Here is a 72089-nt window from a genome sequence, read left to right as displayed (position 1 = left end):
AACAAGATAAGACACATTTACATTTTAAGGGAAACTTCTCTTTACTATCATTAAAATATTTTAAATACCAAAGACTTCATATTTATAGGATTAACAGAGAAACCTCAGACCCCAGGGTCAGGAAGGAGAGAGGTAGACTTCATCCACTTCAAAATTGTTGCTGTGGCCCAACCTCAATCTGCCTTCCTTGTGAGACTGACCACGCTGAGGAAGCTGTTGGCACTATTCCCAGTCACCACTGCAATGAAGGATCTACCTCAGCACCACACCGTCACCCACCTTCCTTAGTTTTCCTTTAAACTTTTCATTATTTTTATTTTTTTGTCAATCATCACCCGAGGATATTTTTCCATTGATTTTTTTTTTTTTAAGAGAGTGGAAGGGAGGGTGAGAGACAGAGAAAAACATTAATATGAGAGAACCATACCGATTAGTTCCCTGCAACCAAGACACATGCCCTTGACTGGATTCAAACCCGGGACCCTTCAGTCAGCAGGCTGATGCTCTATCCATGGAGCCAAACTGGATAGAACCACATTTTTTATTTTTAATGAAAAATAAAATGCCTTGAAGATTTATATTTACTAAATGAGGAGGGAAAGTTAGTGCTTAAAGTACATTGTTACTGCAGGAACAAAAAATCCTTTTTTAGGTATAAAGTTGAAGTTTTAGCCCGGCCAGCATGGCTCAGTGGTTGAGCATTGACCTATAAACCAGGTGGTCACAGTTCAATTCCCGGTCAGGGCACATGCCTGGACTGCAGGCTCAGTTCCTTTTTCTCATCATTGATGTTTCTCTCTCTCTCTCTCTCTCTCTCTCTCTCTCTCTCTCTCTCTCTCTCTCTCCCTCCCTTTTTCTCTGAAATCAATAAAAATAATATTTTTTTTAAGTTGAAGTTTTAGACTCAGCTCACTTTTTTTAATTCTTTGGTAAAAGTTTGCATATTTATTTATTTATTTATTTATTTTAAATATTTTTAAAATTGCTTTTTAGAGAGAAGAGGGGAGAGGGAGAGGGAGATAGAAACATCAATGAAGAGAGAGAATCATTGATTGGCTGCCTTCTGCATGCCCCCTACTGGGAATTGAGTAGCAATCTCAGGCATGTGCCCTTGACTAGAATACAACCCAGTTCCCTTCAGTCCACAGGCTGATGCTCTACCCATTGAGCAAAACCAGCTAGGGCTTAACTCACTTTTTGTTCATTCAAATTTTTTTGGTGATGGTCCTGAAGCTTTGAAAGGAAAGCAGAGAGAAATGAAAAATTAAAGCTTTTAAAACTTTGTGCGACAGGTCAAGATGATGCCTGAATCATCTTAACAGTTGGTTTTTTAATGTATCTTTCGTAAATGTGTTGTTGGATGACTCTGTTGAAATTCGACTCCTTTAATAAAGAGCTATACTTTTATAGGTTGGAAGGAAAAAAGCAATGCATCTAATTTCCACTCCGAATAAAACAGTTGGGACCCTAAACCAATGCTGCCTGACTGCCACCTGGTGGCAGCATATCCTCATCACAGAAGTCCCACCTAGTGGACATGGAGGAGAACACGGGTACAGTGGCCACTGGACTGCAGGACTAATCAGCAAACTGATGACTTTGCACGGCTGGCTAACTATTTTCTATAAGGTCCACTCTCTTAGCTTCTAGGGGTATTTTACCATACGTATTTGTTGGTGCAGTTTCAAAGAAAGTCATATAAGGACTTGTAAACCATGGTTTTCACTCTTAAAGGAATTCATCTTTATTTCACGCAGGCTCTAAAAGGACAAATGATCTACGGCCAATGTTCAAGTTTCCTAGTAATTTAATCTAGTTCAGAAAACACTTTGTGATTTTATTTTATATTTTGTTGGTTTTTATTGAATTTGTTGAGGTAACATTGGTTCATAAAATTATATAGGTTGCAGGTGTACAATTCTGTAATACATCATATTTATATTGAATTGTGTGTTCACCACCTCTTCTTCCATCACCATTTATCTACCCTTTACCCTCTTCTACCTTTCCCCCCCCAATTCCTTTCCCTCTGCCCCTGCCCCCTGCCCACACACATGATTATGGGCACTTTCAAGGCCGACCTATGTTCATAACCTGATTCTACGCTGGCACCTCCTGGGAAGCTAAAGTATCTCAGAGGTATAGAGCTGGCCCGTTGGCCAAGTCATTTTTGCACTTTGTCATTTGCACATATTGGTTAGGACAGCAATTTTTTCAAATGAAGTCACACCAAGAAGACAAGTAGGATGAGAACAAGCCCACAGGATCCAAAAGTACAATAGAAAACCTTAGTATCTCTTTATTGAATTAGCAGCTATTCTTGGAAACTTAAAAACAAAAGCTGGTGTGTTCCATTTCATTTCAGTCCATGCTTTTGTTTATTCAGAAATCAGTGCCAAGTCAATTAAGCCTGACCTTTCCTTACAGATCGAGTCCCTCTTCATCAGCTAGCTCCTGTCACACTAAACCGTCAAATGCCGATGTTTGCATATTTTTGAGGCACGGTCTTTTAAAATGGCAAAGTGAGGGCTGAAGTACAGGCTTTGCAGAAAGGACCACGATAACACTTACTCTGTTTGCAATACGTGATAAGAAAGCCAATACTGCAGTTCTAGGAAAGTAGAGATGTCAAACAAAGCACTCTTCTTAAACCACACGTACATATGCTTTCTTAAAATAATTAGAATAAGGTACCAACACTTTTCTGTCTGAAGCCATATTGATGCACTGCAAAAGAGATGTTTTGTTAAAAGCAAGTAGTCCCCATATTCAACACATGCCTATGTATACAACACTGCAAGATGGTTTCAAAACAAAGTTAAAAGGAAATCTTCAAAGCGATTTCCTCCAAATACAAGAATCTTTTTCCAGTAGCTCAAAGGCAGATAAAGAAGGATTGGGGCTATTGAACACCAAGAATAACCAATAAGAATTGAGAAACAGTAATAAACCCTATGAGAATGAGAAGTCAGTCTGCTTTTATCACCACCATATACCAGCAATTCGGAACAATGTCAGTGTTGCTACTTTTCCAGTAGGGGCAGATCACCCTCATTCACCTCCCTCCCCCAGCCCATCCTCAACCTGTTTCCTATTGGGCCTCTGGTTTAATATAAAATTATATGACTAAGTGCATACTCCTTTCTGTATTTTTTTTTTTTTCTCTGCATCCTCGCCAGCACTGTCATTTGTTGATTTGTTGATGGTAGCCATTTTGACAGGTGTGAGATGGTACCTCATTGTCATTTTGATTTGCATTTCTGGGATGATTAGTGACTTTGAGCATGTTTTCATATCTCTTGGCCTTCTGTATATCCTCTTTCGAAAAGTGTCTATTGCCAAAACCGGTTTGGCTCAGTGATAGAGCGTCGGTCTGTGGACTGAAAGGTCCCGAGTTCGATTCCAGTCAAGAGAAAGAAAAGTGTCTATTTAGGCTCTTTGCCCATTTTTTTAAAATTGGATTGTTTATCTTTCTTTTGTTAAGTTGTATGAGTTCCCTATAAATTTTGGAGATTAAACCCTTATAACATTGGCAAATATATTCTCCCATGCAATGGGCTTTCTTGTTGTTTTGTTGATGGTTTCTTTTGCTGTACAGAAGCTTTTTAATTTGATGCAGTCCCATTTGTTTATTTTCTCTTTAGTTTCCATTGCCCTAGGTAAAGATATTTCTATGACATATGTCTGATATTTTGCTGCCTATGGATTTTTCTAAGATTTTTATGGTTTCCGATCTTACATTTAAGTCCTTTATCCATTTTAAGTTTATTTTTTGTGTATGGTGTAAGTTGGCGATCTAATTTCACTTTTTTGCATGTATCTGTCCTATTTTCCCAACACCATTTACTGAAGAGACTATCTTGACTCCATTGTATGCTCTTGCCTCCTTTGTCAAATATTAACTGAGCATAATGACTTGGGTCTATTTCTGGGTTCTCTGTTTGGTTCCATTGGTCTATATGTCTGTTCTTGTGCCAGTACCAGGCAGTTTTGAAAACAGTGGCTTTGTAATATAGCTTGATATCTGGTATTGTGATAACTCCAACTTTGTTCTTTTTTCTCAGGATTGTTGCAGCTATTTGGGGTCTTTTTTTATTCCAGATGAATTTTTGGAGCATTTGTTCTAGGTCTGTGAAATATTCTGTTGATATCTTAATTGGGAGTGCATTGAATCTATAGATTGCTTTGGGTAGTATGGACATTTTAATTATGTTGATTCTACCAATTCATGAAACATGGTATATTCTTCCATTTGTTTATGTCTTCCTCTATCTCTTTTTTCAATGTCCTGTAGTTTTCTGAGTATAGGTCCGTAGTTAAGTTTATTCCTAGGTATCTTAATTTTTTATTGTTGTTGTTGTAATGGTAAATGGGATTGTTTGTTAGTTTTTCTTTCTGTGAATTCATTGTTGGTGTATTAAAAAAGCCTTAGATTTCTGAGTGTTAATTTTGTATCCTGCTACATTGCCAAATTCATTTATTAAGTCTAGTAGTTTTTTTATGGAGTCTTTGGGGTTTTCTATGTACTATAGCATGTCATCTGCAAATAATGACAGTTTTACATCTTCTTTTACAGTTTGGATGCCGTTTATTTCTTCTTGTTGTCTGATGACAATGGCTAATACTTCCAGCACTATGTTAAACAGGAGTGGTGAGAGTGAACATCCCCGTCTTGCTCCTGTTCTTAGGGGAAATGGTTTTAGTTTTTGCCCATTGAGTTTGATGTTGACTGTAGATTTGTCATATATGGGCTTTATAATGTTGAGATATGCTCCCTTTATTCAAACTTTGCTGAGAGTTTTTTATAAAAAATGGGTTTGGGATTTTGTTGAATGTTTTTTCTGTATCTATTGATATGATCATGTGATTTTTATCTTTCAATTTGCTTATGTGAGGTATCATGTTTATTGATTTGTGAATATTGTACCAGTCTTGCATCCCTGGAATAAACCCCACTTGATCATGGTGTATGATCTTTTTAATATATTGCTAGATGCAATTTGCTAATAGTTTGTTGAGGATTTTAGCATCTATGTTCAACATGGATATTGGCCTGTAATTCTCTTTCTTTGTAGTTTCTTTATCTGGTTTTGGAATTAGGATAATGCTGGCCTCATAAAAAGAGTTTGACAGTGTTCTTGGATTTTTCCTCTTAGATTTTCAGAAATAGTTTGAGGAGTACAGATGTTAGTTCTTCTTTGAATGTTTGGGAAAACTCCCCTGCGAAGCCGTCCAGACCTGGGCTTATGTTTGGGGGAGGTGGTGTTTTTATCACTGCTACTATTTCATCAGTGGTTATCTCCTAATTATCCAAAGTGATATTTTGTAACTTAGAAGATATAGAAATGATACAAAGAAGCATTTTAAAAAGGTTTTTTTTTTTTTGAGGGGGGTGGGAGGGGAGAGGGCAGGCGTTTCAATTGGGGAAAAAGGAGACATATGTAAAACTTAAGACAATTTTTTTTAAAGTTGTTCATAATTTCACTTTTCAGAAGTGCTTCCAGCTACCTATTGGCATGTTTCTGGAATTTCCTTCTTCTATCAATTTTTTTTTCTATGATTGAGATTATTTATATATTTATACTACAGACACTTAATAAATCACACTTTTAAAGGCCACGTAATAATCTAGTCTATGTCTGTGCCATGCATTTTTTAATTCTGTTCATGTTATACATTTAAGTTGTTTCCAGCCTGCCACTTTTATAACATAATATAACAATGAAGATTTCTATATTAATATTGAATTTGCCTAGTTGTTTTAATTAAAATTTCTAGAATTTTAACTGGGTCAAAGATTAAATACTTCTTATAAAGACCTTAGAAATTATACTGCTAAACGGCCAGTTTTCACACCCAGAGCAGCGTATGCAAATGCTGATCATAGCAGATCTCACTGACACTGAGCATTATCAGGGGGTAGAGGAGAGAGTTGTTTATTTGTTTTCATTTTTGCAATTTGATAAACAAAAGAAATAGTATATATTTCTTGAACTACCAGTGAGATTTTGCATTTGCATTTTCTCATTCATGAATTGCTCTTCCAGTCCCTTGCCCATAGAGTCACCCTTTTGAACTTAGTTTATACTGAAAACCACATGAAGAAGCACTGGTTTTTATAGGTTGCATGCCTGGGTGACTCTCATGTGGAAAAACCTTCTCTGCTGCCACATAACCTTGACCCCGCTGACTGAGTCCTGCCTCCTGGAGCCACACACACTGCTAGTAAGCGTTCTTTTTTGTTCCACGGACTTTTAAAACATTCATTGCAGTTTCTCTCAGATGTATTCGCTGTTCACCATCCTAGCTGGACTCATTTTAGTTTGCTGGAGTCCGTCAGAGTGATGAACTGAAAAAGATACAGAAAACAAGTTATGATCTCAGTAGGAGGATGGGGCAGGACCTGGACATCTCTTGGTATTGGTGCTATTTGTTTCTGTTAATGTTGCCTAAAGTGACCCTAATTATTTTATTTATTTATTTATTTACTTACTTACTTACTACTTATTTACTTATTGCTTTTTGTTGTTGTTGTTTTGGTTTGTGGGGTGTTTTATGGCTGTACTATCTCAAGGGTGTCTCACAGTAAGTAACAAAGCTACCCAAACCGTCAACTCCTTTTCAGATGACCTTCTCACATATCATATAATTCTGTGCCTAACAGATTGCTATGAAGGCTTGAAAGGCTGGTCTTTACATTGATGGGAGGTGTGCTGGCACCACTAGCAATATGAAAAAGTCCATCCCTCTCTTTCTGGAACCTGGTTTGATTACATTTCTGGGCTCTGTTGCCGTTGGTAGAGTCACCAAAACATCGTCTTCAGCACAATGTAGGTGATTTTGTACATTTCTTATTGGCCCAGCCCACACACCCCTGCTCCTCCAAGCTGACTGGGACGATGAGAGGAACTTTGAAGTCTATGTGTTAACGACAGCAAGACCACCATCAGCCTGGTCTGTGAATGACTGAGGTGGAAGGCTTCACCCATGGACGGGTATCCATGCTGGAGAGTTATGTGGATAAGAATTGAACTTCCTCTGTGTTGGAGTATCAAGTGTTGGGTCTGAAGGAGCCAATGTAGCACATCCTGACAACACAGGAGAAAATGAGACCTCGTGGAAAACACCTAGAAGGGAAACATGATGTGCCAGTGAGTCACCGTTGACTCTCAGTTCCACGCCCACCTTCTCTGCCCTCCTTAAGTAACAGGGGGCTGGAGGCCTACAAACCACATTCCATCGATTCTCTTACCAGCTATCTCCCAGAAAGAATTTGTCCATTGGGAGAATAAAGGAAAGAAAGCAATGCTATTTTCTTTTTTAAATTTTCTGCTTTCAGCAGTGCATCCAGCAGCAATATCGGCAGCTGCAAGTTTCAGAAGCATTCATGCTGGTCTTCAGCTGTCCCAACAGCGGGGACCCCAGAGTGGCAGTGGCAGTGTCTCCCTCAGATCATCAACAGGTGTGACCTAGACCAGAGGAAGTTCCTACCTAGTGATCTCCTTCCTCCTCCTCTCGTTCTCCCAACATCTGTGTGGCCAGTTTTGTGCAATAGATCCCTGTCTGGATAAAATATCTAGAATGGATTTTCTTTTCTAATCTGGACACTGGCATGCACAAATTCTCCGCCCAGCACTGCTAATTACTAACAAGTTCCTTAACATTTAGAAGCTCCACTTTTCTCATCTATTAAAAAAATAACAAGAATCATGAAACCTGCTCTGCCTAAACATAATGTTCATACTATCCCAGTGCAGTGATTATGGAAACGTATAATGTATAGTTATGTTATTACATCACATATCGTTTCTGGTTAAGTTTCCTCTTGTTGGTCACATCTTTCTCTTTCTAGAATTTCAGAAGCCTGTGGGATATTTCTAAATCTTAATTCAGTTAACTATGTAAGTTATTTCTTCTTCTGAAAAAAGACTAACATAACCTGCTACAGGAAGAGCTGTTTCTTTATAACCACTGAGCGTGATTCATTTCTCATTCAAGCACACAGTTTCAGTCGTTTCAATGCTGCCTTTTGGCAAATGCCATCAATGACCCAATCAGCCTGGCTTCCTGTATCTGTGGGGAGCTAATTGAATGCCAGGGCTGGGCTTGGGCACAATATATATCAGAGGTCTTCAAACTACGGCCCGCGGGCCACATGCAGCCCCCAGGGGAGTCTGATTCTGCCCGCCAGGTTTTTTGGGCAGTGAGCGCAGCCAAGGTGTTACAGTAGGAATTAGTAGTTCATATAGTCCGGCCCTCCAGCTCTCTGAGGCACCGTGATCTGGCCCCCACTTTAGAAAGTTTGAGGACCCCTGAATAAATGGTAGACACAAAGGAAGACTGACCTCAATATCCCAGGTTAATGTTCCTTGACTTCCACTCCCATAACTCAGGTTCCTCTTAGAAGAAACAAGACCTCTGCCTTTATCCCTCACATCTTCCCATCATTCCTGGGAGTTCTCAGAAACACCCCCTCACGGGTACTGAAGGCCAAGTTCCCTCCTGTTCTCTTGCTCTACCCTTTGTGCCACGGGTCCTTTAGCCACCTTCTCCAGGAGGTCGCTCTCTGAGTGCACAGGGCTCTACCCACTGCCCTGGCATGCCCCATCCTTTGGGCCACACTGGCTCTTTGGGAGCAGTGTGTGGAAGCATACTGAAGTAGATAAGAAGGCTGATTTTTATTCTATTTTAGCTTTCTCCTTAGATGACGTTGCACAGCTCCTTTTAGTGGATTTATGGTGTTACCATTTTAGGATGTTCTTAGAGTGAGAAAAAAAATAAATGTGCTGAGACAGACCACACTGGCCCTCCTCATGTCTCTAGCTAGGCAATAAATGCTTTGTTGTAAAAAGCATCCTGTGTGCTATAGGATGTTCACTGCACTGCACACTAGATGTCAGTAGGTCCCCCAAGTTATGAAACCAAAAATGTCTCCAGATTCTGCCAAATGTCCCCTGGGGGGGAAATGGTCCCCTATTGAGAACCACTGCTTTAAGGCCTGTGGATACCACAGTAGGACTCTCCGGGGAAACAGACCAATAAGACATATATACAGGAGGTCTTCAAATAACATCATTTTATTCAACATTATTTCCTTCATTGTCATATATATATAAAGAGCCAGGGTCCATAATTCAAAATGACCGAAGGCTGGACAAAACACTGGAAGTCAGTTTTGCAGTCAGTGCTGGGTCACCATGGCAAAAGTCAGTCCTGGCGACCCAGCACTGACTGCCATGCTGTGGGTGCCTCAGCGACCCAGCACTGACTGTTAAGGAGCCTGCAATCAGGCCCAGACAGAGGCCTGGAGAGGAAAGCAGGGTCTGATCGCAGCCCCCGTGGCAGTCAGGGCTGAGTTGGCATGGGGAAAGTCAGTCCTGCAGTCAGTGAACATAGGTTCAATTAACATTAAGTGAACACACGGTCAATTAATATCTCTTTGAGAGGAGTTGAGAATATAAAGCACAATGTAGAGCAATTACTTATATTATTTCACATGAAACTCTTTTCAGCTAAGATACTTTCCTTTATTTAAAATGTATCTTTATTGTTGAAAGTATTACAGATGTTCCTTAGTTTTACTTTTGTTTTGTTTTGTTTTGTTTTGTTTTTCCCCATTGATCTCCTCTACCCTGCACCTACCCCTTCCAGGCCTTCACCAGACTATTGTCTATGTGCTATTCCTACCTAATACATAAAAATCTAGAAATATTTAAACAAAGGAAAATAAAAGATATGCCAGGTAAATGTTGAACAGAATTGCTGAAGTTGCTGCATGAATACTGGATACAGGCTTGAAGCCAAAACACAACTTATGAGATAAAGTTAGTCATTGTAACATAACAAAAGGTTCCTTTCACTGAAGAGATAAGATGGTTCCCAATACTTATACATGTAACAGAACAATGTGGGAGTTCAGAATGTGTCTCACCAAGATGTGTCTCAGTGGTATGCAGATTTTTGAGCTAAAGGCAATTTTAGCTTCAGGCTCAAGTGAAAATTCTGCCCCTCCGTTTAACTATCTAAAAAAATTGAATTAGAGGCCTTGCCCATAATAACACATTATCCTACTGTATTTTCCGGCAAAGACGACCCCCTAATTTTAGAGTTAAAACATAGGTTTAGGCCTATATTCGCTGTATAAGACTACCCCCACTTCAAAGAAAAGACTTACTTTGCCGTCAAGATCTGCAGGTAATTTTTGTGCAATTTTGGTCTTTTGCTCCCAATTTTCGGTTGACTTTTTTTCGTTTCAAAAGTCGTCTTACACGCTGGAAAATACGGTATATAATAAAAGGCTAATATGCAAATAGACCAAACAGGAGAAAGACTGGTCACTATGACACACACTGACCACCAGGGGGCAGATGCTCAATTCAGGAGCTGTTCATTGTTGGTCAATGTGCTCCCACAGGGAGCACCGCTCAGCCAAAAGTCAGGCTCATGGCTGGCTAGCACAGAAGCGGTGTTAGGAACCTCTCCTGCCTCAGGGCAGCACTAAGGATGTCTGACTGATGGCTTAGGCCCGTTCCCTATAGGCCTATATTCGCTGTATAAGACTACCCCCCACTTCAAAGAAAAGACTTACTTTGCCGTCAAGATCTGCAGGTAATTTTTGTGCAATTTTGTTTTTTTGCCCCCGATTTTCGATTGACTTTTTTTCATTTCAAAAGTCGTCTTATACGCCGGAAAATACGATATAAGCGTGTGTAATTTAATTTATTTGCCACTACAAGTAAGCAAATCTATACTAATAAAAGAGAAATATGCAAATTGACCATACCTCCATGACACCCAATAGCCAATCAAATTAACACATTATCCTATATAATAAAAGGCTAATATGCAAATCGACCAAACAGGAGAAAGACTGGTCACTATGACACACACTGACCACCAGGGGGCAGATGCTCAATGCAGGAGCTGTTCCTTGGTGGGTCAGTGTGCTCCCACAAATATGGAAAATTAACCCAACAAATATGGCAGATTAATTTGCATCTGCAGGTGCAGAACAAGGACTGAAGATTGAAGAGGCTTGGCTTCTCTACTGGAGCTGGAGGGAAGGCCTGGGACCCTGGTGCCAGAGGAAAACTGGTGCTGGCAGCCAGGGGAAGGAAGGCCCATTGCATGAATCTTCATGCGATGGGCCTCTAGTCCTATATAATTAATTCAGGTAGAGCTAAGCAGAAATGGTATTCAAAATATTTAGTTGCAAAGGATCTTTTGAGGATGATAAAAATATCCTAAAATTAGATTGTGGTGATGGTGGCACAACTCTGTAGATTTACTAAAAATAATTGTCACCAAAACTGGTTTGGCTCAATGGATAGAGCATCGGCTTGGGGACTGAATGGTCCCGGGTTCGATTCCGGTCAAGGGCATGTACATTGGTTGCGGGCACACCCCCAGTAGAGGGTGTGCAAGAGGCAGCTGATCGATGACTCTCTCTCTCATCAATGTTTCTAACTTTCTATCTCTCTTCCTTCCTCTCTGTACAAAATCAATAAAAAAATATATAAATAAATAAATAAATAAATAAATAAATAAAAATAATTGAATTGTACACTTAAAGAAAATGAACATATGGTTTATAAATTACACCTCTGCTCAACTGTTTAATACACAATTAGCACATCAAGGGCACTGAAGAATCAGAACAACATGGATGCTGGCCCTCGTGCTGGGGATGGAAAGGTCTCAGGTGTCTGAGGGACACAGGTGGACAGATGACAGGGAGAAACTTAAGGGTTTAGAACAGTGGCTACTTCCAAACTAATATGGAATTATTTTCGTATTTTAACAAGCAACACTGAGTGTTTTGCAGCAATAAGGCAGAGTAAGGAAATGGGAATGATAGGCCTACGGCAGTAGGAGAAGCATTTTATTTAATTTAGCTTCACCTGAGGATATGTTTTTACTGATTTGAGAGGGAGAGAGAGAGAGAGAGAGAAGGAGAGAGAGAGAGAGAGAGATGGATTGGTTGGTTCCTTTATGCACCCCGACTGGGGATCAAACCCACCACCTAGGATATGTGCCCTGACTGAGAATTGAGCCCAAAACTTCTTGGGGTACAGGACAATGCTCCAACCAGCTGAGCCACCCAACCAGGGCTGGAGAACCATTTTAGATTTGTAATAGTTAAGGAAGCGCTTTCTGAGAAGGTGACCTTTGAATGAAGTGAAAGAGGAAACCAGATAAGATCTGGAAGGAGAGAGAGAGCCAGGAAAAAAAGAAAAAAAACTATTGTACTAAGCCCTGAGGCAAAAGTGAGTCAAATTCAAGGAGGAGCAGGGAGGAGGGCTGAGCTAGTTTGAATAGAGCCGGTAAACATGTATTTATTTCATATCACCTAGGACAGCGGTCTGCAAACTCATTAGTCAGCAGTGGCAAATATCAACAGTACAATGATTGAAATTTCTTTTAAGAGCCAAAATTTTTAAACTTAAGCTTTTTTAATGCCACTTCTTCATAACAGACTCGCCCAGGTATTTTTGTGGAAGAGCCACACTAAAGGGGCCAAAGAGACGCATGTGGCTCTTGGGCCACAGTTTGCTGACCACGGACCTAAGGAGATACCCTGTCGCTACTTCATTAACAAAGCAACTGAACATACTGGTAGGAACTGAGGTAAAGTCCATGGAAGCCATGACCTTGAACTGAAAGAATAAAAATGTTTAAAAGCTGTCTGTGTTATCTCAACTACCCAAGGCCCCCCCGCCAGTGATGGGAACAGAGCCCTTAAAGCTGTCTCACTCCCTAAGGTCCCGTCGTGTCCGTGTCCCCCCCCCCCCCCCCCCCCCCGGTAAAAGGGAGGAGAGGTGTGGGTGAAAAGAGGGGCTGTATGAAAAGGAACCTCACAGGGTGATCTGGTCGTAAGTTACTAACTGGCAGGCCATGGTGGGTAGTCATGCCACAGGCTATAATTTTTTAATAAAAGGTTCTTTGCCTTAAGCAGGCTCTGCCCATTGTTTCCGTGCATATGACTTAATGCAACTTTGAAATGAAAAAGTAAAGGGAGCAATGTTTGCTCCAACAAGATAAGAGAAACAGGATATCAGAGTAAACTTTGCTTTGACAGTTAAGTGAAATAGGGTGCGAGATTATCAGACAGGACTGTTGACTTAGCGAAAGCCCTGTCATAAAATATGTTATTAACGAGCCCAGTCTCCCCTTTTAGAATTCCTTTGTTCCCCTCTTCCCCCTCCATGTGTAACCCCTCCCGACATATAGTTTTTGCCTATATATACTTGTAAGATTTTTTGCTCGGGGCTCGACTCCTCTGCTCCTGCGTGAGTTACGAGTTGAGCCCCAGCGTGCTGGAATAAAAAGCCTCTTGCTGTTTGCATCAAGTGACACCTCCTGCGGTTGATTGGGGTCACCGTCTGTCCGTGGGACAGAGTGAGGGTCTCCCTCTGGGGGTCTTTCAGAACCTTGACTTTCCATTCCCATGGCCCTGAAGGAGCTCTCCTATGAATGCACAGTGGATGAGGGGCACATATGGCCCTCAGGAAATATTGAGAGAAAGGAGCTTTTCCTGGGTGATACACCACAAGGAGATTCCCAGGGAGCCGCACCGCCAGGCAAGGATTTTCCTACTGCTGATGAGGACCCTTGGTTTTCCGCCTTTCCTGGAATGGGCTTTGTAACCCTCACAGCTGCATAACCTTCAAATACTTGAAGATGATATGGAGGAATTAATCAAGGCACTGGTTTAGTGAATGGAGCAAATATTTCACATTAAATAAAGGAGACTGAGAATGGAGTCCAAGACTGAATATTGAACATGAAAAGTGGGAAGGCAACAGAGGAGAAATCAGAAAAAGGCAAGGTGGAGAGGCCGGGAAGATTTCTGCGGGTGTGTGCTTCTGGTAGATGTCTGGTTTGTCTGGAGTGCCTGGACCCTGGGAGCCCAGACTCTGGGAAGCCACGGTTGCCTGTTCCAGAGATTTCCCTCCAGAGGAGGTCAGTGGCCTGGGACATTGGGAGGTGCTCGCTGCAGTTCTCCAGCTGCTCCAGAGCTAGCACCTCTATCAAAATCACCTGATCAAAGGGAGGAGAGGTGTGGGTGAAAAGAGGGGCTGTATGAAAAGGAACCTCACAGGGCCATCTGGTCGTAAGTTACTAACTGGCAGGCCATGGTGGGTAGTCATGCCACAGGCTATAATTTTTTAATAAAAGGTTCTTTACCTTAAGCAGGCCCTGCCCATTGTTTCCGTGCATATGACTTAATACAACTTTGAAATGAAAAAAATAACCACCCTCAAGAGAGCACCATACTAAAGAACTATACCAAAATCCAATCCCCTCCTTGCTTTCTCCAGTCTTTCTTATGTCTCTTCTTTAATCTCAAAGGCCTAAAAAAAAAAAAATCGCTGCAAAATGATTTATCTTCAGAGGATCTGAGATCTTGCTCCCTGGCGTATGCTGTTAGTTCGGCTCAAATAAAAACTCTTACAAAAATTCTCTACAGCTTTGGATGTTTCTTATGTCAACAGAGGGAATATAACATTTTTTAAAAAGAATAGTTTAGAGAGAGGAGAAGGGAGAAGAGAGAGACATCAACGTGAGAGCTTAATATGGATCAGCTGCTTCCTGTACACCTCCTATCTGGGATCAAGCATAACTTCTGTCACTGTACTGAGATGGAAATATTTTCTTCTTGATGAATTCCTCAAGACAAAACTCTATCCATTAGTGTGAGAGACCACTTAGAGGAGAGCTTATGTCTTGTTCATTTTTGTACCCCTTCCACTCAGCACAGTACCTTGGGAGTGAGTCAATAGTAGCAGCTTGACAATTCTTGTTTAATCAATGGTAAAGACCCTTGTCCGAAGATTTTGGTAGAAAGATGAAAATTGAGCTAACTTTTTATTTTGGTCATTGTGTCGGTTTGAGTTTCTGGATAGAAACTAGATGCCGAGATGGAACTAGACATGCAGGACATGCATTAGGTGGGAATGCCTGTGAAGGATGAAGAGGGGGAGGCGAGCAGAAGACCTGGAGAACCTCAGACCACAATGTGGAGCTGTGTACTAGGTTCTAGATCTGCCACAGCACAGTGCCGTGCCCTGGGTGGCCACAAACAATCGAAATCCATTCTCCCCCCATTTGGGAGGTTGAAAATCTGAAATCGAGATGTCTGCAGCATTGGTTTCTTCTGGAGGCTCTGTGGAAGAATCTGTCCCCTCTCCTGGCAGCCCTTTGTTTTCCTTGGTGGGTAGATACATCACTTCAATCTTTGCCATTGTCTTCACACCACTGTCTTCCTCTGTTTTCTAAAGACCTTCTTGTGAGGATACTAGTCACTGGTATTAAGGACCACCCTAATCCAGTATGGCCTCATCTTAACTAATTATATCTGTAAAGAATCTATTTCCAAGTAAAATCACATTCTGAGGTTCTAGGTGGACATGAATTTGGGTGGAGGGAGGGTGGGTTTTCAACACAGTACTTGCTGACACCTGTGAAAGAAGAGAAAGAGGAGGAAGGGGGGTGGGGTACAAAGAGCCTCAGTTCTAAGAAATTCTCCATCAGGCCAACAGGCAGTCCCAGAACAAAAACTGTCCATGAGAGAAGCTGACATTGGGCAAAAACAGTCCAGCTTTAGTTCCCTTATCGCCACACCCTCACACCATGTTCTTTCCAGAAGAGAGTGTGTGCAGCTGGCTGCCGTGGCTGCCACAGAGGGGCTTGAACATAAAGGTTATGTTCTGACCCTGGTCGTTGTAGCTCAGTTGGTTGGGCATCATTTCATGCACCGAAAGGTTGCTGGTTCTATTCCTGGTCAGAGCACAAGCAGTACAGATGAAGGCCACAACCCAGGGTCAAGGGGAGCCAGAAAACCATTACAAGAAGCAGTGTACAATTATACTGAGGCTTGAAGATGCAAAATTGTTAAAACAAGATAGATTGTTCTTGTCTGTTTCTGTGTCCAATATCGGTATGGGAAAAATTAGGCACTATGAACCAGCATCACGGAAGTGATTATCAAAATATTATAAAAAAGAAGTGAATTATGTGGTTTTTAAAAATATGCTTGAGCTTGTTTAGAAACAACAGTCTAATATAAAATATAATACCAGGTGGTTTTATGAACATCCAGTAATTCTGTTGAAACCACCTAGTAATGGCGCAGCAGCTGGTCCCACCACAATGCTGAACACGTATTTCTCGGAGCAGGGGGTCGGTGGGGAAGAGAGGGATCCTGGGAAAATAAGTGACACAATGAAACAATGCGGTCACAGGGGAGGACAACAGATGGGATAGCAAAAGGAGAAAGGGAGAGTGGCAGGAAGACTGAATAAAGGAGGCTCAGCTGTGTAAACTCTGCTACTTTTCTGAAAAGAAGAAGAGAAGGCTAAAAAAAGAAAAACACAGAATTTGCTAAAACAGGAACAAAATCGATACTAAAACACGAAACAAAGGGCTGTGGAAATAGTACAGGAAATCTGCTGCCGGCTGGTCCGCTGTCTCTGCTGCAGGCGCAACCTCCCTGGCCAGGACTGGCCGCTGCTACACAAGGATCCTACACTCCTCTCTGAACAAACAGTAGCTGAAAAAATTTTAAACGCTCGTGTACAATCAGCGTGTGTTATCAGAGCCTCATCCCCCCCCCCCCCCCCCCAGGCTGTCTCCAGACACCCAGGAATTTCTGGCAATCAGAGGAATCCTGGGCCTCACAAATGTCAGACACCCAGAAGGATAGCTGTTAGAGGCACCTCTCACAACGGCAGAGAAGAGTTGCCAGACAGCACCCGAGTCCGTGGGAGAGGGCTGTCCCCAGCCTCCATCCTTGTCTTCTCATAGAAAGGAATTCATACGAGAGACCTTGACTGCTTTGTGAAAAGACAACTTATTAAAGCATATACCTTATTGAAAAGCAAAGCAAAGAAGCGTATACATCTGGCTTGTGAAGTGCAGACTCTCAGCTACTCTGAAGAGAGCTGGGTGGGGCCCGAAGCTTTATTTACCCTCTTGGCTATAGATTTCAAGATTCCTTTGCTGAATATTTAGGTACAGATGAATCCTCAAGGTCACTTTTTTCTTTTTTTTACTTTGTCGTAGCCTTCCCAGAATTCTTGAGAAGCAACTGGCAACTTTATCTTGCCAAGCCTCGAAACTGCTGGCTTCTCTGCTTAGGGAGTAAAACTGTCCTTTTTCCCCTCTCCCTGTCCCTCTCTGCATTCTCGTCTTGGGGAAGTGTTTTACCATTTGCTCTCAAGTGTCCCTGGCTGGGGGGAATAATGGCTGGTTAGTTACAAGCTGGCTGCAAATTGCCCACACTGTCTGGCATTAACTTTCCTACCTCAGTTTCCTTATTCCCCCTGCCCTGGGATCCTGTAACACAGGCCCCAATCAGCCTCCCCTTTAGAAGGCTCTGCGGCCTTTGTATTCTACAGAGCGGTCTCCTAGCACGTGAATGTGCAGGGAGTCGCTTTGGGCATCTGGTGCCAATGCAAATGCATGTTCAGAAGGGCTGGGATGGATCCGAAATTCTGCATTCCGATAAGCTGCCAATGGTGCTGGTCCTCAGACAGCTTCTCGCTGATGAGAAGCAAGTTATAGAGCCCTCTGGTGAACCCTGAGTGAGTCAGGGCGTGACTAGACAGAGAGAGAGAGAGAGAGAGAGAGAGAGAGAGAGAGAGAGAGAGAGAGAGATTGAGACCAGAAACACGTTCTCTCCTGCAGCACATACACAGAGAAGGCAGGAAGCACACACTTTGTCCAGCTCTCCAGGATTCAGAGTTCCTACAGTTTCCTTAGGCAGATGGAATGTTCTACCCATGAGTCTGGACACAAAACCACACAAGCAACACCAGCTGTACGCCCCGTGACGGAAGTGGCGGGGTGGGGGTGGGGGAAGAATTTGGGGGCGGGGGGGTGGTTCTAACATGCCCCAGTAGTTGGCAGCAGGCTGACCCCATCCTCCTTTTCCTGCGTACCTTCTTCTCCCCTTATCTTTCTCCCACGGAGAAAACAATACATGTCTCTGAATCATGCCTACCTAAAAGTCAAGCGTAGGTTGGAAACTTGGATAACTGAGGCAGCAATATATTAATAGATAACGTGCGAACAACCAGGCTTCAGGATGGAAGTCAGAGATTTGACTCTGATTTGTGTACCCGCGCTAATGACCTTCCCGAAATAGAGGCTTCCTGGGTGTTCATGGGTGAGGCAGAAGGTGGGGTGTTTGAGTGCGTGCACCGCCCTCTGCCAGCCCGAGGCTGACAGCACTGGGGGCTAAAAACCATGGTCTGGCTTCAGGAGAGGCGTTTGAATGAAGTGTTGCAGCCCTGGTCGGAGTGCTGTCATGTTTATTTCCTTTGACAGAAACTACAGGTGGCGTGATCAGTGTGGGTGCCCTCGGAGGTAGGAGCTAGGTTTGCATGCTTCCTGACTGATAGAACACTCCCGCGAGTGCCTGGGGTGGTGAGTGTCGGTGGGAGGAGTAAGCAAGTTTCACTTCCTTGCTGGTGGAGGAGACTCACAGCTGGCTTCTCTCAAAGAGGAGGAGAGTGTGAGGAGCAGCAGAGCTCCTTTCTCAGCCTCTTCCCTCATAGCACCTGCCAGGCGCTGGACGTGAGGAGCGTGAATGGGCAGAGCAGAGCGTCTAGAAGGAAAGATGAGCGCCCAGGATCCTTCCGATCTGTGGAGCACACCCGATGGAGAGGCTGAGCTGCTGCAGGACTTGGGGTAAGAGAGCAGATCCGCTTTTCAAAGCACTTCTTGGGTGAGCATTGACCCTCTGCTCCCACCCTAAGACTCCCTTGGAGGAATGATGGTCTCTAGCACTCTGCCACCCACTCTTCTGTCCCCTCCACTTCACTCGTGTGTCTGTTAGGTGTCTTCCTGCTTGGGGCTGATGGCACGGTAAAAACACATATTATTTTCCCCTGATGTGAAAGCAGGTGGATGCAGAAACGGAGACAAAAGTTAAATACTGGGCATTCCTGGAGAGCGGGGCTAGAGCTGGGATGTGTGAGTTGATGTTGCTTGGCTTCCTTGATTATCGATCTGGTTTATAAATAAACGTGCTGTTAAACTTGTTGAACTCTAAGCTGTTGCGGGTAAGATAAACAGAAAGCCCACACTCCTACTGTAACGGGAGAGGGACTTTTTCAAGAGAAAGAAGGAAGTGTCTACGGCGATGTCCGCATGCCCCTTTCTTTCTCCTGACACTGCATTTGTGAGCTCTTATCTGTGTGCATACTGCAGGGGCAACCGTGAGCCGTTTATGTACTAGCAACTCAGAAAGAGGATACAATTTCTGCCTCAAGCAGGGTAGTGAGTTCCAAAAATGGGTGGAGTTGTAATAGTTCTGTCTTTAAGAGACAACTCATCAGGATATTTAATTAGAGAAACAAACATTACACCAGAGAGGAATAGGGAGGTGATTTCCTAGAGACTCTGAACCTTGATCCTAAAGTACCAGGAAGAACCTGATGAGGCTGATTTCGACACATGTGCTTCTTAAGAGGCATGACCTGCACCTTATGTCTGAACAAGCAGCTCAAATCTTCACAGCAGGCCAATGACATAGGAACTGTTATCATCTCCATCTTACAAAGGAAGAAAATGAGCACAAAGGGTTGAATAACTTGCCTTTATCACACATCAACTAACTGGCGAAGCGGGGATTCCAACTTTCCAAAGTCAATGTTCTTAACACTGAAACAGGAGTCAAATCTATCTGCATTAAGAAAGCAGAGATTGTGTCTTTGGTGCTGCATGGTTGTAAAAGTTCTCAGTAGGTCCTGTCCATAGATTTTAAATTTGAGGTCTCAGAATTGAACTCTAACTTCAGAAGGTAAATCAGGTATAATAGTTAAAATTTTCCATAGAGTAAACTCGTCCTTGAAAATTCAGAGTTCCAAGACATCACCAGCCTTCTAGATTTCCCCCAAAGAGAAAAGGTAAAATGCCCCTGAGCATACATAATGGGTGTCATAAGTGCAGACACTAAAGGTGGATGCTTGGGCTCTCACTTGTAGCCTTATTAAATTATTAAACTACTGGAAGCCTGGTGCATGAAATTCCTGCATGGGTAGAGTCCCTAGGCTTGGCTGGCGATCAGGGCCGATCTGTGGGGTGATCAGTGGGGAGATCAGGGTCTTCTGCTGGCACCCTCCTTGGCCAGCCCGAGCCTGCAGGTTGCGGGCAGCTCCTGCGATGAACGTTTGCCCTCTGGTGGTCAATGCACAACAGGTGGTTCTGCCACTTGGTCAATTTGCATATTAGGCTTTTATTATATAGGATAATTTTTTAGTGCATGCTTCCTTATCTATAATCCCAGCCCATGATCAGTATTCCCAAAGAGAAGAGACCCAAAGGAGATATTCAACTCTGGTCCTTTAATTCAATAATCCCTGAGTTTAGACTCTGTGTTTGAGTTCATTGGCACTCATTTAGATGACAAGGTGAGCTAGATGATGTCCCTTCTCCTCACCATAATGCCTGTGGCAGGCAGCAACTACATAGGAAACCCACAAGGAAACAGATCTGTATCTTCCCTCCTTGTGCAAAGAGTACACGTTCAATGCAACCTTGTTTCTCAACCCCCAAATAGGCATTTATGTCCAGACCGTTCTATTTCAGAACACCTGGGAACTTATTAAGCATTTGAGGGTGGTTTATGTAACAACAGGCAAGCTACACTTATCTGGGGAAATTGCTCTATAGCTGTGGTTCTCAACCTTGGCCACACACTGGAATCACCTAAGTTTTTAAAATTTCTGCTCAGGCCACAGACCAAACAAAAGACATCAACATCTTGGGAGTTAACATTTTCTTATTAAACTTTGCAAGTGATTCCAGAGTGAGACAAAGTTGGGAATCACTGCACAGAACATAAACCCATCAGAAGTGCTGAGTAAATGTGGCTTTATTTTTCTTTTCTTTTTTTAAAAAAAAATATATTTTATTGATTTTTTACAGAGAGGAAGTGAGAAGGATAGAGAGTCAGAAACATCGATGAGAGAGAAACATCAATCAGCTGCCTCCTGCACGCCCCCCACTGGGGATGTGCCCACAACCAAGGTACATGCCCTTGACTGGAATCGAACCCGGGACCTTTCAGTCCGCAGACCAACGCTCTGTCCACTGAGCCAAACCGGTTTTGGCTATTTTTCATTTATTGGGTATGTAACTGGATCTTGTAGCCATCTATACATGTTGACATTTTGTTTGTTGATTGGTAGCATTTTGTTGAACAATTTTAGTGAGGCATATTTTAGAGACTTTAAACACTCTCATTTCAAGTGTATACATCTCAATAATTTTTAGTGATTTTAGAGAGAATACAACCATCACTATAAATCAGTTTTAGAACAGTTTCATCTCCCTGATGAGAACTCTGAGGAGCATGGTTGATTTAAATGTACTCAATAGTGTGCTGAAAAACCACATAGACAAGGAGTAGTACTGATTTCCAGAGTCTGCCTATTTCCCTGATATAAATACTCCTACTTCGAACCATGTCAACCCACCAAGGATTTAACAACCAGCTTGCAAAATTGCTGAAAATTTACTATTTGACTTGAGCTAGTACTTGCCCCTCAAGGACATCACTGATACGTCTTTTCTAGATAATAACATTTGAGAAAACTTGAAAATAACTCATTGCCTTCAGCAGAATTCTGAATATAAATGAAGCTTTGTTCCTCAACCATTGAGTCACTGGTTAGGTATGACCTATCCCTATACCAAAATTTCTGGTTAATTTAGATTTTTTTTAAAGCTCCATAAAAACAAAAATGATTTAATGTACTTGAAAGGTAAAAATAGATAATTTTAATGACTTAATTTTAATAGGTTGTTTGATTAGATAGGTAGATTTTTACATTCCTATTTTTGATAGCTACAGACAGATAACTGGTCAAATATATTTCCTCCAGTGATAATTAAATCAAAGAGATAGCAGATGTCTTTGTCTTTTGGTCCCTAGTTTTCTTCAGACTATAGAATATGTAACCTCTGCAAATTAAACCCTGGCCTGCAGCCAATCCCTCACCTGCCTGTCTAGGACACACATGACCTGCTCAGAGTACAGTCTTATTCCTTCTAGAGTACTTAGGTAACTCGATAGATTTCTGTGTCTCATTTATAGAAATCCATAAATGAAAAACATTTATTTCCTTTCATCTTAAAGGTATCAATGTGTCCAGCAGCAATAAATAAATAAATAAATAGATAAATAAATAAATCTATCTGCAGTTGTTGCTCAGCTTCACTGACACCTTGGCAGATGGGGTTGGGGGAGGGTGCGTAGCAGTAAGGGGTAAAGAGGTGGAGAATGGCCCAGGAGAAGGAAGAGTTGAGCTGGGCACAGTCAGGCTGTACTGTATGCTGCTTTCAAAAATGAAGCAATGGGGAAATGACAAGTGATGAATAGCAGAGACAGCACCTAAATAACAAGCCAGTGTGGAACTGTTCGTCAGGGAATAACTTAACATTCCAGAAAGTCTCTGACTATAACAAAGTTTGAGATACTGGAGAAATAATATAGTTGTATAGTTTATAAAGGGGTCACTACAGACACAAAAGGGATACTGAGAAATGCAAATAATTTAGGATATTTTTAAATTACATATTCAGATTATTTTGTCCGACATATCTTAATATGTCTGACAAATACAATCACTCTTTGTATTGTATTTGAGAAATACAGTAACTATCCTCTTTTCTCCATACTTTTCCAGATACTTTTTTTTTTATAAGAAAGTGGCTGTGTTGGCCTGTGTCAAGAAGCTAGACTCTGAGCTCTGGATATTTAAGTAAACAAATTGAAATGTCTCTCATTTCTCTACCCCGTAACCTTCGCATGAAAGAGAAGGTTAGAACAGATCAGGGATCAGCGAGCGATTTTTGTAAAGAGCCAGGTCATAAATATTTTAGACTTTGCAGGCTTGTGATCTCCGCCAAAACGTTTCGCATCTGCCATTGTGGTGGGAGAACAGCCAGAGACAACAGGAACAATGACCATGATGGTGCTCAAGCAAAATGTTGTTGTTGGACACTGAAATTTGAATTTTATATAATTTTATGAGTCACAAAATATGTTTTCTCCTTTCCCACACCCACCACTTAAAAACAAGATAATGGCTTTCAGTCCACACAAAAATATGTGCTCTGGCAGGAGCTGGCCCTCAGGCGGTGGTTATCTCACCCAAGAAATAACTGATAATAACCCCAAGGAGTTCTTATTATGAAACAGACTTTTAGCACACAGTAGCGCTGGTCTTTAATAGGTATTGGTATGCCAACTCTACATGCAGAGACTCGTTAGCAGAGAAATCAGCTGCCTGACATCCAGTGAATCTGGGTCCTGAATCTGAGCTAGGATTCTCTCTTGTTGCAATAGTCATTCTTCACTAACCTCCTACTCCATGCCATTCCCATCCACAATGTCATTTAGCCTTCACAATAACACTTTCAACGTGTATAATTATACCCATTTCATAGACGCAGAGGCTGACTTCAGTTTAGTTCAGTGAACCGTCCAGGTCACCGACCTCATAGTGATGCAGCTGAGTGATATACCTAGGAGAGTACCCCAAAACTGATGCTCTTTCCACTGATCCTAGAAGGTATATGTTCTAATCACGGCAATTAATAATCACTGGGTGCTCACTATATGCCAGGCACTATTTTAAGCCCTTGGCATGTAACACTGAAGTCACACGCCACTGTAGGTAGATACTATTAAACATGTCATTCCTATTTACAAATGAGGAAAGTGAAGGACATAGCTTTGATCACATGCCCAAGTTTGCATGCTCAAAAGCTTCCAATTCATTTTTGCCCCAGAGTCCATGCACCTGTCCACTGATGAAACTAACTAATTTCTATCAAACTACTTTCTTATGATGTTAACATGATAGATTAGTGCTAGCATGAGCTGAAAGAAATACAAAAGTTCTGTGATCGCTACAACCAACAAATTGTATTACTAAAAGGCATTCATTCTTCTTTCACAGTATCCATGTAATACATGCACAAGATAAAACCAGGTTAATATTCTAATTAATAAAAACTTTATTGAAGTTTGTGTAGGTTTCATGGAGGGTGGGGGCACTAAACAAACTGATAAGTCTAAGAAGAGAAGTCAAAGCTTTAAAGGAATCGTATTACAGTTCTGAGATAGCAAGTAAAACAATAATGCCTGTTCCTCTTCTGTGCACAATTCTGTAATCTTGGAGTCTGAAAACGGAAGGTGAGTCTCTCGTGGTGGTAGGAGAATATGTAACTAGTGTGCAGTTTGCTCTCTTTGACTCCAGCACATTTCCTCTTCAGTTGTGTTTTCTGTTCCTCTATGGGTGGTGGTGACTTCCTTCGCCTTACATGTGGACATCTGTTCACACAGGTGCCCCATGGTGAGTGGGGTCACTTTGCTTCATGTATTCACTTTCCCATTCGTTCATAGAGCCATCTGTTGTTGATGACATAGGCAGTGCAGGTGAGGGATTCTGAAATGAAGAAAGAAAAAAATGGCTCTCCCTCACAGAGTTTATAGTACAGAGAGCAGGGAATGCACAGGTCTGTACAGTTAGAGAATGCAAGTTAGAGTGGGTGGAGGGCGATGACAGGGAGGATAGCAGGGAGGAAGGGGATCATGGGACCTGGACACAATGCCCTTGGAACTGATAGGATTTTTTTGTCCGTGGAAGTCATAAAACAATGAACTAGGGGGGACATAACTAATAAAACAAGGAATCTGGAATCTCTCTGCATCCCTCAAAGTTTGGGGCTCTTTCCTTGAGTCATAGCTTCCCACAAGTGGCCTACTCTGACTCCTGTATCAGCCCAAATTTGTCAATGGCAATGCCACCCCAAAACAATGGCCCTGAAGCAGCCTTTGATGAGGTACAGGCTGCAAGAGTGCCCAGAGTAAATGCAGCGTCAAGCTTGATTCTACTCAGACATGAGGCCTCCTGAGAGATGCTAGTTTTGTTTGGATTTCTGTGCAGCCCTGCTAGTCCTCCTCAAGTTCTTATCCACAGGTATTTTTTCTCATCAGTCATGGAGCTTTGGGTCCCATTCCAAATCAAACAAACATTTCCTGGTCTCTTGGTCTTGCAGCCCTGCCTGCACAGTGCAGGCCAACCTGGGGACTGGACACATGGGCCTCTGCTAGAGTGAGATGCCATTTGCCACCACCCCCTCCGTTCTCCCAGGCTCTGACAACCCTGGGTGTTGATCCACCTCTGCATTGGACTCTTTATGTGTCTACATCCTCCTCCTCTTTGGCTGCTGCCTTTGTCTCTTGAATACTGTTTGGGTCATATTTGTGTTCCTAAATCACTGACCTGTATGCTTCCCACTATTTATGTGAGCTGGTGTGCCTTTCTCTGTCCCCGAGTTTTGGTCTCTATCTTTCTATCTCTATAGCTCTTAACTTGTGTGTCTTTGGGTCTTTGTGCCACTCTGTGTCTCTAAATCTTCAAGTCTTTGTCTTTCTCTCTACCTCTGTGTTTTCCATCTTTCAGAACTTCTTGCCTCATTCCTCAGACTCCTTCAAGAACAGGTTTATCTGGGTCTCCAACTCCCACAGAATTCTCTCCTTCCTTTGAATCCTGTTTCTCTTTAGGTGAGCCAAAACAAAACAACAACACATAATGTGGGCCCGCCTTTACCTCATTGTTTGACCAGGTACTCACATACTTCTGCCTCTGACACCAGGTCAGGTATGCTTCTCAAAGCTGGGGCAGCTGGCCTCACCATTTCGCTCTGCTATTAGCACATGCAGGTTTAAAATGGCAACATGGAAAACCACAGACACGCTGGTTTCATCACAGAAACCTCCTTACTGGAAAGACTGTGGCAAGTCCTTCTTTCAGCCTCTCCTGTAATTACCCTATGCCTATCTGAGGCCTCATTAGAACTTTCCAACTCCTAGGCCAAGCCTTTGCTTGGTTCTCTGTACTTGGACAGGGCCCACCTCTGTGATCAATGGAAAGATAAGCCCACATTTGTGATTATGGCAGCTAATGTCCATCTATGGACCACACCGACTTTTCTGACATAGTAAGAGCTATTCATGCCGCATGGATAGCTCTTGAACCAAATAAGACATTTCCTTATCCTAAACCATGATTTCTGATGGCAGAGAGGGCCAAATGCTTTATTTTTTATAATATCAGAGAAGTTAGTACCAACTCAATAAACAAATGAACATGAAGGAAATCAGCAACTAAACAATTCCATGGAGTAACTCAAGGTTGAAGGAAAGACTGACTCACATTGGGATTGCTTAGAGTGGGATTACCTAGTAGTTGAGAACAATCTTCACTTTGTTCAGAAGGATTCTGAGGCCAAGTACAGGCTTAGCAAGAAAGAAGACAGATCGGGGAGCTTTATCTGTGGCCTTAGAAAAGGGGAGTGGCATCATCTGCTATGAGTTTGTTAACTTTGGTGTAGAGAGTTGAGAAAGTGTGTCAGGGTCATTGAAAAGTGAAAATAATTTTGAAAGTGGAGAAAAGGAGGAAATTCTCTAGAAAAGAATGCTTTCATTGTTAAATTCCAGGACATTTTAGCTGCTTTCACACAATAGGGTTGAACCCATTGATTTGGTTTGAAATGTATGTCCTTACATTTCAAATTGTATGTCTCATTACATTTCTAATGGGACAGAATCTAGGTTCTCTATTACTTCTCTCTGCCTGGAAGGAGGAAAATATGTCATTAAACATACGAATAATCTGTGGACAAGGGTTACTAGGGAATTTTCTCATGACTAAGTATATAATTTAAGTGGGTATGTGGCTCATGTTTTAATGTGAAAGATCACTTTCTGTGCCCACCATTTTTCTAGCTTCATTTTGCACAACCCTTGCATGTAGGCCCTCTGTTTCAACTAGCTCCAGCTCATGATCTTCCTCTTCCAGGAAGCTTTTCCTGATCCCCCTAGCCTCCTGTGAGGTACCCTTCTGCAACATTTACTGTCCATTTCACTAAGACTGCAGCTATTTGGGCCTGCAAATCCTTCTCTTTTCCTCCCCATTGCCACTGTAAAGCCACTTTGCTTTGTCCTCTTTGTCCTCCTCCTTGGATGCCACACACTGTGAAGTCAAACCATCAAAGTTATTGAAATGAATTAAAGTGTTTAGAACCAAGAGCCCTTTTACCTGTGTGATTTTCAAAGTCTACACTGCATATCCATCACATGAGGCTGTGAAAAATACAGGTTATACCTCAGGAGATGTAGGGGCCTTGAGAATGTGAGTTTCTAACAAGACCTCAGGGCAGAGTAGCAAGACTTCCCATTGTTTCCAAACACCGGGTGCAGCCTATTAGTGTCTTAACATCAGTTTAGTGGGCCACAGTCAGTATTTGTTAAAAGAAATGCAAGAGGAAAGTACAGTGACTAGCATCTAGAATAGTATTGTTTCCTATAATATCTTTGGCTTTTTGTGTGTGCTTATAATGTATATCTGTATGTGTGTTTATACATATGGAGAGAGAGAGAGAAATTCAAATGTATTTGTATCACAGGCCAATTAAAAAAGTTTAAAATCCTCCCCTTTAAAGGACAATGCAAAATTCAATATAAGCTTCTATCAGCAAATTAAGACAGTAAAACACACTGGGATAAGAATCTATGATGGGTCCTGGCCAGTTTGGCTCAGTGGATAGAGCATCAGACTGTGGACTGAAAGGTCCCAGGTTTGATTCCGGTCAAGGGCATGTACCTTGGTTTCTGGCACATTCCCAATGAGAGTGTGCAGGAGGCAGCTGATTGATGTTTCTCTTTCATTGATGTTTCTAACTCTCTATCCCTCTTCCTTCCTCTCTGTGGAAAATCAATAAAATATATTAAAAAAAGAAAAAAAAAGAATCTATGATGGTTCCACTATGCTGGGGTGACTTTCCAGAAGGTTCTAGAAGGAAGGGGCATTGGAAAGAGAGAAGAGGCTGAATTTGGGATCCAGTTTTCTGGATCAAGCTTGTCCTTTTTACTCTGTGGTTGAGCTTATTTCCTGTACCTCACTGAGAGGCAGCTATGAAAATTCTTTAGTGGGTGGGTGTTTCCTAATTTGTTACTGTATCGTGGAAGGGATAATACCACCATTTCCTTCAGGGTCAACTGCTGGTTTTGATCATCTCAAAAACCCAGTACAAATATTCCTTTGAAGCTTATGAGTCTCTGCTCTGTTGCCTCTATCAGCTTTGAGATACAGTAATGGGCCATGGGGTGGGGGTGGAGGGTAGAAAATAACATTTCTTTGAATGTTGTGTTATAAATCCTCGCCCTCCCTCCCCCCCTCAGGGAAAATGAAAGGAAAAAAAATGTTTTAAGTGTTAGGAAAATGAACCTTATTCCAAACTATTCCCAGCATCTAGTATAGTCAGAATATGTTGTATAATTAGCAATTCTTATATCTTATTTTCTCTTGCAAAAGTTAAAGAATCATATAACACTAGAGGCCCGGTGCATGAAATTTGTGCACAGGAAGGGGGAGTTGTCCCTCACCCAGCCTGAACCCTCTCAAATCTGGGACCCGTTGAGGGATATCTGACTGCCCGTTTAGACCTTCTCACAATCCAGGACTGCTGGCTTCCAACTGCTCCCCTGCCTGCCTTCCTGATTGCCCCTAACTGCTTCTGCCTGCCAGCCTGATCACCCTCTAACCCCTCCCCTGCAAGCCTGATTAATGTCTAACTGCTCCCCTGTCAGCCTGTTTGCCCCTAACTGCCCTCCTCTGTCAGCTTGGTCATCCCTAACTGCCCTCCCCTGAAGGCCTGTGTCCCCCCCAATTGCCCTTCCCTGCAGGCCTGGGCACCTTCAACTTCCCTCCTCTGCCAGCCTGATAACCTCTAACTGCCCTCCCCTGCAGGCTTGATCATCCCCAACTGCCGTCCCTTGCAGGACTGGTCCCTCCCAACTGCCCTCCCCTGCTGGCCATCTTGTGGTGGCCATCTTGTGTCCACATGGGGACAGGATCTTTGACCACATAGGGGCAGCCATCTTGTGTGTTGGAGTGATGGTCAATTTGCATATTACTATTTTATTAGATAGGATGTTTAAAAGAAGACTGTTCCAACCTATGAAAACAAAGAGGGTCTTCTTATGAGGCATTATTTTAGTCACCTTGACAGATGAGAGAAAGCTGAGGTTTCTACTTGAGTGCGGTCACATGCTAGTAAGGCTGGAGACAAAGGCATCTTCTCTTCTCCCCAAAATTCTCACTGACACGGCATAGATGTTCAGGGTTTAAGTTAGTGGCTCATTAGCATTCCTTTTCACTTAGCATTTCCCAGTCGTAAAAAGGTGTCTTCTTGCCCTTCATTCTAAGGACGTCAGCATTAAAATGCAGGGGGTTAGGAGGTGCTGATGGAGTAGCAGAGGAAAATGACTTACTTGTGAGATGTTATCAACAGTATGCTTAGTGTGAATCAGCAGTATGATGCAATTGTCAAGAAAGTAGCGCAATCTGGGGTTTCCTTCAAGTGTACCAGCAGCTAGAATAAGGGAGACCTGTGCGGCTTTGTTTTAGCGTCAGACCTCGGCTTTAAGCTGATTATAAGAATTTGCAAAGTAGTCAAAGGAGATAAGGTTTCTGGGTACTAAGGGGACGGAAAGACTGTCATAAAAGGAGAAGCTGAAGATGATGGAAAAGGAAGAGAATACATTCTAAATGCTTTTTAACTATTTGCCTATTTATTTATTTATTTATTTATTATTTATTTTTTTAATTTTAAGTCTAAAACCCAAAAAATAGCTCTTGGACCATTCATTGAAATCAGGAAACGAGCAATTCAATGTAGGCAAGAGTTTCCTGGCATCAAATATGGAAGCATAGAATGAGCTTACCTATAAAACAGTGAGTTCCCCATCATTATCAGTATGTAAGCAAAGACGGGAGAGTCATGTTAGGGTTTAGATTTTATTCACACCCTGTATAAAAATTAAAAGAATTATAAACCAAGTTATAATTTGGCTGCAATGGGATATTATATGTGATTTTTTAAAATGAGCTAAATATTTTTATTGTTTAATTAAAAAATAAAAATCTTATATGACTTTTATAATCACCAGAGATGAGTTTACTGTGAAGACCATAAATTTTCAGCCTCCAGGCCCCTCCCAGGGTAGACCCTGGCAATATAGTTAATAAATGCTGTCACCGCAGGAGTATTTAATATTAGTTCCTGCACATGAGCATTTTAAATGCCCTGGAATCTTTGGGCTTATCTTTAAGAGAAATTTGACAGAGGTCCCCAAATTTGCCAACAATCTTAAAAACTTCATTACATTTAAAGCTGACATAACTTTTCTACACTATCAATAATTTTAAAAATTATACTTAGTGGGACACTGAATTACTCTTCTAGTTTTTGTCTAGAAAATTATATTAAAGATATTATTATATGAAGAAATAATAAAAGCTAATACAGCCAAAAATAGAGAGGAAAAGCATAGTGATGTGTTTTAAAAAATCAATAAAAATAATCTATTTTCCTCATATTTGTGATGTTTGTGATAGTCATCAGCTTTTTTTTATATGTATTTTTGTGTGACTTCTCATTCTAAATAATTATTTTCTTATGATTTTCTATTAAATATCTTAATGAAACTTCCAGATTTTACAAGCTTTAAGTCCCTCAAGATCTGACTCACCCTGGCCAGAGTGGCTCAATTGATTGGAATCTCCTATAAACAAAAGATGGAGGGTTCAATTCCTGGGCCCACACTCAGATTGCAGGTTCCATCTGTGATCAGGATGGATGTGGGAGGCAACCAATTGATGTGTGTGTGTCTCTCTCTCTCTTCCTCTCTCTAAAAATCATTAAAATTTTAAATCTGACTCTTATTCCTGAAAATAAACAAACAAAAAAATTTTAAACACAGTTCCAATTACAAGAAATTTAAGTCCATGCAGTTAGGATTCTATGTAATGAGCTGTTGGGTGTGCATATTAAGCCATAAAAAGCTCTAGAAATAAAGACCATATATTAGCAGCTAAGTCGTTAGGTATCCAGTGCCAAGGAGCATCGGCCTCCTCCCGGTTGCTCTGCATCCCTCACACCACCTGCAGTGCTCTGATCCTGTGCGCACCTGGCATGCTCTCTCTTCTAGGCCTTCACTCTGCTCATCCCCCTCCACCCCCATCCCACCCTCCATCCAAGTGCTGGGTCCATTCCAACATTTAATAAACAGTAGTTGAATAAATTTTAAAATAAAACAAATTGTTAACATTATTTCTGGAGGCTGAATTAAGGAAGAAATTGAGTCTCTTATTTTCAAATTTTAGTTACCCAATAAAGATATTAATATATTTTTTTTATTGATTTGAGAGACAGAAGTAACACATTGACCTGTTGTTCTACTTATTTATGCATTCAGTGGTTGATACTTGTATGTACCCTGACTAGGGATCAAATCCATGACGTTGGCATGTGGGAACAACATTCTAACCTACTGAACTACCCTGCCAGGGCCATTTTATTTTTTTTTCATTAGAATAAACTAAATTAGGAAAAGTTGATCAAGTTAAAGTCTTCTTTCTTTAACAATACTCTTAGTTTTGGTTCCTTCCATTGAGGAAAACATACTTATGAGTTGGGTATATACTTTTATTTTATGTGTTTGCATATGTATATAGTTTGGAGAGAAAAGGGGTGATTTTATACAAATAAATTATATCATTCCGAGACTGCCACTAATTTTTCTAATTGAATAGTGTGTTTTGGGATCTATCAACTTTTTAAAAATGTATTTTATTGATTTTGTACAGAGAGGAAGGGAGAGGGATAGAGAGCTAAAAACATGGATGAGAGAGAAACATTGATCAGCTGCTTCCTGCACACCCACCACTAGGGATGTGCCCACAACCAAGGTACATGCCCTTGACTGGAATCAAACCCCGGGACCCCTCAGTCCGCAGGCCGACTGCATCAGCTTTTGATTTGGGTTTGTGTACACAACACCCTTAGTATTTCTCAGTGGGTGTGCAGTGGTCATTCTGAGCAAGACAATTTTCCTTTGTTCAGGGCTGCAACATTCTTTGCAAGATGTTAAGCATTCCTGGCATCCCCCTCACCAAGCGCTGGTAGCACCCAATTCCCCGCCCTCATCATTTGACAATCAAAAATGCTCTCACACCTTTTCTTGTTAACACTTTGGGTTATCTTTTTACATAATCTCATCCTATGACCACTCAACTTTGTCATCTCACTGTTACTGGATATTTACGACAGCTCCAACTTTTTCTCTCATAGACACATCCACAACAAAACCTTCTGTTCATCTTTCCTTCTGAGGCTGGGTGAGGGTTCCCCTGGGCAGACCAGAGCAGTGGAATTGCTGATCAGTCACACTAGGTGTGCTGACTTCCCCTCCAACTGACACCTCTCCCAATCGTACAATCTATCATCGTCCCAAATCCCCTAACAGTTAACACTGTCAAACTCCTCCATTTCAGCCACTCTAGTGGATAAAGAAATGGCACATGGCTGTTTTAATTTTCATTTCTGAGATTAGTACTGACGCTGTTTATTTAAAACACATCATTCCTCTTGTGTGGAAAAGTTTCACTCTCTCTTCTGTACACAACTTCAGTGTTTCTCAGTGGGGGTGCAATTCTGTATGTGGATCTACTTTAATTTTTACTACATATGTTTTAGAATCAGAAGGAAATTTCACACAATTAGAAAATAATGTTGTGTCCTTCAAGGCCACTTCGGTGTTGGCTCACTTAGGGAATGGTCTTCGTTATTCTTCCTGAAACCTTGTGGGTGCTTCACTCTCTAGTACAGAGTTTGCAAAGTATTTGTCTTATGCTCCTGCCTTGAATAATGGTTTCTTGAAACCCAGCCTAAGGCTTTCCCATTTATGTCCTTTTGACCTATCCAGTACAATGCCTTGCACAATGCTTTGCACACATTTAAAACTTAATAAATAAAAATTTTGAGAGAAGGTAGAGAAGGTTGATAATGAGAAAACTACCAATGTCATTCTACTATATTTTCAACTTTTAGTTCTTCATAAACACAAATGGACATATTTCTAAAAAGATATGTAATATTATTTGTATTTATAGTTACTTCCCTGGAAGATATGATCACCCTAATTTTTTTTTTTGGGGGGGAGGTAGGATGTTTAACTCCATTAAAAGAGAAAGTTTAGGCACTAATGAAAGAGCTATTTGGGGAATGAGGATCCTCACTGCCCCATAGACATCAGAAAGTGTATGTAGGTGTCTGTCTGGCAGGCCCAGGACTCCATAAAATCCAACAGATGTCAAGATTTACTCAACAAGCTGTCACCGGAATGTTCACTGTGATTCTTCTTGCTTTATACTCCCTATTTTTAATATATTTATGATAAATAATTATTATTTAAAAGATTAGAATAAAAAATTCTTAGCAAAACTGCCATCAAGCTCTAATTATCAGAAGAATTCCATAAATGGCTTAAACACAGTCTTCAGATCTCATTGAAAAGCATCCAAAGGAATGTTCAAATCCTTTGTTTTAGAATTTTGTTGATCAAATTCTGTTGCTTCAAATATGTAATCTACCAGCTCAATCTAAATCTTATTCTGAAAAGTTCATTCAAAATTTAATTATTGGCAAAATGTATTTAAGAACTTAGAATCTTGTAGAGATTAGAGTTTGGGTTGTAGCCAAACCTGAAGTATTTTCATAACTTCACTTTTAATTCCTCCCATTGTCTTTTATTCTTAATTAAACTATAAATGACAAACAGCATTATATTAGTTTTAGGTTCCAATTGTCCTTTGAAAGCATTTTGTAGTGAGAAGATTTGAGCCTGTCAGTGAATCGGTTGAATGAGTGAGGTTGCTTTGTGGGTAACAATTCAATAGGCTTTCTTATAAAATCTTTTTCCTTGCAATTCCTTTAAGCTAGCAAACACATTTCTAGTACAGGATAGAGGCATCTCTGCCCCAAAGAGGAAATGTGCTAAAGAAACACACAGTAGGAAATGCAGATTTAGAAAATAGCTTGGAGACCCATGTGGAAACTTCCCTACAAAGACAGTCTTACATTTTGCTTTTCTTATAAAGTTAACATTTCAGGCCATGGGATATTACAATGGATGCCAGCATGGCTCATGACAGCAGGATCCCTCTCACCCAGAATCAGGCTCTTCCTTGAAATTCTTGTACACTATACATACTTCCCTGATAGCACTTCATTTACGGATATTGACATTATTTGTGTAATTGCCTCTGTCCCCTTCCTCTCCCCTGCTCTGGATCATGGGTCCCTTTCAGTAGCATCTGTTCCTGTTCCCTAGCTTTATGTTGTCTGAAATAAATTGAAAGATAAAAATTACATTTAAGCAACAAGAAAATTACAGCATAGAGGATGCATTCCAAGTTATGGCTCTGTGGATCTCAATGGCTTCATGCTAACAACTGTATGCACTAAGTTTTGCTGTTTGCCAGGGCTGTATTGACCATTTTGTGTGTGTTAATGTGAGCAATACTCACAAATGACCAACGAGGGTATGACTATTATTTTTTCAAGTCTTCAGCCAAAGAATGAGGATATTTTTTCCAATGATTTTAAAGAGAGTAGCAGGGAAGGATTGGGGGGGGGGGAGAGAGAGAGAGAGAGAGAGAGAGAGAGAGAGAGAGAGAGAGAGAGAGAGAGAGAGAGAGAGAGAGACATTGACGCACGTGCCCTCACTGGAGATGGGGACAGACTCACAATCCAGGTAGGTGCCCTTGACCAGGAATCAAACTCGAAACCATCCTGTGTACAAGCTGAGGTTCCAACCACTGAGCTTTCACCATCCAGGGGGATTGAGGTATGACTATTTTTTTTAATATATTTTATTGATTTTTTTACAGAGAGGAAGGGAGAGAGATAGAGAGATAGAAACGTCGATGAGAGAGAAACATCGACCAGCTGCCTCTTGCACACCCCCTACCAGGAATGTGCCTGCAACCAATGTACATGCCCTTGACTGGAATCTAACCTGGGACCTTTCAGTCCGCAGACCGACGCTCTACCACTGAGCCAAACCGGTTTCGGCGAGGTGTGACTATTATTAATCCTATTTTAGAGGTGAGAAAGCTGAGGTTTAGATTAGTTATGTAACATGTACAGCTAGTAAGAGTTATAACCTGCTCCAGAAGCTACATCTTAATCACCAACCCAGACTGCCTCCACCAAATCATTAAGGCAATAAGAGCAAGGTGCAGAAGAGTGTGTCTAGAAGGCTCTATTTCCATGGAGTTAGGAGAGAGGACATATTTGAATGCCTCTCAATGAATAATTTTCTACCTTTTCATCTCATGACACACTTAAACTAATTACTAAAATTTTGTGGTATATCAAAAAGTATATTTGCTGCCAAAACCGGTTTGGCTCAGTGGTCATGGTTTAATTTTTGGTCAGGGCACATGCCAAGTCTGTGAACTCGATCCCCAGTTGGGTGCGTGCAGGAGGCAGCTGATCAATTATTCTCTCCATCATTGATGTTTCTATCTCTCCCTCTCCCTTCGTCTCTGAAATCAATAAAAATAAAAAGAATTAACCAACCAGATGCAACCTTATTTTGCAACATGACCAATAATATGGAACTGTATTATATGACCTATATTTATTATATGACCTATATATTTATGGTTTAAGACAGGGCATTCACACTAGATGCCTATTGTGTTGGCTGTTGTCATTATTTTATTTGACAATTTAAAAGAAAAGAGGTCAGTACCTCTGACTAAATAGTCAGGTACTGGATGTTTTAAAAATTCTGGTTGCACACTGAATGAAAATGGCCGCTCTAGGTACAAGGATATCTCTTGGGAGAAAACACAGGAAAATGCTTAGCATCAGTGTCCTCTGGGTAAAGGATCAGTGTCCTCTGGGTAAAGGAACTGAAGCTTATGGGTGAGAAAAAAAGCTTTATTTTCACTGTCTTCTTTTGAAAAGTATTTAGCATTTTTTTTTCTTTTACCATGGACATATGTTACCTTTTCTAAAATGACTTTTATTTTTAACCCATAGATCAGTTTGAATCTCCTTGGGACATTCCTAGCTCTTTAGATATTTTTCAGTTAGAAACAATAGGAGATGGGTCTTGCATCTTGTATAAAACATCTGAAATCCTTATACTCAACTTCATTTCACTCATGACAATGGACTCTAGTAGAAAAGCCCAATGGTCTTTCCCACTGCAAAAGGTGGTACCACACTTGCAAGAGAGATTGCGAGAGAAAACAAACGAAAGAGGAAATTGACCAAAGCCCACTCTGACTATTATTTTTGACTTGGGACTTTTAAAATATTTCCTGTTTACGATGTAATTTTGTATGTTTATCTTGCTACCACCACGACAAAGTACCACCTCACAGTTCTGGAGGTTAGAAGCCTGAAATCAAGGTGTCCATGAGGTTGGTTCCTACTGAGGGTTGTGAGGGAAGGATGCTCCAACCCTCCCTCCTAGACTTGTGGATGGTCATCTTCAAATTCACATGGCACTCTCACTATTTACATGCCCAAATGTCCCCTTTTTATGAGAGGACACCGGTCATATTGAATAGGGCCCATGCTAATGATCTCATAACTTGCTAAATACCTTATTTCCAAATAAGGTCACATTCTCCGGTTTGGGGATTGGGTCTTGAACATATGAATTTTCAGAGTACAAATTGAACCCCTCACACTTTGCTAGTAACTCTCTGCTCCCCGCTGTAGCCACACCCAGGAATTTTCCTATCTCCTGGCTACCTATGTGGGGACTATTGCTGAGGTAGTCTCGGAGCAGAAAAGCCAGTGAGAGAAGAGTCGCCTTGGGTTTGCCCTGAGTGAAAGCACTTTCTCTCTTTCCTAGGTGGTATCACGGCAACCTCACCCGCCACGCAGCCGAGGCTCTTCTCCTCTCAAATGGATGTGACGGCAGCTACCTCCTGAGGGACAGCAACGAAAGGACCGGGTTGTACTCTCTCTCCGTGAGGTATGATGCTTAATAATTCTGAATTCAGCGTGGTCCCGTTTCTTAGCCACGTGGCCATTGACTTTATCATCACACTCAAATAGCCAGATAACAAAATCCTCTTGGTTCTTGGTAGACCAGCCCATCTAAGGATTCCAAACGCCAAGTGGGGAGACTGTTAAAGCACATTGTTGCTCCTTCCACCGGCAGGTAAAAAATGTTAGAGAGGAAGGACCGCTGGTGGTGCGTGAGGCCCGAGAGTTGGCAACCAAAACTGTTGGCTTGACTGATAAAGAAACAGAAACCTGAAGTGGTAAACGACCTTATACCCAATAAACCAAAGATACAAAGAGCACCGGAATCCAGATCCCTGAATGCTGGCCTCGTGTCCCTTTAATATTTTCTACTTCCTGGAAAATCAGAGTGATTTGTGGCTGTGCAGCTTTCATAATCACTGACCTTCTTTCTCAGGTTCCATTTCCCCTGGATGCTCACAAAATCAACCTAGTCCCTCCCTACCAAGCACACTAAAAACAGTGATTGCCCAGTCCCCCCCAGGGACTCTCTCCCCACCCCTTTCTCCTGGATGGCCTTCTTATCAGAGGAGTTGACTTTGCCAAGAGATAAGCCAGGGGAGTCCTGGTTCTTAGGCAGCATCTGTCACATAGCCTTCGGTTGCCAGGTAGCAAGTCTTTGTGGGCTCATGGGCAGTTGCCCTGGCTTGGACCAGGCGTGTGAGGACTCCATGAAATTGCCTTGGCCGCCTACTCAATAATCTCAAACTGTTACTATTTTATTCCTGTTTCTTTGATGCCACCTTCTACCTTCATGTTGCAGTTCCTCATGTTGATCACTGATCCCTCACAATAAGGTTTTCTCTTTTCTCTCCTGCTTCACCTGGTGCAGGAGAGAAAAGAGAAAACCTTGCCACCAACTCAGTAGCAACATCTATACTCCTTTCTCTCTAAACCCTCTTTTCTATCCAGATCAGCAACTTTTGTTTTTTAATCTCTCTCTCTCTCTCTCTCTCTCTCTCTCTCTCTCTCTCTCTCTCTCTCTCTCTCTCCCTCCCTCCCTCCCTCTCTCTCTCCCTCCCTCCCTCCCTCTCTCTCTCTCTCCCTTCCTCTCTCTCTTTAATAGGGAAAAAAAAACTCGCTATAAACATATTCCCCTGCATAATTTATGACAGGCTTCTTCTATGAGCTGAAAAACCAAGAATTAACGTATCTTCTCATTTTCTCTTTGGACTTAGAGCATGATATATAGAGCTGGACTCTGCTCAGGCTCCTACCAGGGTGAAATAAAGGTGCTGGTGAAGGCTGTGGCTTATCTGGGGCTCAGAGTCCTCTTCTTTCATTCTCTCCTTTTCTCTTCATTCATTTCCTTGATTCCATAGGACTAAGTCCCCATTGCCCCATAGCTATGAGCCAAGGACTACTCTTAGCTCCTAGAGGTCACCCATAGTTCCTTGCCAAGTGGCCCCGTAGGCAGTTCACATGGATGTTTGCTTTTTCCTAGACCAGCTAGTACATGTTTCTCTGACGTCCTCTCATGTGATTAGGTCAGACAATCCCATTATTTTAAAGTCACCTGTCTTGGGACTTCACTATCTGCAAAACGCCTTTAGAGCAGTGTTTAGGTGTTGTGTTGAACAATTGGGAAAAAGAGGGTGTGTTCCGGGACATGAGAACCTTGGGGCCACGTTGGACTGCTGCCTGCCCACCCTCCTTTCCCGGAATCAGTGACAGTCTACAGGCCTCTTTAAGGGGAGTGGGAGAAATAGGTAGGAAAAATATGTTTTTCTGTATGTCACAGAAAAACATACACATTCATTAACATTTTTATGTTGCCCTGCTGCGTTTTCTTTACAAATTTTCTAAATAACAACATTTTTGAGAAAATTATCAAAAAATAAAATTCTGCTTAGGTGAAAGCAGGAATTGTGCTTTTTTTGATCCACAACAAATGTTAAAAGTGGTTATACTGCTGACGATTGCATGGATCTATCCCAAATCTCAAACAAACCTGTGGAATTATGGGATCAAAAAAATGTTAACTTTTCACTTATATATGTCTCATCTGAACAAATGGATCATAAGCTCCTTACAAGGCGATGGCATATATATTCCATCTATATACAATTTTAAATATAAATCATTCATTTCCATTACTAGCACTTGGAAATTCTCTAAAGAAACAAAAACCCACTGGCAGAGGTGACAGGAGCTATGGACCAGCTCAGGATAATAAATAAATATTGAAGAACATCTACTGTGTATCAACCGTCTTTGACAAGTGTTATAGAGGATTCAAAGAACTTGATCTTAGGAAATGTAGCTTCATATTAATAATAAGACATTTCCAGATACCTCAGTGCAAAGTAGAATGTGGTAAATTGCACGAAAGAAAGCAAATAAGTGCTTGTAATGTTGAGAAGAGAAAAAGCAAGTAACACAAGCTGGACAAGTCTTGCAATACTTGATGGAGTTGGTGGCATTTGAATGGACACTTGATCCAAAACAAAGGGGAAGAAGTTGCAGGTGGAGGGAACTGTCTGAGCTAAGGGACAAAGTGGAAACTCCTAGGAGAATTGCTCATCTCAGGGTGTGGTTCCCAGGCCAGTAATATCACCTAAGAATGTGGTAGGACTGCAAATTCTCAGGCCCCACCCTTGACCTACTGAATCAGGGCCCAGAAATTGGGGTTTTAACCAGGTCTCCAGATGGTTCTAATTTCTTTTTTAAAATTTGATTTATTGTAATGATTCTAATTTGATTTTTTACAGAAAGGAAGGGAGAGGGATAGAGAGTTAGAAACATCGATGAGAGAGAAACATACATCAGGTGCCAAAGTACATGCCCTTGACCAGAATCAAACATGGAACCCTTGAGTCTGCAGGCCAACGCTCTGTCCACTGAGCCAAACTGGTTAGGGCTTTTTTTTTTTTTTTTTTTTTTTTTTTTAATTGACTTCAGAGAAAAAGGAAGAGGAAAGGAGAGATAATAACATCAATGATGAGAGACAATCTTTGATAGGCTGCCTCCTGCATGACTTCCATTAGAGATCGTGCCCGCACCCCAAGCATGTGCCCAGACTGGGAATTGAATCATGACCACCTGGTTCATAGGTCAACGCTCAACCACTGAGCTACACCAGCTGGGCTGATTCTAATTTCTGAAGCACGTGAAAGTTAGGGCACGCCCTGTACAGAGAAGAGAAGAATAGTGGGATTCAAATATATATACTATATGTAATTTATAATTTATTTAATGCTCTGCCTCATTCCAAAAATGAGGTGGAAAATGACAATGTAGGAAATTTTATATTTTAGTCAGTAGGCAGAGGAACAGACAAGGAAGAAAAAGGCCTGGCCTTACATAACTAATTAAGTGACAGAAGCTGAATTCAGACCAACTCCCAAACAAGTAAGAGAGGAGGGCCAGGGACAGAGAAAGAGAACATGTGATCTGCCATTTCCATAATCTCTCTTCCCTGCTTTTATTAAATTCCTGCTCCTTAAGGATGTTAACGTTCAAGGACTTTTTCCACAAGTCACAGAATGCACAGGGAGAATTGTCTCTTATCTTCTACGAGAGTGAAAAATTCACAAAAGCACACTATGCCGAAAGAAACTATGTCTATGATTGTGTCATAATTCTCAGTTTTTAAGGGGATTGACTATTGATATGAAATACATAAGGTTACTATTTTTCTTCAAAAATGATACTCATCCTATATAATAAAAGGATAATATGCAAGTTGACCCTAATAGCAGAATGACTGGGAACGACCAGTCACTATGACAGGAGCTTACCACCAGGGGGCAGACACTCAATGCAGGAGCTGCCCCCTGGTGGTCAGTACACTCCCATAGGGAGAGCTCCGCTCAGCCATAAGCCAGGCTGACAGCTATGAGCACGGGAACGTCTCCCGCCTCCTTGGCAGCACTAAGGATGTCCAACAATGGCTTAGGTCCGGGGAGCGGGCCTAACCCATCATGCGGACAACCTCCAAGTGCTCCCAGGCTACCAGAGGGATGTCTGACTGCCAGCTTAGGCCTGACCCTCCAGGGAGCATGCCTAAGCTGGCAGGTGGACATGTCCCGAGGGCTCCTGAACTTGAGAGGGCACAGGCTAGGCTGAGGGATACCCCCCCACTCGAGTGCATGAATTTTCATGGACCAGGCTTCTAGTTTATTATAATAATATTGAACATTTATTTTTCCTTTTCAGAGCCAAAGACTCTGTCAAACACTTTCATGTTGAATATACCGGATTTTCATTTAAATTTGGCTTTAATGAATTCTCATCTTTGAAGGATTTTGTCAAGCATTTTGCAAATCAGCCTCTGATTGGAAGCGAGACAGGTAAGCTCTGAACACAAAGATCCTTGATCTATGCACCATTGTTTCAGGTGGAGGAGGAACAGGTGGATTTCAATGAAATACTTGTCAATTCTATTGAATTATGTGGGTATAACAAGCAATCGGATTTATTTAGAAAGTTTTTCCCAATTACTGTGCCATATGCTACATTTATAAATTATATACATAAATTTGTATTTGTGTGTATCTCAGTATTGTCTTTAGGAGAAAATAATGTGCTTTGTGAAAACAATAATTTTTGTCAGAATATTATTGAAAGGATTGATTAAAAGCACACAATTTCTTTAAAATTATCTATTCACTTTATAATAATATATATAATTAAAAAATAGAAAGAACAAAGATAAGAATAACTTTTTGATGCCTCACAATTTTTAGGCAGGGTAGTTTGCATATTGGAGAGACCCATAACAGATAATTTTGAGTTTTCTTAAAAATGTAATTTGTATTTAAATTTTCAGAAAGATCACTGAATATTGAAAATATTAACTAGCGATCGCTGGCCTGAGCAATTCCTTCATTTCATCATAAAATTCTGTTTGTCTTGTCTTGGTTTATCTTAAGTTTTTAAATTGGACTTACATAAGGCTAAAACATTTTAAATTTGTTTATTTGAGTTGTTAGAGTCAAAGCAGAATATGAAAGTTAAAAACCAAACAAACACACTATCTTAGAATTTGAATTACTAAAGTTTTTTTTGTCCATACTTTTTAAATAAAGTAAATGATCATCCATGTATTTGTAATATAGAGTCACAATTTTATTATATGCCCTAAATGGTAATTCTCAGTTAATCAAAAGTTGGCAATTCCAAGAACCTGTGGCACAGAGGAACTCGCGACTTGACAACACAACTGGTTACTGTGAATTTGTACATAGTGTTTTCTTGGTAAACATGGCCAGGGGGCTTTTTTGTTAATTTCAGTGTGGTGGGAAGGGATACCATCATTGTCTTCCTTTTCTGCTATTTCTGTGGTCCGGATAGACCCTGGTATGAATCATGCAGTGTGAAGTAGAGATGAAAGCACAATGGAAACCACAAAATATTTGCCTAACTTTAATACTGACCATACAAGGCCTATAATAGAATACCCCAAACTATAAAATTGAAGCTATAATAATTTTTTCTGGTGGAAATTCTCCCTGCCAGCCCTGAAAATTACTTCACCATTTAACCAGAAGTAGTTCTCATAAACAGATGGCAGGTGAGGATGTGTTTATTTCCATTGCTACTTGGGCCTTGGCAAGCATTTCAATTTCTCAAATCCCTTCATTTCTGACTTATTTCCTACTGTGTCCAACCCGAAACTTAGTATTGTTCGACTCTTGGTCACTGGCAATGGAGAGGAGATTTCTGAAGCCAAAGACTTCATCAGCTTCTATCTTTGTCCTTCTCCATGTCCCCCAGATCCTGATATAGTGCATGGCACTTTGGGTGAACAAATGAATGGATCACTATTAGGGGAACTCTTTGTAGCCTTCAAAACCATTATTATTATTATCTTCCAGTTTTCTCTTCTTTCTCCAAACAAAGTCAGTTCCCTTCTTCTAAACTCGCCTCCTAGGCTCCATTTTCAACCCCTTTAATCATTTTCTGTACGCTTTCCTGGATTTTCTCAAAGTTGGGGGAAATTCTGCTTACCAACAGATTTCAAAACAATTTAAGAAGAAAGTGAATACAGAGCTTTTTAGTTGAACCTTTGTGGTACTGATCCAATCACCAGGCAAGAGGCTCACCTAAGATTGACAGTGATTTTGGGACAATGCCAAAAACCCTGTAAATACATTTACCTAGCTAAAAGAGGTTCATGATTAGTGCATTAGGGATTGTAAGGATGTGTAATCCTGACTCCTACAGTAGTTTTCTCCAAAGCTAAAGCCTGCTATATGTTTACCATTATTTTATAGTGTTATAATTATTTTATTGACTGTAATAAAATTCAGGAAACTAAGTTTTAATCCCCTTCCCTGCATCTCCTCTGTTCTATTCATTATCCAATAGAGAATTTGTTGCGACTTGAAGCCCTGCTACAGGAACCTGGTGCTGATAAATATGCATTTGACTTACTAGTTTCTAGCTCTTGAGTTGGACTCTGCTAACTTATAAAATATCCTTATAAAAATAACTTATAAAAATCAATAAAATACAGTGGTGCCTCACAACGAACTTAATTCGTTCCAGGAGCAAGCTTGTTATGTGAAAAGTTCGTTATGTGAAAATCGTTTTCCCATAACAATACATGTTAAAAAAAATAATTCGTTCTGTAGCATAAAATATGCTAAGATGACATAAAAAAAAATATGCTAAGATGACATATTTTTATTTAGATACATCTAAAAACATAATTTAAAAAAAAACCACACATTTTTTTAATTTTAAGACAGACTAAGTAGAGTCTACCGAATCTTGCACATCTTCATCCATTTTCTGCTTTTTGGCCGATGGTTTCATGAAAAACCTGTCCAAAGTTCGCTGTGCGAGGCGTTCGTTATGCGAGGCACCACTGTATATTAAAAAAATAAATAAATAAAATAAAATTAAATAAATAAATAAATAAATAAATAAATAAAATATCCTTCTTATCTGTCCTAGCCAGATGAAAACAAAGCCATGACAAGAGTTCCAATTTTTCCCCTCTGGGAATAATAGGCTCCAGGAAATTAGATAATGTGCTGAAGTCATGATGACTCAAGGACAGAAAGTCCTCAGAAGCTACAGAGTAGGCACTGTGACCTCTGAAGAATGGTGAATGGAAAGTTGGATGCCATCTTCTAAAAATAGGTGTCTTCTTGTTCATTTAAGAGTTGGTTTCTGGCCCTGGCTGGTGTGGCTCAGTTTTTTGGAGCATCACCTGTACACCAAAAGGTGGTGGGTTCGATTCCCAGTCAGGGCACATGCAGGAGGGAACTGATCAATGTTTCTCACATCGATGTTTCTCTTTCTCTTTCTGTCTACCTTCCTCTCTCCTTCTGCAGCATGGTAATGGATTTATGTTGGGCCCTTCTCTGTGGGCCTCTCATAGTGTTCCCATGCCAGAATAAATTGTGGCCTCGAACCATTGCCCAGCCTTCTTACCTGTGGGCTGTGAGCACTGAAGGGGGTTGTACAGTGTTTTATTTTTAAATTGGCTTCTGGTGTTGGCTCACTCTGATCAGAGATCGAGAGATATCCAGACTGATGATTCTGTGTGTACCATTAGATTAAGTGCAAATTCTTCTTAAAGTTTTAGTTAGATAAAACTAGAGAAGCATTTGCCTGCCCAATGGATGAAGCCCTGCCAGGGTTCTCACCTCCAGATCCTCAGAATGGGAAAGACTAAACTAGGGTATTTCAGGCTTCTCCTCTCAGCCCAGACCCCATTCAGACTCGCCCTGCAGGGCCTGGAGAGTGAGTTATTTAAGAGAGATTTTCTTACACTCATCCACTGACAGGGATGGCACCACCTCTGAGGATAATAGAGAAGATCTGCAAATAGCCAACAACCTTACACCTTTGCCTTTCATTTATAGTTAATGTCTTCAGTTGAGTAAAACCCAAAACACTTGGTTCTGGATCATAAAAACATATTTGTGGTCAAGATAGGTAAACATATTAATCTAAAGGTATATATACTATTTTAAGATATCTTTCTTTTCATTCTATTTCTATTCCCTAATCTTTAAACTTGAAGAATTTCTGTTTCCTGCTCTGGAGAATAAAGATTCCCTAAACAAGATCTAACTTTCCTGACAACTCTAAGATTCTCTTAGCATAATTTCCCCTTTCCCTTGCTATAATCTGCATTTCATCTCTCTAATCTCCATTAATGTTCCTGTTCACTCTAATTTTTCCTTATTAGTTCCCATAAACACTCTTAAGCTATTTCCAGTTTTCAAAATCCAAGAATTTCCCAAGTATATAATAGTGATATGTAAGTACCCTTTTGCTTTACTTTCCTCAATGGTCCTTTTATCTTCTCACATATTGTATATTTCACTTTAAAATGTCTTTGTACTAGTATGTAAACTCTATAAGAAGAGAGATTTTAGTCAGTTTTATTTCTCTGGTATGTCCCAACACATAAAAGAATCAATGATAACAATTATCCATAACATTTCATGTTGGGTATCGCATTACCAGTGCCTGCATTGCAGCTTGCATGGCAACCCACAACCAGCGGACTCCTGACAGTTAACGTTTACCTCCAAAGTTTATACAAAGCACAATTTGAATGATGTTATGTGTTGTATGTATGCTCAGTAATGATTAAATTCAGAATTCATTTGTAATATTAACATGTTATATAGAACTGTCTCTTTATATTTGTACATGGCTTCTAAATTCAACTCCAATAGCTTTTGAGACTTTTTATATGCTTTTGAGATTTTCTTAAATCCTTGGTCCATTATTATTAATTCTTACCGTATCCTCTGATGATTGACTAAGTTTCCTATAGAAAATATAGACTTGAAAATATAGATAATTCTCTTTATATTAAATTCTAAATATTATTAGAACAAAAATTACCTTTCCGTTACCCTTTTTTTCTATTGCAATACTTATGTGCATAAAATTGTCATATATGATTTATGATAGGAATTACTAGGTTGTGACTTTAATCACCTAACAGCATGAAAAATTATATTAGTCAAATGCTTTGTTTGTACTTACCCTTTATAGTAATTGGTTCTCAGTTTTAAAGATGCTATCTGGTTCTTTCTTAAATGTCAAATTTCCACTTCTCTTTTTGTTTTGATGTGGGGATTCCCAACCTCTTGATAACTGCTATGGCTGTTATTATATTTTGTGACACCAGCCATTTTACTCAGGTAGCATTTTAAAACAATTAAGTTAAAACTATTTTTAATTTAAGAATTGTGTGACATTTCTGAAAATAATTAGTGACAACTTGGAATTTCGCTAAACCACGACCAGAAGTCACTTCTTAGTTTATGTTTGCCAAAAAATACATGTTTTATTAGTTTATAATGAGGTTTTTTTGAAAAAGAAAAAAGCAATCAAAAAAGAGAATGAAACTAGCATTTGTGGGGTGTTTACTAAGTTCTAGGCATTCTACTAGAAATTGTGACAAATATAAAATTCCCTAATCTTCTGAACCACCCACAATAATGTGTAAAGTGGTCCCATTTTCAAATGAGGAAATAAAAACTCAGAGATGTTAAGCCATTTGCCCAAGATTACACACCTAGTAAGCATCAGAGCTGAGGTTGGAATACAGACTAACCTAGTGCTAAAGTGTAGACCCTTTTCATTCGCTTTGCTCTCTCCTGAAACTGCTCTTGTGATATAGCATTGCCACAGCGCAGTATGCCCTTAAACGGATTTGAATGGGAAGGATCTCTGCCACAGTACATAATAGGATGTTATAGAATATGGTGAGGCTACAATACCTATGTCAGTTCTATCCCTCTGTCTCTAAAGTCTATAATCATATTTTTGGCTTGTGATATGAAGCCATTGTCCTAAAGAATGTAAATCAGATTGAACATCTGTCTTTGTAGGTATTGCTATTTGAGAAGTTATGCTAGAGGAAATCTTAAAAAAGAATAAGAAGGATTAGAAAACATCTCCCAAATACTTGGGCCCCTCTCATGTCTCTCCAGAAAGGCTATAAAACAGCCTTGGTAAATACAAGAAGGTAAAATAAAATTGGAAGTTTGATGGAGGATAAGAAAAATGAGACACAAAGATAAAATGGTACCAGGGGAAAAAAATTTCAAATGAATATTGTACGTCTTTGACAAATAGAACATGAATTTAGTTACTATTTCTTGCTTCTCAATTGGGGAGTTTAACTAGATTTACTGATGTTAGAATAGCAGGGATCTAAGAGACCATTTAATCTTTTCTTTAGAAATGAAAAAGAAGCCCTGGTGAGAAATGTTGAGGCAAAAACTCACACATCCTTTACTGAAGCTGCCTCCTAAAGAATCAGTTTTTAAATTTTGATTTATACATTTGCTCTCTTGTCCATGATAAATAGAGTACAATATTTCACATGCCATACAGAGTTTTTCATGGTGGCGACCACCAGAGCTGAGAATGATATATGGTATCATGAGTAAACAATTGAATTCCCAGCTCAACTCCAGTCCCAACATTCACCAGCTGTGAGTCCTCATGCAAGTTGTGTCACCTGAGCTTCAGTTTCGTCATGTTATAAAATTGAGCTGATGGTGTAATAGTTTATACCTTAAAAGGTCATGACTTGCAGTGAAGATTGAATGAGATTAGGCATGTAAGACATTTAGAATGATTCATAGCATGGCATAAACACTCAATCATTATTGTTACTTAATGAAGTCCCTTTGTAGTAATTCATTCCATAATACTATACACAAAAGCTATACATTCTTTGGTATATCATGAAGAGTTAGTTTAGGGAGAGTTTAATGTGTATTTATCAAATATGTATGATGTCTTCTTCAAATTTTAAGTTCCTTCTAATGTAAATGAATGTGGTTGAACTAGCACCATTTTATGATGGGTGATAGTCCATTTGCAGAGCAGGTTGCAAAAAATGATGGAGGCAAATCTTGAATATTCGTATAAACTCCACCTAGAAAGCCACTTCCATTGGCAGGAAGAGACAGAGGAACTCATGCATAAGCCAGTTTTCTGAGCCTGAGGTCAATAACGAAACATGGAAGGATGTGATCTCATTTTTAAAAAAATATATTTTATTGATTTTTGAACAGAGAGGAAGGGAGAAGGATAAAGACTTAGAAACATCGATGAGAGAGAAACATAGATCTGCTGCCTCCTGCACACCCCCCACTGGGGATGTGCCTGCATCCAAGGTACATGCCCTCGACCGGAATCGAACCTGGAACCCAATGCTCTATCCACTAAGCCAAACCAGTTAGGGCATGATCTCATTTTAATATAATTCATCAAATAGATATCGGATGCCAACTATGAACCAGGCATTTGTTAGCCACTGACAATCAGATATCACCCTTAAACATCTCACCATCCAGCTGGGGAGCCTGCTGGGTAAAGCACTAGATTTAGTGCAGGAAAGAAATACTCAAAACCAAAGTTCCCCTTTCAGGAGCGATGTGTGCTCTTGCGCTGCACTCTGTTTCAGACACAAACCAACGCCTGGGCTGGAGACTGTTCTTACTCTTCCTGCTGGGATGTAAGATGAGCTCTTCAGTGCAATCTCATAGTATTACAGAGTAGGTATTGTGTAAGCTACAGTTCAGTCAAAGCACATCAAAATACCTGTCTCATTCCTCTTCTGATCACCTCAAAAATGTACTCCCACCAAGCATTTCTGAAATCAATTCAGTCCAAAGCGGGAAACAACAGTCTCCTTCATGCAGTTCAGAAACTGAAGTAAAACTAGCTGCCAGGTTCCCAAGACCTGTGGTTGCTAACATTCCTCGCTCTTCTTCTTCTACCAGCCCTGCTTCTGGTTGCTTTTTTATCTGAATCTTCTAGCCAAGTCCTGGAGTTAATTTTTTTTAAAAAAAATGTTATTAGTCCAGAGTTCCTCTCCTATGGAGCCAAGGCACTATCTTGAACCTTGGGTGGAAATTATAATGAGTCTGCAGTGGCTTAACAATATAAGTTTCTTTTGATTGAAGATCATGTAAACCAACCCTGACAAGCTGAATTTAAAAATAAAAAAAATTAAAAAAAGAGGAGTACAGGGAGAGAAATGAAATTTTGGGGAAGGATATTAGTATTTCATCCCAGAATTTAAGGACAAAGTTGAAAAACATAAGGAATCATTCCAGTGATCATGGCAACTCTGAAGCTTTTAACATATTAAAATGCCTGCCTTGGTCTTGCTCTGATCACTTCAAAAATGTACCAAGTGTTTCTGAAACCATGTTTCATGTCAACGGCAGGAAGCAGCAGTTTCCTTCATGTAGTTCAGAAATTGAAGGCAATGAACCTTATCTCCAGAGAAGTAACTAAGCAGATCCCCAAGAAGTGAGTCCGGAGAGTGCAGTTCAGGGGAGGCATTCAGGGGGAGGGCCAGGTCTAGGGGGCTCTGCTTCTGTATTGGGATGGGACAGTCTCTACACAAGGAGAAATCATCATAAGCCCAGCAGCCATGCCAACAAATCTGTATATTGGCCCTTCCTGGGAAGAATGGTCAAAGAAGGAGACCTATCTTTGAGGCCAGGTTTTTATCAGCAGGAGTTGCCATTTTGTAAGGTGTTTATCATTATTTTCATTGTACTATTCAGTCTGACCTCTTTCATGGTCTTACTAGTTAAAATCAATTTTTATAGTCAGTTCTACTTTCCTGGTTGACTTAATATCATTTCTTTCAGTTTAGCATCTATTGGTTAAACTTTAGGAGAGGCTTACAAAATAGAATTTGGGTCCCGCCAATGAAGATATGGAGAGCCACACTTCAAGTTATTGCTTTGTTCTTGCCCCAGGCCAGGATGGTTGTGAACTTTGGAGGCTGGTCCATCCCAGGCTCTTTCCTGCCTTAAATCTGAATTACTGTGACATTTATTCATTCATTTATTTGTTCATTCATTCACTCATCAAGACGTCATTATGTCGGAAACTCTATCAAGAGGTAGGGAGCTGAAACCGGGTTGGCTCAGTGGATAGAGCATCGGACTGCAGACTAAAACATCCCGGGTTCGATTCCGGTCAAGGGCACGTACCTTGGTTGCAGGCTCATCCCCAGTAGGGGGTGTGCAGGAAGCAGCTAATCGATGTTTCTCTCTTATCGATGTTTCTAGCTTTCTATCCCTCTCTCTTCCTCTGTAAAAACTCAATAAAATGTATTTTTTTAAAAAATAAAACAGAGGTATGGATACAAAGATAAATTTGGAATCATATCTGCTCTGAGGGTTTACAGGGTTTGGAAATGCGCCTGTTGTAAAGGCAACAGCTTTATAATACCAAGTAGTTAAAGCAATGCAGGTTCAGGGAGCAACACTGGCCCAGAGATGCTTACATGGCAGCATAACTGGCCCTATGGCTGTCCCCTTCCCGGGACTGACACTGGTAGGCAGGATATCAGCCCCGCAAAGATGCACAAGTCTTTCCCTGGACCTGTGAATAAGTTATGTTACAAGGAGAGAGGGAATTAAGCTTTCAGATTGATTAAAACCACTAATCAGCTGACATTGAGATGGGGAGATAATCCTTGATTGTCCAGGTGGGCCCAGTGTAATCACAGGGCCCTTATAACCGAAGGACAGAAGCAGCAGAGGGAGAACCAGCATGAGAAGACTGGACCTGCTGTTGTTGGCTTAGAAGGTGGAGGGGGAGGGCGACCAGTCAGGGAATGCAGGCAGCCTCTAGAAGCTAGAACAGGCAAAGGAATGGAATCTCCTCCAGAGCCTCCAGGAGGGAAGCAGCCTGACAATACCTTGATTTTTAGGTTAGTCACACTCTGAAATGACTTCTGACGTCCAGAATGGTAAGATTATAAATCTGAGTTACTTTTCGTCATTATGCTTGTGATTTGTTGCAGCAGCAATAAGAAAATAGAGCCAATAGGAATATGCTAGAAGGTATGAATGCTGATTATATGCAACAAAGAAAATTGACTAGGTGCATCTTTCTAGAGCATCATTTAAAAAATATTTTCATATGGAACAGGATAAAAAGTTGGCATCGACTTTGAAGAGAAAGCATAGGCTTTCACATTCCTTCTCATGTGTGAGCTGCCTTGATGCCTGGGCTCCAGTCCCCCTGTGCTCCACAGGGTCCAAGAGGCACTAATATGTCTCAGCATTGTGGTCAGAGGCTATCAGACAACTGTCACTGTTATTCTCAGCAGAATGCCGCACATTATCCTTTTCACTTGACATTCCAAAATCCACTGTCCCATAGATGCTGAACCCTGGACTTTCATTTAGGATTTTAAAATACTCTATATCAAAGTGGAATAACAGCTAACATGTTTTATATAAACCTTTGGCAAACACTTCTTTACAGGTGCCTAAAACAAGCTTGTGAAGAAAGGGTAATTATTCTCACTTGTCAGAGGAGGAAACAAAAGCTAGAATGATTGTCCAAGGTCAGCAGGTACCAGGTGGTCGTGCTGGCTCTTTCCGTGACATCAGGGAGGTGCCAGGCATGTCACCGGCGGTGTTTCTCTGGGGCAGGTCACATAGTGCCAGCTCCCCGGTTCGTCAAGCATCTGCCATCTAACGACTTCACAGAGCCCTGAGCCTGCACAGCGGCTGCTCTTGATTTAGGTGTCGACACTTTCATTCTGACTGTAACGCTGTAACCGGCTCCTTGTCCTGATATGACTCGGTCTTTCTCACGAAGGGATCGCATTGACAAAAGACAGCACAGACCATGTGCCAGGGCGGGAATGGGCCTTCTGATAACTGCAAAAGGCCATTTTCATTGTGTGCCCAACGCCACTGACGTGAGCTAAGTGCAGAAAGAGAAGGAGACCCGAGTCTCCCATTCATTACTGGGGTCAGGACCAATGGCTTTTCTCAATGCTCCTCTTCACGTGACAGCAGCACATTATCTGGGCCCAGGTATCAGAGGCTGCAGCTGTGTTTGGGCAGCGAGTATCCCATGTGTACTCAAACCCTGTAGGAAGGTTTTGTTTTGTTTGTAGGTTTATCATTATTCATTAGGGTTTTATAATTACAGAGCAGGTATTTTTCTCTCCTCATTGCCTTTCTCTTACTTCAATTCAAGGTCTGTGCTTCCTATACTTTTTCAAATTACCTTTTCAAAGGAGTCTTTCTGACCACCCATATAAATATCACCCCTACCCAAACCCATGCTCTGGGCTCTCTATTCCTTTACCTTCTATATTAGTTTGTTCAAAGCACTTCTCTCACCTGACATATTATTTTTTCTTTTTCTTTTTTTTTTTTTTCTGTTTCCCCTGCCACAGAGTAGATGTGATACCTCCTTTGTTTGCTATTGTATCTAGACAAGTGCCTGACACTTAGTAGAGCTCAGTAAATATTTGTTGAATTACTGAATTCTTTAATCTACCCCAGTGTCTAGCACAATCTTCAACCTGTCGTATGAAACCCTAGTAAAATAAAAAGGAAGAAGTCATAGCAAAGTGGGGGAAAACCTTAACTTACTTTTCTGCAGTCCGAGTTTCTAGCTTCGGATTGACTGATTGGTTGGGGGAAGGGAAGGATCAGAATGGGGAGACTTTGGACTTGGGGTTGGAAACATAGAGTCAGAACCCCCCTTGGTCCCTGAGTGGCATGCCACACCTGACCCTGGGGAGAACCGGATTCCTGCAGGGACTGCCCTCCTGCAGATAGAAGTGAATGGTCACAGCATATCCACTTAAGAAACGCAAAGGCTTTGGTTAGTTTATCATTAGTTCGGTGGTAGGAGACGGTAGAGAGAAGCTGTGAGTACACTTTTTTGAGATCCAGTGATTTTTTACAAGTTTATTCTAAAACTAGTAAGAAATAAGGGCAGTGGAATAAATCCTTCTATATTCCAGTGCATTCATGGGGTTTGGGTTCATGACTTTTGTAAAGTCTACTGGAAAACTTCCAGTTATTGCCTAAGGTCTAGATCAATATCGCCTTTTTCTAGGAAAGATTTTTTGACAAATTCCACGGAACGGTTAGTTCTTCAGGGTTAGTTCTCCGAAAGCCACCAGCCTGCTTTGTTCATATCGCTGACATTGGTCTCTTAACCTGTTCGTTGAAATAACCATTCATTAAAAGAAAAGAAAGAAGAAAGAAGAAAATGACTATTCGTTAAGTGATGTTCACTGGCAGCTCTCTCTGAGCACTAGGAAGCCAGAAATCATCTCATCACACCTCAGATCTCCAGTGTCCAGCTCAAGTGCCTGGCACACCATGGCACTCAGTGAATGCTAGGAAAATAAACAAGTGAAGACATGAACAAACAAGAGACTACAATCCAGCCACCGCTCTCTCATTGTTAGCATTTGGACCTCCTTCTTGGGGAAACTATATGAATATGTTCTTTTCCCCTCCATTCAGGCACTCTGATGGTTCTGAAACATCCCTACCCAAGAAAAGTGGAAGAACCTGCCATTTATGAATCAGTCCGGGTTCACACAGCAATGCAGACAGGAAGAACGGAAAATGACCTGGTGCCCTCTGCGCCTTCGGTAAGTGGCCATCAATCTGACACAGCTTTCTTGCTGTCCAATAGCAATAAAATGCAGTGAGAGCAATATACTTGCAAAGTATGTTTGCTCACATAAAAATGCTCACTTAGGATATAAAGCCTGGAAAGGAACATAAGGTTTGAAGCTTATGACTCAGTTTATCTGCTTCAGCATAAATCATTAAAAAAAAAAATGCAATGTGATTATTGAGAGGATCTTAAATACTTAGATTATAGCACTTAAATCTCCATCCTCACTTAGTCAAACTAGTTCATGCTAGAATGGGTGAGAGGTATTCAAGTTCACATGGTTGACAGAAATATTCTTCTTCAACAAGTTTCTTAAATAAAGAAAATAGCCGAAATCGGTTTGGCTCAATGAATAGAGCGTCGGCCTATGATCTCAAGGGTCCCGGGTTTGATTCTGGTCGGAGGCATGTGCCTTGGTTGCGGGCCCATCCCCTTAAGAGGTGTGCAGGAGGCAGCTGATCGATGTTCCTCTCTCATTGATGTTCCTAACTTTCTGTCCCTCTCCCTTCCTCTCTGTAAAAAATCAATAAAAATATATTTTAAAATAAAATAAAATATAAAGTAAAATAAAATAAAGAAAACAATTTTCTTCTACATTTCAACTGTATATGGAAGAAAACTACTTTTCAAAAATATTGTACTGCAAACCCTGGGGATGTTTTTTTCCTAGCCATTTTTCCTTCACTGGAAGAAGGGCACAGACAGAAAACACCTGCCCTTCCCTGTAGCAGAGCTGTCGCACAGTCTGAGCACACCCAGAGCACTCGCTGTTCCTGAGAGTCCACCTCTGCTTGTTCTGTGAGCTGTGACCCTGCGAAGGTTCCTCCCCAGCACCTTCTGCCCTACATAATGCTCAAGGCTCCTCTATCCTCTTTCTTTTTGTTTGCTGACTATTCCTGGAATGAGATCTCTGGGTTTGTGCAGATAACAAAGAAGACAACACACAAATGAAACAACAAGAACTGATTCTAGATAGCAACCATTACACGTGAGAAATATTCACTTGGAGACATTCAGCTACAATTCTTTTAGAACATGTGTGACCTCTCTGTCTCTGCAGTACTTTTCCTGCTCTGCACCAAAGACATCTCTCCTAAAAAACAGATTCACCACATACCTTCCTGTTAACATCCTTCTGTGGTGTCCACGGTCTTCTCAGCTGGCCTGGACCCTGCTCACACCTCTGGCCTCACCTCAGGCTGTGCCCACACTCACGCTGTGGAGCCTGTCTCTCTTAACAACATGCGTTTCTGATTGTCTCCGCCTTCCTGCCCTGCATCTGAAATGCTATCAACGCCACACTGTCTCCTCATTTTTCAGGACTTGCATCAGGGATCAGTAACTTCCAGAAAGATTTCCGAGCTTCTCCTACTTTCCTGTAAAATGCCCCACTTCTGTGCTTCCAAGCACCCTCTGTTTGCCTTTATTCCTGACTCGCCATAACTACCTCCAGCAGTCTGGCCTTTCTCAGGAGAGGAATCCTAGCTTGTAGCGTAGCTTTACCACCTAGCCAGGTCCACAGCACACATTGCATTCTTGTCACGAAGCTGCATCTACTCAAAAGTAAGATTCTGCAAATTGGTTGAGAAAGGTATTTTAGCTTTGTTAAGAGTTGGAGGAGGAAGCATCAGACCTCAGAACTAAAGAAATTTGGGAAAATAAGACAAATCATCATCATACCAAAGAACAAATCAAGACATATCTTTTAATACTTTTGTGGGTTTGTTTTGTTTTCCCAGTAGAACCCATCATTCTTAACTTTCTTCTTTCCCCTTTCTTACTCCAGCGCCTATCACTTCACCATCTCATTCACTTGTGGTCTCAGTTTAACATCACATTCTCTCCTTTACCCTTCTCCTAAAGATCTTCATTCAAGGTCAGTTTTACCATACCTTATGTGTGTCCTTTATCAACAGTAAAATGCAGGTAACACCTGATTTAAAGAGTTGGTGTGAGCATGAGAAGTAGAGAGAAGCAGATCACTTTAGACCAAAACCTGGAAGCCTTATTACTTACCTCCTTTGCTCACTCCAAGTGTCAGATGATTTACCTGCCCAAATATCTAAATATGATCATATGTAGAAGGTTCTGTATAATGGAGTTTTTAAAACAGTGGTGAATGAATGGTTGAGAATGACTGCCCTCACACTATGTAATCAGAAGTCCATGAAGTTTTCTGTGCATTCATATAGAAAGAAACTTATTAAGTGTTTCTAGTGGCCCAAGTCGGTTTGGCTCAATGGATAGAGTAGTGGCCTGGGGACTGATAGGTCCTGGTTCTAGTCTGGTCAATGGCACATGCCTGGGTTGTGAGCCCGATCCCCAGTAGGGGTTGTGCAGGAGGCAGCTGATCAATAATTCTTTCTCATCGTTGATGTTTCTATCTCTCTCTCTCCCTCTCTGAAATCAATAAAAATATCTTTTAAAAACAAAGGGTTTCTAATGGATACTGAAGTATCTCTTATTAGTCCTCACTAGAGAGGAATTGATAACTGGACCAGCTGGTTGGATCAGATGCTCTTGTCCCTTACTGAACATGAGTTATCAGCCTTCAATGTTGTCCCCAATGCCAACATGATACTGTATCATCATCCCCAGACTGAGAGCTCTGAGGGCTTCCAGACTTCTATCTTCCCTTTTTGGGAGGCAGGTCTTTCATAAGCTCTAGCAGTAGAGAAAGAAAATTAAGTCATTTTACAGAAAAAAAGAACTTCTTGCTTGAAGTGAAAATGAAAACAGATGTCCCATTGCCCAGAAATGTAGATGCTTGTGTAACACTGTTAACATCCTTTGGCAACTGCATTTGGGGAAATTACTATTTGTCTATTTTATAAACAACATAGGGTTGGGTTCCTGAGATAGGATGAAATTTAACTAATTTACTTATTTAAAGGTTTTTTTCTCTTTTAATTCACTTTATTAGGGTGACACTGGTTAATAAAATTATATAGGTTTCAGGTGTACAATTCTGTAATATGTCATCTGTATATTGTATTGTGTGTCCACTTCTACCTTCACCAGCCCCCTTTCCCACTGATAATCACCATGTTGTCTATGAGGGGTTTTGTTTTGTTTTGTTTTGTTTTGTTTAATCTATTCACCCTTTTCACCCAACCCCTCAACCCCACTCCACTCAGACAGCTCTCAGTCTGTTCTTTGTATCTATGAGTCTGTTTCTATTTTGTTTGTTAGTCCATTAGATTCCAATATAAGTGTAATCATATGGTCTTTCTTTGACTTACTTCACGTAGCATAATACTCTCCAGGTCCATCCATGCTATTGCAAAAGGTAAGATTTCCGACCTTCCTTCCTTCCTTCCTTCCTTCCTTCCTTCCTTCCTTCCTTCCTTCCTTCCTTCCTTCCTTCCTTCCTTTCTTCTTTCCAGAAGAGTAGTATTCTATTGTGTAAATATACCATAACTTTTTTATCCACTTATTTACTGATGAGCACTTGGGTTGCTTCCAAATCTTGGATATTATAAATAATGCTACAATTAACATAGGGTTGCATATATTCTTTCAAATTAGTGTTTGGAATTTCTTCGGATATATTCCCCAAAGTGGAATCACTGGATCATAAAGCAGAGTCAAGACTTACTGAGGGATTGAATGTGCTATGTGAAAGAAAGAGCAACAGGGTAAACACTTCTCCATTTACTGAGATGGCTAAGGGGGTAGGAGAAGTGGGTTTTGAACCTGGGAAATGGAAAATGCCAATTAGTTATGTGGGTAGAGATTAAGTGACATAATATAATCCAAGTGCCTAATTTAGAATAGGTCCTATCTAAAATACCAGCTTCATTGCTTTCCTTTTGTGGTACTTGACATTTTTAACAACTTCCTTCTAAAATTTCCGTTCCCTTTGCTTCTGCAATAAACGTTCTCTCTTTAGTCTGTTATCTCTTTAACATATTTCATAATTCTTTTTCTTTGACACTCCCTTGTATGTTTGCCTTTTTAATATTCTGTCTTTGGAGCTCTCTCACAGTTAACAATTTTGTGTTGATTTTTCTAGCCTTTTTCTTGAATAAGATTATATATTATATATACAAACAAATAGATCATATATATATATATATATATATATATATATATATATAAAACAAATAGAATTTATATAATGATCTCTTCATTGTAATTAGAGTTACAGTGTGCTTGTTTGATTATCTATGGAATCTCCCATGTCCTTACATAGTCCCTCAAACATAATTAAAACAAAATTCCTAAATATTCCAATATTTGGATATATCATTTTTATTTAGTTAATCCTCTATTGTGTTTTTACATTCTGTTTTTGGTGGTTGTTCAAGATTTTTTGAAAATATACATGCTATTTGTTATTTTAAATCATTTCAAATTTACAGGAAAAAAATTGCAAGAATTGCAAAAATTACAATACATAAGAATAAACTTAAAATGGATTAAAGACTTAAATGTTAGATTCAAAACCCTAAAATCCTAGAAGAAAATGTAGGCAGTAACATCTCAGACATTTCTTGTAGCAATATTTTCACTGAGCAAAAGAAACAAAAGAAAAAATATACAAATGGGGCTACATTAAATTACAAAGATTTTTGCATAATGAAGGAAACCACCAACAAAATAAAAAGACAACCCACTGAATGGAAGAACATATATGCCAATGATGCAGAGAAGGGGTCACCTCATGCACTATTGGTAGGAATGCAGATTGGTGCAGCCACTGTGAAAAGCAGTATAGAGTTACCTCAAAAAATTGTTAATATGACCCAGCAATTCCACTTCTAGGAATATATCTGAAGAAACCTGAAACACTAATTCAAAAGAATATATCTACTCCTATGTTCATAGCAGCATTATTTACAATAGCCAAGTAGGAAACCTTACCATTTGCAACAGCAAGGATAGACCTGCAGAGTATTATGCTAAGTGAAATAAGCCAGTCAGAGAAAGTCCATATAATTTCACTCATATGTGGAATATAATGAACAAAACAAACAAACAAAATAGAAACAGACTGATAGATGCAGAGAACAAACTGACAAATTTCAGAGGGTTTGGGGACTGGGTGAAAAGGCGAAGGGATTAAGCAAAGGAAAAAAACCTCATAGACACAGACAACATGATGATTATCAGAGGGAGAGAGGAGTGGGGAGGTAGAAATAGATAAAGTGGGGATAAATGGTGATTTGGGGTAGTGAACACACAATGCAATATTCAGATGATTGCATTGTAGAATTGTACACCTGAAACCTATATAACTTTATTAACAAATGTCAGCCCAATAAATTCAATAAAATTTTTTTTAAAAGGATAGTACAAAGAAATGTGTTTGTTCCTGAGCCATTTGAGAGTAAAGTGCCTATATGGTGCCCCATCACCCAAATCAGTGTGTATTTGCTACATACAAAAACATTTGCCAACATGACCACATATAGCCACTCAAATCGGAAAACTAACATTGCTACAGCACCACTGTCCCATCCATGGATCTCATTTGGGGTTCACCAGTTTTCCCAATAAAGTCCTCTACAGCAAAAGGGTTCAGTCCACAATCACAGGTGGCATTTATGTGTCCCAGTTCTTTAGTATTCTTCACTCTGGAACACTTCCTCAGTTTTTCCTTGATTTCATGACTTTGGCACTTCTGAAAATTAAAGGCCAGTTATTTTGTTAACTATTCTTCAACTTTGATTTGTCTGATGATGCCTTGAGATTAGATTCAGGTTTTGCATTTTTGGTAGAAATACAGCAAATGTGATATCTGCACTTCTCAGTGCATCTGCTCAGGTGGAACATAATTTGGATTTGTCTCGTTGAGGTGTGTTTGATTGCTTGATTAGGTGGTATCTGCCAGGTTTCTTCACTTTGAAATCACTTTATTCAATTTTTCATTAATAAATATTTTGGGAGAGGCTGAAACTAAGTAAATATCCTATTTAATTAAATTTTATAAAAATATTTTTTATTGATTTCAGAGAGGAAGAGAGAGGGAGCAAGAGATGAGATAGAAACATCAATAATAAGAGAGAATCATTGATTGGCTGTCTCCTGCATGCCCCCAACTGGGGATCGAGCCGGCAGTCCAGGCATGTGTGCTGATCGAAAATCGAACCATGACCTCCTGGTTCATAGGTTGATGCTCAATCACCAAGCATACCAGCTGGGTAGTTTCATTAAACTTTTATCCACCAATTTAGCATCCATAGATATTTCTTGGCTATTTATTACTATATCGTTGCCAAATGGTGATTCTGTGATGGTTTTCCTTTTACATACATAGGTTGTCATTCTACTATAAGAAAAAGCTTCTTATTTTCTGAATCTCTGCAATCATTTATTTTTATATCAATGTTTATAATCAGGACTATCATTATTTATTTTGATCCTTTACATTTTCCCAGATTGGCCAATAAGAACCCATTCGAGGTGATGTCTATGTCATTATAGCTTCATAATTCTTTGAGAATGTTCTTACTTTCTGGTATAGCAAAAATGTTCCACACTTATCCTGTACATTCCTTACATCCATATCTAAAATCAGCTATTTCTCCAAGAAATTCTGTTCTTCTTTTTTCTGGAGCATAGTACTTTAGAAGCCAAGACCTGGGTATCATGCTTATTGTTATTAGGGTGTCACTCTCCCAGCCTACTCTGAGAACAGAGCTAGCAAAAGTATTTATTATATATCAATGTACACATACCTATATTGATATCTATATTTATTTCTACTTCTATTTCTATATATACGTCTTTACATATATTTATATATCTATACCTATCTATCCATCAGCTACCTATGGGTTCCTGCCAATACCTCCAATGCTGATCCAACACTCTAAGGCTCATTCTAGTTTTTCCACTTTTCATATTTGTAACTCCCTTCTCCCACAGTGAGGAATATAGACCCCATTATCTTCAACACACGTATGTGTGATCAATCAAATGTAGCAATATCCTATTGCCCAGGAACCACTGCCTGGCCATTGCCACTCCTGCCCTCACCTCTGACTTGGCTCTAAAACTAAGCCTTGTCTGCCACCTGCAAACCCCCAGGCAGAGAGCCCTCCTCACCTGCCAGGCTTCAACAGGAAATCCCAAGCTGTTGCAGCTGCCGTTGTCCATGCAGATGCTCTCTGTATCCTGCATGGTCCCTCCCTGTTCTGGGGTGCAATGCCCTCACATTGATGCCTACTTGCTCTGCCCCTCCCAGTGACTTTTGACTGAAGTGAAGGCAGGCAGGCACACAAGCAGATAAAAAGGATGGTAGGAAGACTCATCCTTTATTTTTAAACATTTAGGTGGTTTCCAATTTGGGACACTTATAAATATCTTTCCTGCTACAGATCACAGATCTTTTAAAAGATAAATCTGCTATATAATTATTTCCTTTCTTACCTCCTGAGAACATGAACAAAATTAATATTCTCAGCTCTTCCCTCTGCTGCTTTCCACTTATCTACCAAAACCTTACAAAAATCCCAGATTTATAGCATATTGCTTGGATGGAGGTAAGATGAAGTGGGTAGCTTGATTTCAATGAACAATTCTATAAGGGCCTTCTATATAACAATTTACGCTTAATTATTTTGCCTGCAACAACACAAAATCTTTATTTATATTTTTTTTGCCATTTCCATTATATAACAACCAAATTAGGTTCAGTCACTTCAATTTCCTTTAAATGACAAAATAAATCAAACCGATTATGCTAAATGAAATTCACCAATATTGTTTAATATTATTTAAATGAACACTTGGGAAGTTCATCCTTACTTTAATGCCATAAGAATGTTAAAAGAAATGGTGATATTTATTTGGTGCTTTAACTCGTTTTACTGTGGTAGTTGTTGTTCCTCTTTTTATTTGGAGGGAGAATTTACCTCAAGAAAAAATACTCTGGAAACTCCCATAAAAAGAACCTTGATGTCAGCTAAGTTATTTCCCAATTTTTACTCACTTTTTCCTTACTAATATAAGATATATCATAACGTCATATCAGGACAAAATGTCCTTCCAGGAGTTCAATTCCTGCTGAAACTTATACATTTCTTCATCTTAGGGTTCTTATTTTATGCAAATTTCTATTACTACAGTCCCTTATCATTTGTTACATTTTATAGTTGCTAGGGAAGTGTATGCTATTATTACCCTTGAATTAATGATGTATGTGTTAGTAGAAATGACTCATTCTCACTTCCAATTCCTTTTGGATGAATCAAGTATAAATAAACCTGCATTCCAGGAAGTCTGCTCCATGGAATACAGGTCTCCAAAGATGAAAAACTGAAGAGGGGTTTGGTGGAGGATTATGCAATAAAATAAATATTGGAGCGGTATTTCCAACATTCCCTTTTAAAAAGTCACATTAGCACAATACAGACTTCAGGAAGCACGGAAATGAAGAAATTCCTTCATTTTGCTCAATCCAGTTTCCCAAACCGGTTGACCCCTGTCAGTGTGTGCGTGCATGCTTGTGTGACTAATACCCTGCAGCAATCCAAGCAGCTGGGTTTCACAGGACACACTTGGCCCAACACTGGCTTTTATCAGGGGTATGATGTGGTTTATTGTTTGCAAATAGCCAAGTCCTGTCAGAAGGGAGTATTTCAGTCATTGCCTGTTGCTACAGAATTATGCAAGACAATCCAGCCTGCCAGCCTCAAACAACATAGGAAGGATTTCCAAAGGCCTAGGTGAAGAATGAAAGGTGATTATTTAAAGATCAAAGGCAAATGTGTTTTATTTAAAGACAGGACAGGAATAGAAAGACAAAGATCATGTTGCCATGGTTCTGGGCTTCACTCGGTGCTTCTCTCTTTTCCAGCTGGGCACCAAGGAAGGTTACCTCACCAAGCAGGGAGGCCTGGTCAAGGTAAGGAGGCGTGCGTTTGCTGGTGCCAGGCATGAAGAAAGACAGCATGTCATGGAGACTCAGTTCTCACTTTGACTCTTCTTAAAAGCATTATTGCCTGCTCATTTCAACCTAGTTATAAGATTTACCTGTTTCAAAGGTTCATCTTAATGGCCAATGTTAGCTAAAATTCTGGAAAATTACTTGACTATTTTCTGGCCGAGCCAAATGTATCAGAGCAGCCTACAGTTAATACCCAAGAAAAAAATACAATCCTTTTTTTAATGGAATGATGGAGGAGGAGGAGCAAGTTAACTCCAGGATATTTATATAAAAACATTTTATTAACAAAGGAGTTGAAATTGTATAAAATGTTAGCTAAAAATGGACAAAAACCATCATGGGCATTAATGTAACTATGTTGTTTATATTTTAAATCCCAAAGAAAACACAATTTAGGACTTGACTACCCTTGGGTATCTAACTGTCCCTCCATTTATGTGGTCATATTTTTAAAGTTACTCTTTTATTTTACTGTGCCAAGAGGACTTTCATGTACTATCTCTACCCTTCCTATTTTAAGAGCCAGGGCACTCTCAAGGATACTTCCCTGCTTGGATTGAACCTACATATTTATTTAGTTATTTGTGTCCCTACTGGACTGGATGCTCCCTGAGGACAGGAAGTACTCATATTCACAGCAGGTTTATTTTTAAATCCATTGTAACCAGGCACCTTGGCACTCAGGAAAAGATTAGGGTTCAGTTAATAAACAAAAAGATTTGAGGAACAACACTTTTTGCCATCAATGTTATAGAATTCTTAGGCAAAGTTTAGAGTGCTGTGTAGTTTGAGGTTCCTAACCCTCAATTTGCATATTTGTAAAACAAGAATAATAATAGTTGGCATTGTATGAGAATTGGCTGTAATATATGTAAACCTTCAAGGATAGTATGTCGCTCGCAGCAGATACTCAAAAAATGAAATGTATTCTTCCTATAACAGAGTTAATAAGATGAAAATGTTAGTGTTCTTTACAAAACACCTTGAATATTTACAGTAAGCTATTTTTTATTTGTTTAAATACGCTAACATATCCTTGCCTTACTATGAGCTTCATGCACAGAATCATTGTAATTTTGTAGGTATTTTGAAACTTTTTTTTTATCAGAAATGACACCACAAGAATATTTTCTTTTTTAAAAAAACCCTAACCCTAACCCTATACAAGCATATTTTCTTGTATCTAATCTTTTAGACTTTTTTTTTAATCAAAAGGAAATTATCTTGTTGAAATACTGCATTTCTGTATTCCAAACCTCCATGATGTGATTATTTCTTTCTCAGACCTGGAAAACAAGGTGGTTCACTTTGCACAGGAATGAACTGAAATACTTCAAAGACCAAATGGTGAGAAACATAATAATACATTTTCCCTTTAAAAATCAGCTCTCAAGATGAAAGGAACATCGGCCTTTAAAATCCCTAAAATGTTCCTTATGAACACCTGAAACACCTAATAAATCAGTGGAGAGGTGAGTTCTTGACTCCTGATATGAGCCAAGTTATTTTTGGCAAAGATGAGATGTGTGTCCCAGGAACTGCTCTTTGGGACCAGCTAAACCAGGGCAATAGAATCCCTTTCCTGCCACAAAGTATTAACTGCCTTTCACAGCTATTTCTCCCTCTATTAAAAGTATGTTGAGGTCCCATTTCCATTTCACTAAGCCAATTTAAATTTATTTTGTTTCTACTCACTTCCCCAGAACAACATTTCTGAGAAAGCAGAAGTTTAAAAACGCAAGAGATGCCCTCACTGGTTTGGTTCAGTGGATAGAGCATAGGCCTGCGGATGGGAGGATCCCAAGTTTGATTTCGGTCAAGGGCACATGCCCAGGTCGTGGGCATGTAGGGGGAGCGCCTGAGGCAGCTGATCAATGATTCTCTCTCATTATTGATGTATCTATCTCTTCTTCTCTGAAATCAACAAAAATATATTTTAAAAAATAAAACTAAAATTTAAAACCACAAGAGAAACATGACACCCTTCCATATGTTAAAATCCATCTCCATCAAATTAAAATTGGTAAATCAATGTCCTCTTAGTGCTCCGTAGGCCAACTTCCAAACCAGGATGGCGTTTCTTCCGTTAGTAGGTTTTCTATTATCCAACCCCTTGATGAAAGGGAAATTGACAGTTACACACGGTGGAGGATTTGTTAGGGAAATAGATAATGAACAGATCTGTGTTTTTTATGATGACTTAGGTTGCTTTTCTTTCTTTCTTTTTTTTCTTTAAGTCACCAGAACCAATTCGGATCCTAGACTTAACAGAATGTTCAGCTGTACAGTTTGATTACTCACAGGAAAGAGTAAACTGTTTTTGGTAAGTTGTTTTATAAGGGAAATGTTTTTAAAGTCTCTTTGTCAGGTGTTTTAACTGAGGAGTAAGAAACTATGTCTTAATGTGTACAAAGGTTTTGATGTGGGTGGCGTGGGTGTAGTCATCACACACAAGGCATTTTTGTCAGGCGTGCACATCTGACAGGTACATTTGATTGGGCTGTGCTCTGCCCAAGTGTGATAGGCATAAGGGGATGAAATTCACCTTAAACAGCTTTATTCCTTCGGAGTTTTCCCCTCATTTATAACTTTGTTAACTCGGATGATAGGCCATTTGTATTGTTATGGCAGTTTCTGGGAGATGACACAAAAGTGTTTTGTTCTAAGATAATCAGTCTAGCAAGACAATTTTCTAACTGGAAGAAGTCAAGTATCTTGAGAAAGGTATCTCATTTACCACCAAGTTTTATTTTAAAATTTTCAAGCATACAAAAGTTGAAAGACGTATAGCCCATGTATCCCTCACCTAGATACATCAATTGTTAACATTTTACCATACTTGCTTTATCTCCATCGAATCACATTTTTACCTGAACCAATGGAAGGTAAATTGCAGACACCATGAACACGATCCCTAAATACTTCAAGATGTATCTCCTAAGAATAAAAGTGTCACTGCTACAACTACAATGCCAGTATCACACCTGACATTAATTCTATAGTACCAACCAAGAGTAGACGTCTTCAAACATTTGCATAAAGGAATCATATGAGCTAGCAGGGATTTATATTTCTCATATAACAAAGTCCTTGGAGGCAGGCAGCTGTCTTGACAAGGTCAGGTCCTGTGCCTCTACAGTTTTGTTGGCCCTTTCCTCATGCTTGCTACTCCAGAGTTTATGTAAGTCATGAGAGAAGATGTAGGGATGGCATCAGCAATGCCTGTCCATTTTTATCCGGAAGGCAGGTATTTCCCCAGAAAGTCTCCTATCAGATTTCCCCTCATATCTCATTGGCCTAGACTGGGTCCCACAGCTATTGCCAGCAGCAGAGGAAGCAAGAAAAGGGTTCTAGCATCATTATAATTGGCTTCCATTAATTATAACTTGTCATCTAACTAACTCATGGCCATGGAATTCTGTTGGTAAGAAGAAAGGAAAATATCTGTATTAATAGCCAAGTAATAATGTCTCCCACAGGGAATACCAAACAATGATGATTCCAGAAACCACTTTTGTATAATGTGTGTACAATGTCATTCCCTCCCTCCCACACAGCCCACCCACCCCTCAACTGGACCTAGCACCAAGGTGTACCTTCTGTACACAGGAACTGACCTCTCATCTAATCAGCATTAATTACTGATGTAAACAGAATATGCTGTTGGAGCTTTAGAATATAGAAACCATTCTGAATTTAAGTACAAGGCTTTTTTTTTTTCCATGAAAGGGAAAAAGATGTTTGGTATTTTGCATCTCAGCTGTAAGCACAGGAGTTTGGGCCAGATGTAAGCTAAGGCTGACCTTATTGGTCAAATGATTTTGACTCTAGTCAAAGAGATAATCAAATGAAAAACTATCATATATTAGAACAAGTCTTTTGTGCATAGTAGGAAAGTTCACCTTCCCTCCAGCTGAGACTAACTAACTCATGGCCAGAGATGGGAAGAAGGACTAGCTAAATTGGTTTCATTGTCTTTTTCTCCCCGTCTTAAATAACTAACACTTCCTACATCCACGGGGAGGGGGGTGGGGGGGGAGCGTTTTTCTCATTGAAGCAAGCTAACCCAAATGAGTTCCTTCTTCCAACTCTTCTCTATCTTGCATGTTCTTTGAGTCATAGCACAGGTTCTGAGTAATTTTACAGATCAGCCGAATAAACCTGGAAGTGTTGTATTCAGTCTAAGACAAAAGGATATGGGGGTGTCCTGGACATATTTTCCTCTTCTTTGAATTCTCATTAAAAAATGTAAATCTAGCCCATAAGGATAACATGAATCTTATGTCAAATACCCTTGACATTTCTGCAGAGTGCTGGCAGGAATAGCAGGTTGCTTCCCCAGGTCCTTGGTCAGTTCATGTTTTCTTGGAGTATTCTAATTAGTATTTAACTAATACATATTCAGCTCACCACCTGTAGTGTCTTACCTTCTTTCTTTTGTCCTATCAGCTTAGTATTTCCATTCAGGACATTTTACCTCTGTGCAAAAACAGGAGTAGAAGCTGATGAGTGGATCAAGATATTACGCTGGAAACTGGTGAGTTAAATTATGCTGGGTGGGTGCCTAGTACTCAGAAATAACATGGTTATGATTTAAGACATATTTCTGTTGAAAGAATCAGACAATTCTGAGACTCACTGTGGAATAGTCTGTTTATTCTTTTGGGACAAGGAAGGGCTGCAGAAAGGGATAAAAAGAGAAAGGATGGACTGCACTGGGGTCTCAGCCCCGGAGCCTTCGCCTTGCGCCTGCGTGTCTATCCGTCTTCCTCTAAGAGTGCAGGCCTGGCCAGTTATGCCTGGAGGAGGACAAGTGGGACCAGGGAGTTAGACAGAGGAAAGTTTACATATTTCTATAGTAGAAAATCCTTTTAAATTGCCAGAGAAGAAAGCTTGCCCTGGGTACTTAGCTTAATTTTCAGCATAAGCATTACTTTCTCCAGGTCAAGGACACAAGGTGATTTAACTGCTTCCTATATACCTCCCAGGGGAAATATGAAATGCTTGTAAAAATATATCAATCTCATACATTTTTCATATGTGTTTGTAAGTGAACTGATATCCCAGAACTTAGCCTTAAAGCTTTCTAAAATTTCCTGTAGACATATTATCTTGAAACCATAGATGTTTTCAACATAAACAAATTTTCCCAATTAAGTTTTTATGAAATTAGCTGATAATTAGAATCTTGTTGAAACTTCCTTTCTAGATCCTGAAACTTTTGGTTTGGTTATCTTTTCTGTTTGAAATCCAAATAAATATACCACTCATTTGAGATGGTTCTAATGTATTTGATATTCAGTGGGAAATACTTTGCCATATGGAAAGTTTGCTGAGATATGAATGAATGTCTTATTTTTCCAGTTTTGTAACTATGAAAGCAACATATAATCATTATAGAAAAATTAAGGTTAAAAATACATCAAATGCACATAGCTTCAGACTTTTCCCTATGCCAATAAATATTTTTAAACAAAATCTAATAATTCTTTAGATCTGTCTTTTTTGGATTCATTTACTAGTATTGCACTTTATGGATAAGTATAAATATTAGGCCAATTCCCAATATGCACAAGTTTGAGCAACCACTTTACTATAATTCTCCTGGAAAAAAAAAAAAGATTAAAACTTGGGGAGGAAGCACATGATAATGAATTTATAGTTGCATAGTTTTCTTACTAATCAGCATGTCTTATTTAATATTTGTTCAAGCCAGAGTTTGTTATCGTAAAATTGCTCAATAATTCATACACATGTATGTGCATTTTTATTTTACAGTCACAAATAAGAAAACAGCTGGACCAAAGGGAAGGCACAATCCGATCTCAGTCGTTCATCTTTAAGTAGACCTCTCCCTGGGGATGCCCTGGCCGACAGCCGGGTGGCATGCTTGCCACTGCTGTGATCCATAGCAGGCCTCCGCTGAAAGCTGACTACGGATTTTTCTTTAAAAACAAATCAAAAGCAGATGCTGACCAGGATCTTTCTGAACACACCACATTTGCTGACTCGGGGGAAGCTGCTGCCCTTCGAGATGTTGTCATCTCCTTCAGAATACCGAGTCGCGTTGTTCTGATGAAAACTGGCGCAGCTAGCTGCCACACCCAGTGTGCTCACTCGTAGAATGCACAGCAGAAGAGACAGGGCTTGTGTTTTCCCTTATCGTGGTCCAAGCTTGTGGACTTTGTTTGCCCGAGTCCCACTGTGTCGTGGTCAGCTTATCTGACATCCAGGTTGTGCTATTACTCAGAAAGGAAACAGCTGTCTGCTTGGAGGCTCAGCTGCCTCTTTAGAAAGTATACTGAGATAGTAAACATCAAAGATTAGGTTGGGCAGGGGGAAATAAGGTTATTCTGCTCCTGCCCCCCCCCCTTTATACAAAAAACAAAACAATTTCCAAAACTGTAATAGATAATGTTTGCAGTATTGATTGTCTCTTTGTAAAAGGCTCAGAATCTGGTGGGCTCTTTCTTCCCTTCTAATGATAAACCTGTGAGAACTTTGTCTTATGGATGATTAGACAGAACCATAAAGGAAGGTATAATCTAAAAAATATCCTTTAACCATTTTGGAGAAAATGTTTTTAAAGAGTGAGAAAATAAAAAAGAGGAAAGTTAATAATGTAGCAGATGACATAGTTTAATGATAATAGTATTCTAGTTATTATTCTAGCAACAATAGAGCACATGTGAGCACTAAGGTATCTTCATCCAACATTTCTCCTAACAGACTGTAAGGACTTTCTCAAGAAAAGTGTGCTACAACAGTCCCTTCCCCAGAGTAGGGTGTAGGTGTTGGCCTAAGAGAAGTAAGAATCACCCGGCACTGAGATGCCTGAGCATCCTGCGCCTTATTCAAGGGCAACTTCTGTTGTCAGTTGAGGGAGCAATACTAAGTCCACATGCAATGCATAATAGCGTGTTTGTTACATAGCATTTTCAGACTAGCATAAGAAGATTGAAATAGGGGAATACAATACTGTCATCCAAAGCTCCTAGATTTTTTTTATCTTTCTTAATACTCCTCCTCCCCCACCCCCCCTTTTTTTTTAAGCTAGAAGTTTGAAGGGAGGGGAAGTAGAGGAAGAACCCCCAAACACAAAGATTATGGTGCAAAGCTATAAAATGCTCTTTCAGTCCAAAGGAACAGCGTGGTAAATTAGCTTTTCTGTTAATTTAAGTTTCTAGTTCTCAGGAAGTTTTGTATATTTAAAAAATATGTTTAGTATATTTTGTAATGCTTGTATCATATTAGATAAAGCAAATGTCAAGTTAAAAGGTATTATGTTACATTTGCAAAGTAAGGAGTTACAAATGAATCCTTACTGAGATGTATGATTTTATGTTTTGTTTTCTCAGAACCAAGGGTGTTTCTTTGTGTAGGCGATGTCATTTTTTACCTACTGTAAAATATCTCATGTTTATTTATATTCTTTGGTTATGTTTATTAAAAAGAACATGCTTCCCTGTGTTTGTTATTTTGCCATTAAAATGTTTTTAATATCTGTAACTTAGATTCAACTGATCAATATCATAAATAGCAATGAAGCATCCATATCGGTTAGACTATGAGCTCCAAAGGATTCTGAGTTGAAGAAGTAGTCTGAGACTTCAAGGATTTCTTAGTTAAATGTGGAAAAGATAATAAATACATGATAACATATAGAAGTACAGAAGGTAAATACTGCAGGTGAAGCACACAAAGCTCTATGACGGAGAGTGTGCTGCAGTGGGGATATAGCCTTTTTGTTTGTTTGTTTTTGAGGGTTTGACATAAAAAAAGGTTAGCTAACATGTATCTACTATGTCATTAGAACCGTCCTAGATGCTTTACCTGTCAGCAGCCCTGAAAAGTGGCCATGATTGCACCTCCTGAGAGGAGGCCCTCAGCTCTCTCTACAAGTCCCAGTAAGGGAGAATATTGTGTGCCAATGGCAAATCTGAGTGAGGCTGTTCTGGAGAAGCACCAGCAGTGTGTCTGTGTCAGGCCATGTGTGCTCTCAGGTATGTGGTTATCACCAACGCCGTACTTCATAACACGTTGCGGACGGATCACGAGAATTCTTGCCTCATGCTACACAATGTTTTACTAAGTATCATACTTAAAAAGATATTAACTTGTAAGAACATGTAATAAATAACTTCAAAATGCAATGGGTACTTAATTTTAAAGCTTGCCTTTAACATTTAAGTAAAATGTTTTTTGTACTCGTTTGATAGAGACTTGTCTGGCCACTGGGTAAAGCTAGCAGTAAAACTGCTGGTCTGCAATGTGTTAAGACACACAGTAGTGCCCCCTTATTCCTGGGGAATATGATCCAAGACCTCCAGTGCATGCCTGAAACTGCAGATTCCAGTAGTACCAAACCCTGTAAATTTCCTATACATACATAACTATGATAACATTTAATTTATAAATTAGGCACAGTAAGAGAGTTACAATCCTATCTAATAAAAGAGTAATATGCAAATTGATCATACCTCTGCTGTATCCACAAGCCATGCCCACCAGCCAATCAGAACAAGTATGCAAATAAACCCAACCAAGATGGTTACAGCCACAGAGAGCAGGAGGGAGGCTTGGGTTTCCCCAGCAATAGAGGAAGCCAAGCTTTCCACCTACCGTTGCTGGCCTAGGCCTCCCCTTAAGGCTACAAAGTTTCAATGATAGAAGATACATAAATACAAACAGAAATGGCTGCAGCCACAGAGCAAGCAGGAGGCTTGGCTCGGCTCCAGGCTACAAAGTTTCAATTGTAGAAGGTAAATAAATCCCAGATACCAGGGCCTCTGTTTTGGTCGCCAGGGGATATGGCTGGCCTTCAAACCACCACAGGCCCCTCGCCCAGGCCACCCCACACCCCAAGGAAACCCCTACCCTGATCCAGGACACCCTTCAAGGCAAACCAGCTGGCCCCCATCCAGGCACCAGGCCTCTATCCTATCTAATAAAAGAGTAATATGCAGATTGACCATCACTCCAACACACAAGATGGCTGCCCCCATGTGGTCAAAGATCCTGCCCCCATGTGGACACAAGATGGCCACCAAAAGATGGCCAGCAGGGGAGGGCAGTTGAGAGGGACCAGGCCTGCAAGGGAGGGCAGTTGTGGATGATCAGGCTAGCAAGGAGGACAGTTGGAAGGAACCAGGCCTGCAAGGGAGGGCAGTTGGGGGCAATCAAGCCTGCAGTGGAGGGCAGTTAGAGGTGACCAGACTGGCAGAGGAGGGAAGTTGGGGGTGACCAGACCTCAAGGGAGGAGCAATTGGGTGGGACCCAGGCCTGCAGGGAGAGCAGTTGGGGGGTCCAGGCTTGCAGGGGAGGGCACTTAAGGCTAACCAGGCCTTCAGGGAAGGGAAGTTAGGGGCAAACTGGCTGGCAGGGTAGCAGTTAGGCATCAATCAGGCTGGCAGGGGAGTGGTTAGGGGGGTGATCAGGCTGGCAGGCAGAAGCAGTTAGGGGCAACCAGGAAGGCAGGCAGGGGAGCAGTTGGGAGCCAGCAGTCCTGGATTGTGAGAGGGATGTCTGACTGCCCATTTAGGCCCAGTCCCACCAGGATTGGGCCTAAACTGGCTGTCGACATCCCTCAAGGAGTCCCAGATTGGAGAGGGTGCAGATTGGGCTACAGGACACCCTCTCCTCCGTGCACAAATTTCATGCACCAGGACTCTAGTAATAATAACAAAATAGGACAATTATAATAATACACTGTAATAAAAGTCATGAGTATGGTCTCTCTCTCTTTCAAAATATTTGGTATTTTCATTTAATATTTTCAAACCATGATTGACTACAGTTAACT

The 72089-nt window shown here is 40.4% G+C and overlaps 1 protein-coding gene across 1 annotated transcript; it reads left to right on the top strand.

Annotated features, from left to right (window-relative positions):
* The first annotated feature begins 18489 nt into the window (after positions 1 to 18489).
* DAPP1 (dual adaptor of phosphotyrosine and 3-phosphoinositides 1) lies at positions 18490 to 69831 on the top strand. The gene is made up of 9 exons (XM_084884524.1): positions 18490 to 18693; positions 36806 to 36928; positions 41140 to 41273; positions 53232 to 53362; positions 62198 to 62245; positions 63572 to 63634; positions 64525 to 64610; positions 66737 to 66824; positions 68066 to 69831. Exons 1-9 carry the CDS (start codon positions 18593 to 18595, stop codon positions 68132 to 68134), a joined length of 843 nt encoding a protein of 280 aa, XP_084740650.1. The 5' UTR covers positions 18490 to 18592; the 3' UTR covers positions 68135 to 69831.
* The last annotated feature ends 2258 nt before the right edge of the window (positions 69832 to 72089 follow it).

The sequence above is a fragment of the Pipistrellus hanaki genome, assembly GCF_964339955.1.
Source record: "Pipistrellus hanaki genome assembly, chromosome: 1".
NCBI lineage: Eukaryota > Metazoa > Chordata > Mammalia > Chiroptera > Vespertilionidae > Pipistrellus > Pipistrellus hanaki.
Note: the sequence above shows the minus strand (reverse complement) of the source record. Positions and strands in the feature narration are given on the sequence as shown.

What these genes read in the sequence shown, in the direction of transcription:
- DAPP1 (XM_084884524.1), top strand. Translation starts at nt 18,593, where the DNA reads ATGGGCAGAGCAGAGCGTCTAGAAGGAAAGATGAGCGCCCAGGATCCT. An exon ending in TTGTACTCTCTCTCCGTGAG is followed by an intron (nt 36,929 to 41,139) that starts GTATGATGCTTA and finishes TTTCCTTTTCAG; the next exon opens with AGCCAAAGACTCTGTCAAAC. An exon ending in TGGTGCCCTCTGCGCCTTCG is followed by an intron (nt 53,363 to 62,197) that starts GTAAGTGGCCAT and finishes TCTCTTTTCCAG; the next exon opens with CTGGGCACCAAGGAAGGTTA.